Consider the following 70345-nt stretch of genomic DNA (forward strand, 5'->3'; position numbering starts at 1 on the left):
TGTTTGTGGGACATTGCTGTGCGCAATTGGCTGCCGCGTTCGCCCACAAATATACAGTCAATTCACTTTACAGTATATTCTGTGAAGCGCTTTGGGACGTCCTCCCGACGTGAAAAGCGCTATATCAAATGCAAGGATTATTATTATTATTATTAAATCAAAACTGGGTCCTTTCACTTGAGAGGTGAGTGCGCTAACCATTGCACTACAGAACTCCACCCAGGAATCAGTCCTTTCCCATAGAAATGTTTTAACAGTTTCCTGACAATATTATTGACGGAATGAATCTGAGCAGATGTGGACAAGCCAGTCCGCCAATCCTTCAGTTGTTTGCCATATTGTTTAGCAAACAAGATTGGTGAGCTGCAGGCTCAAGTGGTCATAGGGGAGTACGATGTATTAGCAGTAACAGAGACTTGGCTCAAACAAGGACAGGAATGGAAGCTAAATATTCCTGGCTATAATCTACTCAGTAGGGATAGGGAAGGAAAAAAAGGAGGGAATGTTAGTCAAGGATACGGTTATAGCCATGGGGAGGGTCAAGGTCCTGGAGGGCCCCAAAAGGGAATCTCTCTGGTTAGATTTAAGGAACAAAAAAGGAGCTGTTATGCTGGTAGTGGTATACTATAAACCACCAAATAGTGGGAAGGAAATAGATGAGCAGATCTGCAAGCAGATCTCAGACAGATGCAAGGCCAATAGAATCGTGATAATGGGAGACTGTAATTATCCCAACATCGACTGGCAAAACAACAGCACACAGGGCAAGGAGGGGGAAAGATTCCTAAAATGCATACAGGACAACTTTCTTGATCAGTACGTTTCCAGCCCAACGAGGAAGGAAACAGTGCTGGATCTAGTTCTGGGGAATGAAGTAGCGCAAGTGGAGCAGTAGGAGAGCATCTGGGTTAGTGATCATAAAATCATTAGATTCAAAGTGCATATGGAAAAGAGACAAGGAACCATCTAACGTGAAAGTACTCTACTGGAAGATGGCAACTTTAAGTGAGTTAAAAAGGGACCTAGCCTAGGTGGACTGGAAAGAAAGATTGGCAGGTAAAACAACTGAAGAGAAGTGTCTTCAAGGAAATAGTCTTCAAGGATGAGATAGCTCAGGGACAGAATAAATACATTCCCACAAAAGGGAAAAGTATGGCATCCAAACCTCCCTGGATGATGAAGGTAATTGTATCTAGAATGAAGCAGAATAGGGAGGCGTATGACAAATGTCAAACCCAAGATACAGAAGACAACCAAATAGAATATAGGAAGTGCAGAAGAGGTTTGAAAAAGGAAATAAGAGGGGCAAAAAGATATTACGAAAAAAGGTAAGCAGGTGACATTAAAGGGAATTCTAAAATATTTTACAAACATATCAAGAAAAAAAGATTAGTCAAAGGTAGGGTGTGGCCAATTAAGGACCAAGGTGGAAATATGGAACCATATTCCCTAATTTGGAACCAGCCTCAATGATAATTGATCATCAGTATGTAGCTAAGGGCTAGTGAGAAGTGAGTCGAGGGATTTAAGATTTCTGAACTTCTATTTCAACAAAATAAAGCAATAAACAAATTGTGCAAGTTTTGCTTTCCGGGTTTGACTCAAGTCCTCCTTCACAGTCACTGAAGCTAATTATGTATCTTTCTTTTCAAACTCCCAGGTAAAACAGGTAGCATACCAGATGCTTTTGTATCTGCTCATTAAATCGTGTATTTTATTTGGCAGAAGCTGCCACAACAATAAAACACTGAATTTGTGAAGCAATTTGGGAGAATGTCCAAACGAAATTTATTTATCCAAATCTTTTTCTAAATGTTATTGATTTACTCACAGATTATGGCTGTTGGACAAGAGTAAATTGGGCATTTAGAAAAAGATTTTGACAAAGATATTCAGGGGCAGGCTTTTGGAGATCATGAGAGAGGAGCAAAGAAGTGGAAAGAAAAACAATGTGGAATACGCTTCAATGATTTTATGCTTGAATTCCTCATAGTAAACATTCCATTAATTTATTTGTTCAACCAAGTATACCTGACACCACTGTTCACGGAGGCTGACTCTATGTGGAGATCAGCCACTGTATAAGCAAAGGTTTCTCTGGTGATTGCTGTCATTGGTGGAAATGCCGCCATCACGAGCATCACTGCCACATTGGCTCTCACCATACATCGTCAGAAATTGGTTCATCCAATTGATTTCACTTACTATCCCATTCTGGCAGCCCTTCAGGTCCCTGGTACGTCATTACAATCACTTCCTCTTGGGCTATACAGCCTTTGTGTGTATTACCTGTCTTTCTGTGAGTCTTCGTATGTTCGCATGTTTGCCACCCGTTAATCCACTTAATGCATGTGTTGTCTCCATGCTCTAATTGCATTCTTCCATAGTACAAAGGGCACAAGTTATTCTAGTAATTGGAGATTTTGGGTGTCACAATACAACACAATTGCCTTTGATACAGCATCTCATCGCATCACCACAATGTCTAAAAGCGCTTCACATACTGTAAATTAGAGTGAATGTGTATTTTGTGGGAAAACTACGGCAGCCAGTTTGATCACACAACAATGTCTCACAACCCGTCATTTTGCTGAGTGAGTGACCAATTTTTTTATTTGGAGGATTGTTGGCCAGGACACTGGAGAAATAAATGCCCTTCTCTATTTGCATTGTCGTGGGTGCTGTTTTTTGGATTAAATGTTAAACCGATGTCCGATCTGCCGATTCAGGTGGACGATAAAGATCTCATGACACCATTCAAAAACAACAATAGCAACAACTTGAAGTTATATGCCCCGAGGCTCTGGAATTCCCTTCCTCACTCCCTTCGACTCATTCCCTCTCTTCCTATTTACAGGTCTCTGCTGAAGACCTTTCTTTTCGACTGTGTCTTTGGTCAACTTCCTCCCCCTCCCCCTGGCTCGGCCCCGGGATCCGTTACTGTCAAACGCTCTGAGACGCCGTCAGGCATGGAGGCCACTATATAAATCCAAGTTGTTCTTTTTGTGGAGTCCTGTAGCTCAGTGGTTAGAGCACTCGTTTTGCAAGCGAGAGACCCGAGTTCAATTCCAGGCACAGGGCGAAACCTTGGGCAAGTTTCCTTACTCCACACAGAGCCTAATAATAATCCCTCCAAAAAAAAAAAAAATTGGTCATTTTCAATCTACGACTGTTTGTGGGACATTGCTGTGCACAATTGGCTGCTGCGTTCGCCCACAAATATACAGTCAATTCACTTTGCAGCGTGTTCTGTGAAGCGCATTGGGACGTCCTCCCGACGTGAAAAGCGCTATATCAAATGCAAGGATTATTATTATTATTATCTGTCCACAATGATGAGACATTTTGACAATATAATTAGGGAGCAGATATTTCTTTCAGCGAGAATAATCATTAGAGAGTCACAGGAAAACTTTAGGAGCTTTTTCTTCTTACTCAGAGAATTGTTTTGATGACCTCGATCAGGTAACAGTGAAGTGAAGTGACCAATGCTGGACACTATTCTAACTACCTAGTAACTAGCTAACTAGCTAACAAACTAACTAACTAACAAACTGACTGACTAACTAACGGTTTGTATGGCTTTACAATTATCTCTTTGCTTGTGTATTCTATTCCACTGTTTATAAAATCTGAGATTTCATTGTATATTTTGACAGTTTTGGCCAACTTTAAGGATTTATGTACATTAACCCCAAGTCCCTCTGCTCTTCCACTCCTTTTAAGTTGTTACTGCCAAACTACTTCATGGAGACGATAGCTTCTCTCCTTATTCTTTCTCCCAAAATGTGTCACATTTGTCTGCATTGCACTTCATTTGCAATTAATTTACCCAATCAGTAATCTGTCTATGTACCCCAGAAAAGGCGTTCAGTCATACGTACACCTGCTTACAATCATCACTGATAACTACACTCCTTATTTTTGTTTTATCAGCATATTTGGAGATTTTATTTTTACCAGAATCTAGATGATTTAAAGCAGTGTTTCTAACCTAGAGGCCACCACTATTTCCATCTCTTCATTTTGAGTCCTGCACTCCCATTCATTGTTTCCTGCCTTTTAACCAACTTCCTGACTGTCCAGCTCCATTTCTTTTTATTGTGGCAATTTTTATCCTATTTTAAAAAAACATTTTAACAAATGTCAATCAGGAAAAAGGATAAAATATTATTTTGCAAGTATGTCTGGAACATTGACCTTATATTGCAAAGTGTCATGTAAATAATTGGTGTGAAGATCATATAGAATTTGATGCAAATCTCGTTCTCTCCTTGAATGTTTAACATTATGCATAACTTCCAAAACGTATACCTACTCGACATTGCTAAGTGAATCATTGTTTCTCCACTGGACTTTCTCTTCCCCTCGCTGTGGAATCAACTCTAATCTAACCAACAATGAAAAACAGTTACTTCTAAATGAGATGCTCTTCAGCGCGAAATGGTTCTATATACATCCAAGTTGTTTTTGTTCAGATGGCCAGAGCTTTTCACCAGGAGAAAAACAGGCAATCGAACCTTACATGGAGTCCTGTAGCTCAGTGGTTATAACAATACCCTTGTAAACGAGAGCATCTGGATTTGATTTCAGAGTGGGGTGAAATCTTGGGCAAGTTTCCTTGCTCCATTCGCGTCTTATTGCGTAGCAGGAAGTAAGAACCAGGTTGTCAGTCGATTGGTGAATCGGATTCTGGTGATAATAATCCCACCAAAAAAAAAATTGGTCATCCAATGTTTTTGTGGGACACTGTGTGTGTGTCAGGGGGTGAGGGTTAGGGGTGTGTGTGTCAGGGGGTGAGGGTTAGGGGTGTGTGTGTCACGGGGTGAGGGTTAGGGGTGTGTGTGTCAAGATGTGAGGGTTAGGGGTGTGTGTGTCAGGGGGTGAGGGTTAGGGGTGTGTGTGTCCGGGAGTGAGGGTTAGGGGTGTGTGTGTCAGGGGGTGAGGGTTAGGGATGTGTGTCAGCAGGTGAGGGTTAGGGGTGTGTGTGTCAGGGTGAGGGTTAGGGGTGTGTGTCAGGGGGTGAGGGTTGGGGGTGTGTGTGTTAGGGGGTGAGGGTTAGGGGTGTGTGTCAGGGGGTGAGGGTTAAGGGTGTGTGGGTCAGGGGGTGAGGGTTAGGGTTGTGTGTGTCAGTGAGTGAGGGTTAGGTGTCTGTGTCAGGGGGTGAGGGTCAGGGGTGGGTGTGTCAGGGGGTGAGGGTCAGGGGTGTGTGTGTCGGGGAGTGAGGGTGAGGGGTGTGTGTGTCAGGGGGTGAGGGTTAGGATGTGTGTCAGCGGGTGAGGGTTAGGGGCGTGTGTGTCAGGGTGAGGGTTAGGGGTGTGTGTGTCAGGGGGTGAGAGTCTAGTTTGTGTGTCGGGGTGAGGGTTAGGGGTGTGTGTTTCAGGGGGTCAGGGTTAGGGGTGTGTGTGTCACGGGGTGAGGGTTAGGGGTGTATGTGTCAGGTGGTGAGGGTTAGGGGTGTGTGTGTCGGGGGGTGAGGGTTAGGGGTGTGTGTGTCGGGGGGTGAGGGTTAGGGGTGTGTGTGTCAGGGGTTGAGGGTTAGGTGTGTGTGTGTCAGGGGGTGAGGTTTAGGGGTGTGTGTGTCAGGGGGTGAGGGTTAGGGATGTGTGGGTCAGGTGGTGAGAGATAGGGTTGTGTGTGTCAGTGAGTGAGGGTTAGGGGTGTGTGTGTCGGGGGGTGAGGGTTAGGGGTGTGTGTGTCAGGGGGTGAGAGTTAGGGGTGTGTGTATCAGGGGGTGAGGGTTAGGTGTGTGTGTGTCACGGGGTGAGGGTTAGGGGTGTGTGGGTCTGGGGGTGAGGGTTAGGGGTGTGTGTGTCAGGGGTGAGGGTTATGGGGTGTGTGTGTCAGGGGTGAGGGTTATGGGGTGTGTGTGTCAGGGGGTGAGGGTTAGGGGTGTGTGTGTCGGGGGTGAGGGTTAGGGGTGTGTGTGTCTGGGTGAGGGTTAGGGATGTGTGTGTCAGGGGGTGAGGGTCAGGGGTGGGTGTGTCAGGGGGTGAGGGTCAGGGGTGTGTGTGTCGGGGAGTGAGGGTGAGGGGTGTGTGTGTCAGGGGGTGTGGGTTAGGATGTGTGTCAGCGGGTGAGGGTTAGGGGCGTGTGTGTCAGGGTGAGGGTTAGGGGTGTGTGTCAGGGGGTGAGGGTTAGGGGTGTGTGTGTTAGGGGGTGAGGGTTAGGGGTGTGTGTCAGGGGGTGAGGATTAAGGGTGTGTGGGTCAGGGGGTGAGGGTTAGGGTTGTGTGTGTCAGTGAGTGAGGGTTAGGTGTCTGTGTCAGGGGGTGAGGGTTAGGGGTGTGTGTGTCAGGGGGTGAGAGTCGGGTTTGTGTGTCGGGTGAGGGTTAGGGGTGTGTGTCTCAGGGGGTGAGGGTTAGGGGTGTGTGTGTCAGAGGGTGAGGGTTAGGGGTGTGTGTGTCACGGGATGAGGGTTAGGGGTGTATGTGTCAGGGGGTGAGGGTTAGGTGTGTGTGTGTCGGAGGGTGAGGGTTAGGTGTGTGTGTGTCAGGGGGTGAGGTTTAGGGGTGTGGGTGTCGGCGTGAGGGTGAGGGGTGTGTGTGTCAGGGGGTGAGGGTTAGGGATGTGTGGGTCAGGGGGTGAGAGATAGGGTTGTGTGTGTCAGTGAGTGAGGGTTCGGGGTGTGTGTGTCGGGGGGTGAGGGTTAGGGGTGTGTGTGTCAGGGGGTGAGGGTTAGGGGTGTGTGTGTCGGGGGGTGAGGGTTGGGGTGTGTGTGTTAGGGTGAGGGATAGGGGTGTGTGTGTCGGGGGTGAGGTTTAGGGGTGTGTGTGTCGGCGTGAGGGTTAGGGGTGTGTGTGTCAGGGGGTGAGGGTTAGGGATGTGTGGGTCAGGGGGTGAGAGATAGGGTTGTGTGTGTCAGTGAGTGAGGGTTCGGGGTGTGTGTGTCTGGGGGTGAGGGTTAGGGGTGTGTGTGTCAGGGGGTGAGGGTTAGGGTGTGTGTGTCGGGGGTGAGGGTTAGGGGTGTGTGTGTTAGGGTGAGGGATAGGGGTGTGTGTGACGGGGGTGAGGGTTAGGGGGGTGTGTGTCAGGGGGTGAGGGTCAGGGGTGTGTGTGTCGGGGTGAGGGTTAGGGCTGTGTGTGTCGGGGTGAGGGTTAGGGGTGTGTGTCAGGGAGTGAGACTTAGTGGTGTGTGTGTCGGGTGAGGGTTAGGTGTATGTGTCTCAGGGGGTGAGGTTTAGGGGTGTGTGTGTCACGGGGTGAGGGTTAGGGGTGTGTGTGTCGGGGTGAGGGTTAGGGATGTGTGGGTCAGGGGGTGAGAGATAGGGTTGTGTGTGTCAGTGAGTGATGGTTAGGGGTGTGTTTGTCGGGGGGTGAGGGTTAGGGGTGTGTGTGTCAGGGGGTGAGGGTTAGGGGTGTGTGTGTCGGGGGGTGAGGGTTAGGGGTGTTTGTGTTAGGGTGAGGTTTAGGGGTGTGTGTGTCGGGGTGAGGATTAGGGATGTGTGTGTCAGGGGGTGAGGGTCAGGGGTGGGTATGTCAAGGGGTGAGGCTCAGAGGTGTGTGTGTCGGGGTGAGGGTTAGGGCTGTGTGTGTCGGGGTGAGGTTTAGGGGTGTGTGTGTCGGGGTGAGGGTTAGGGGTGTGTGTGTCAGGGAGTGAGGGTTAGGTGTGTGTGTCAGGGGGTGGGAGTTAGGGGTGTGTGTGTCGGGTGAGGGTTAGGGGTATGTGTCTCAGGGGGTGAGGGTTAGGGGTGTGTGTGTCAGGGGGTGAGGGCTCGGGATGTGTGTGTCAGGGGGTGAGGGTTAGGGGTGTGTGTGTCAGGGGGTGAGGTTAGGGGTGTGTGTGTCAGGGGGTGAGGGTTAGGGGTGTGTGTGTCGGGGGGTGAGGGTTAGGGGTGTGTGTCTCAGGGGGTGAGGGTTAGGGGTGTGTGTGTCAGGGGGTGAGGGTTAGGTGTGTGTGTGCCAGGGGGTGAGGGTTAGGGGTGTGTCGGTCAGGGGGTGAGGGTTAGGGGTGTGTGGGTCAGGGGGTGAGGGTTAGGGGTGTGTGGGTTAGGGGGTGAGGGTTAGGGGTGTGTGGGTCAGGGGGTGAGGGTTAGGGGTGTGTGGGTTAGGGGGTGAGGGTTAGGGGTGTGTTTGTCAGGGGGTGAGTGTTAGGGGTGTGTGTGTCAGGGATTGAGACTTAGTGGTGTGTGTGTCGGGTGAGGGTTAGGGGTATGTGTCTCAGGGGGTGAGGGTTAGGGGTGTGTGTGTCACGGGGTGAGGGTTAGTGGTGTGTGTGTCGGGTGAGGGTTAGGGGTGTGTGTGTCAGGGGGTGAGGGTTAGGGGTGTGTGTGTCGGGGGGTGAGGGTTAGGGGTGTGTGTGTCGGGGTGGGGGTTAGGGGTGTGTGTGTCAGGGGGTGAGGGTTAGGGATGTGTGGGTCAGGGGGTGAGAGATAGGGTTGTGTGTGTCAGTGAGTGAGGGTTAGGGGTGTGTTTGTCGGGGGGTGAGGGTTAGGGGTGTGTGTGTCAGGGGGTGAGGGTTAGGGGTGTGTGTGTCGGGGGGTGGGGGGGGGGGGGGGGGGGGGGGTGTGGGGTGAGGATTAGGGATGTGTGTGTCAGGGGGTGAGGGTCAGGGGTGGGTGTGTCAGGGGGTGAGGCTCAGAGGTGTGTGTGTCGGGGTGAGGGTTAGGGCTGTGTGTGTCGGGGTGAGGTTTAGGGGTGTGTGTGTCGGGGTGAGGGTTAGGGGTGTGTGTGTCACGGAGTGAGGGTTCGGTGTGTGTGTCAGGGGGTGGGAGTTAGGGGTGTGTGTGTCGGGTGAGGGTTAGGGGTATGTGTCTCAGGGGGTGAGGGTTAGGGGTGTGTGTGTCAGGGGGTGAGGGTTAGGGGTGTGTGTGTCAGGGGGTGAGGGTTAGGGGTGTGTGTGTCGGGGGTGAGGGTTAGGGTTGTGTGTGTCAGGGGGTGAGGGTTAGGGGTGTGTGTGTCAGGGGGTGAGGGTTAGGGGTGTGTGTGTCAGGGGGTGAAGGTTAGGGGTGTGTTTGTCAGGGGGTGAGGGTTAGGGGTGTGTGTGTCAGGGGGTGAGGGTTAGGGGTGTGTGTGTCAGGGGTTTAGGGTTAGGGGTGTGTGGTTCAGGGGGTGAGGGTTAGGGGTGTGTGTGTCAGGGGGTGAGGGTTAGGGGTGTGTGGGTCAGGGGGTGAGGGTGAGGGGTGTGTGGGTCAATAACAACAACTTGCAATTATGTCGCTCCCTTCACATGGGGTCGCGTGTTAGAGCACTTAAGGTGTGAAGGGTGCGTGTGCCACAGTATAGTATGAGAGGTAAGAGATACTGTATAGGAAGGTTAGATAAATCACCTGGTCCGAGCAGGATGCACTCTACGTTGCTTAGAGTTACGTTACTTAATTACAGGGCGTGATTAAGAGAGGGGTCGAGGTAGGGGAGGGGATGAGCTGATGAGGGGAGGGGGCTGGGGAGTGGGAGAAGCCTGGGTTTGTGTTAGAGAGAGATGTGGGGGCGGGGGGGAGAATGTGAGATGAGATAGAGAGAATGTGGACCAGAATGTGAGAGAGAGAGGTTGACAGAGAGACAGATCATGAGGGAGAGGGCGAGAGAGAGAAACAGAATGATTAACAGAGAGAAAGCATGAGGGAAAGGGTGGAGAGAGAAACACAGGGAGAGTGATTGATGGAGAGATAGAGAGAGAGCATGAGGGAGAGGGGAGAAACGACAACAATAACAAAATTATATTTATATAGCGCCTTTCACGTCGGGAGGACGTCCGAAGGTGCTGGACAGACAGAATTGCAGACCCGAGCTGGGGGGAGGGTGGAGGGCAGGGGCGAAGCAGGGAGATCGAAAGCATGGTCGAAGGTGGGTGGGTCTTGAAGGTGGTGAGGGAGGGGGCAAGAAGGAGGGATTGTGGGATGAAGTTCCAGAGGGTGGGTGCAGAGTGGCGGAAGACCCACCTGCCGATAGTGGGGGCGAGCAAGGCATGGGACGTGCCCGCTGAGCAGAGGAAGCGAACAGGTTGGTAGGGGCTTAAGAGGTCGGAGAGTGTTAGAAACATTTGCAACTACCTCCATCAACTTTAGAATGATCCGATTCCAGTCTACAAATTGGTTGAGTTAAGTGAATTTATTCAGGTCAAAACAGCAGGTAATACACAAATAAATGAAGCAATAATACACAAGACACAAAACGTTACTTCCGGATTTCTGTTACAGCACTGGTCATCTCTCGCCCTGCTCCGCTACCATTCTGGAGATACATATATAACATACCTTTTTTAAAAGACAACTTAAATACTCCAACAAAGCTGTCATTTTAAGAAAAACAACTCCTTATATGGTTATCTTCTACAAGCTTGCATAGCAACAGTCTCTACTTTCTGTGTCCTTGTACTTCACAATCTTCTCTTGCCACATTGTTTTGGGTTCTGCCTTGCAGTTACTTAGCTTTGCAATCTTTGCAATTCTAATTTATATTCTTAAAACACACTTTAGCATTAAACCACAACAAGAGGTAGGGTGGAGCAAGACCGTGGAGGGCTTTGAAGGTGAGGACCAGGATCTTGAACTGTATCCTCTGTGTGAGGGGAAGCCAGTGGAGTTGGGCAAGGATGGGGGTGATAGGGTAACGGAGCCGAGTGCGGGTTTTGGATGATCTGCAGCCTGTGGAGGGAGGAGTTGGGGAGGCCGACAACAATAATAATAATATTCCTTGCATTTGATATAGCGCTTTAACGTCTTCTAGATGTCTCAAAGTGCTTCACAGAATATACAGTGAAGTGAATTGATTGTATATTTGTGGGCGAAACACGGCAGCCAATTGCGCACAGCAGTGTCCCACAATTGGATTGAAGTGACCAAATTTTTTTTTTGAGGGATTGTTATTAGGCGTAAGGAGTAAGGAAACTCGCCCAAGGTTTCGCCCTTTCAGTGTAGAGATTGTGTGTTTTGGGGCGAAACGCAGCAGTCAATTGCTATGTGTGTGTGTGAGTGTTAGAGTGGGTGTGTTTGTGTGAGTGTGTGTACGTGTGTGACATACCTGAATCGGTGTGTGTGTGTGTGACAAGTAGTGAATTAGCATAGTCGAACCATGGTATGAGGAAAACATGTATGAGGGTTTCGGCAGAGGGTTTCTGTCCTTGTCAGTGGAGGAGACCAAGGACAGAGTACTGAGGAACGTCGCACAAGACGGGGCTAGAGGAGAAGCCATTTGTGGAGGTGAAGTGGAGGCGGTGTGAAAGGTACGATCTGAACCAATTAAGGACAGAGCCTTGAAGGTTGCGTTGAGGTGAGAGGAGAGGTGGTGGATGAGGATCGAGTGGACGTCGGTTTCGAAAGCAGCAAAGAGATCAAGGAGAATGAGGAGGTAGAGGGAGCCTTGGTCACAGATGGACAGAATGTCATTTGCCACTTTGACCAGAGCTGTTTCTGTGCTGTGGGCGGCAGAGAAACCTAATTGGAGGAGTTCATGAAGGGAGTGGCGGGGAGGAAGGAGCAATGCTGAGAAGCAACACCTCGTTCCAGAACCTTGGAGAGGAAAGAAAGGTTGAAGATGGGGAAGTACTTAGGAAGTAGATAAGGGGCCAGCGAGGGTTTTTTAAGGATAGGAGTGATAATAATAATAATAATAATCCTTGCATTTGATATAGCGCTTTTCACGTCGGGAGGACGTCCCAAAGCGCTTCACAGAACACACTGTAAAGTGAATTGACTGTATATCTGTGGGCGAACGCGGCAGCCAATTGCGCACAGCAATGTCCCACAAACAGTCGTAGATTGAAAATGACCAATTTAATTATTGTTTTTAGTTTTGGAGGGATTATTACGGTGATGACGGTGGTTTTGATATATTTGATATCCTTGCATTTGATATAGCACTTTTTACATTTCTAGATATCTCAAAGTGCTTCATAGAATATACTGTAAAGTGAATTGACTATATTTGTGGGCGTAACGGGGCAGCCAATTGCGCACATCAATATCCTTCAAACAGTCATGGATTGAGTTATTGTTTGTTTTTGTCTATGATTTTTTTTGTCTATGGTTTATGATGTCAGTGAATAGGGGGGGCAAGGAGGTGGAGCTGGGAGGTAAGGAAAGGGATAGGGATGGGGTCGAGAGAGCATGTGGTCGGTTTCATATGGGTTATGGTTGTGATGCGATGACCCACAGTTGGTGGTGAACAGTGAAGCCCTTTTGTGCCATCTACAATCAAGCGACTGGGGGGGCTTGAGGGAAAGGAGGTCATTTTTGTACCAGGGCAACGGATAGACTTTGGGACAGAATAGGTTTTCAGGGGGACAAGAGAAATGAATGTTGAGGAGAGGTGGCCGTTTAACAGATCACTATGGGTGGAACGCCAGAGGGAGAGAAGCTCAGAGGATAAGAGAGTATTTGTGAGGTACTCGAGAGAAAGCTTTTTCTTTGGGTGGAAACAGATGGCAGAGGGTTTGGAGGAGGGGAGAGTGATGTGGGAGGAGAAGCAGATGTAGAAGTGGTGGGAGATGGCCTTGTGTGTGATGTACAGATCAGTGATGTCTAGGCCATGGCTATTATTAGGTCAAGGAGTTGGCCAGGGTTGAGGGTCAGGGAATTTACTTGAAGGGTGAGGTTTAGAGTGGAGCCGAGACAGACAAGGCAGAGGAGATGGAGCAGGGGATATTTAGATGGAGGTTGAAATGAGCAGGGCTTTGTGCAGAGCGATAAGGATGAGAGGAGAGAGGAGATGTCCATGAGGAAGGAGCCATGAGGTTGGGGTAGCGGTAAACTAGAAGGATTTTGAAGGAGAGAGAGGAGGAATATTATAGGGTGAGGTGTTCAACTTACATGGGCTCTCTCTCAGACTCACCAAACCAGCGCACAATCTAGGCGTCCGGTTCGACTCCCAGCTGCCCTTCCTCCCCCACATCCTGTCCCTGACCAGGACCGCATTCTTCCACCTCCGCCACATTGGCCCTCCCACCGTACCTTACACCAAATGCAGTTTGGTCTCCCTCCCACCTCTTTGCCTTCCCTCACCCCTATACCACCCCTCCCCCATGCTCAGGCCCCGACACCTGACTGTTCAACTGTTCCTTTGGGACATCCTCCCGACGTGAAAGGCGCTCTATAAATGTAATTTTATTGTTGTTGTTGTTGTGGATGCATTTGTCACCTGCTGCTTGGATTACTCTAACACACTCCTCGTTGGTCTCCCCAGTTCACCATTCAAAAGATCCAACCCATTCAGAACTCTGCCACCCACATCCTGACCTGGATGAAACACAGTACCAACGTCTCACCAGTTCTGGCTAAGCTCCACTGGCTCCCCATCACCGATGATTAGGGGGATAGACCGAGGGAGGTTTTTGGAGATGAATGCACGTGCAGAGACTGGTGGGGTATCAGCAGCCCACAGGCTGTGGGAAGCTAGAGGAGGCAGTGCAGAGGGGGGGACCGTGGGGATATTGCTCATAGATTTGTTTGACCAAGAACCAGAGAGGGAGGGTGGTAGTAGATGGAGGTAAAAGAGGAGGTCCGAGTAAAGGAGAATATGTAGTGGTGAGGGGGCAGGATGGGTTGAAAAACGGCGTGCAGAAGTGATGTCACACATTCTATTGGTCCAAGCGACAGATTTCAAAATGGTGGCTTGGCGATTGGAAAACCCGTCTTCAGTACAGGGCAAGGTTGGTCAGCGCTCCTCAGTCCCAGTTCTCTTCTCTAACTCCTCCTCATTCCCCCATAGCCACTTACTGCTCGCATCTGCGCAAACGGCTGCTCATGTCTGCTCACTCACCTGCTTGTCTCTCATCAGTGATGGAGAGACACCCATCAAACAGAGAGAGCGATGATCCATGAGATGTCAGAGAAATGATCTATCACAGCGAGAGATCCATGAGTAAGACAGGGAGACCCATCTCAAAGAGACACAAACACCACATAGAAAGAGAGAGAGAGAGAGAGAGACCCTTCAGCGAGAGAGACCCAATACAGAGAAAGAGACCCATCACAGAAAGAGATAGACTCACACCACACAGAGAGAGAAATAGAGAAAGACCCATGAGAGAGAATAGATCCATTAGAGAGACAGATGTATACACATGATAGCGAGGGAGAGAGACCCATAAGGGAGAGAGAGAGATACACACACATGCGTGCGCACACACACAACCCTTCCTATAGAGAGAGAGAGTCAAGACAAGGGTTGAGGCAAGGATCAATCATGGTATCAAATCCTCTGGTTAGATTTGCTGAAAGAGAAAATGGCTGGAATAACATTCGGGATTTGCTGCAGTGTATGATTGTATTAGGAATGTGTGAGAGAAAAGAAGGTACTACTCATGGGGGACTTCAATCAGCCCAACATATACTGGGAATACATCTATCTTCTTATGTTATATACACTAATAAAACAACAATGTCTGTCTGCGCTTCAAGAATGATCTCAATATCCAAATGACATAGAGACATGATTTATACATCATCGGAAAGGCCGTGTATCTGGGAGTGACACAGGCATTTTTTGGGGGGTATCTGCTATCGCTTACGGGTTATTTTCAGTTTTGCATTTTCTCTGCAGTTACACTTGGTGGCCGGTAAGTCAAAGTGGCGCTGGGGCATCATGCATCACAAAGCACCTACGTATGTAACCAGTTACACTTGGTGGCCAGGCTGGTTGTCCGTGGCACTATGGCATCGGGCGTCCCAGAACATTCACGTCGCCAAGTGGCGGGAACAAAATAAAGAACATAGACAAAGCTAAGTCGCGGCAACAACAATAAAATTACATTTTTCAAGTGCCAAGTCCTCCCACTGAGTCCTCCGAAAAGGAGTCCTACTACAGGAGTCCACCCAGATGAGCATAGATGAAAATGAAATGACTGTCTGTATATCTGCTGTGTGTCAATCTACATTCCATATTGGATTCTTTGGTTGCAAGCATAGCTTTAGAGGTTACAGCTTGTTTACATATAAATTCCTCTGCCTTGCTCCCTGCTTCCCTGTGTAAATGCAAGTTGTTGTTGTTGGGAATGCCCAAGTGAGAAAGCCTCTGAGCTTGTAATTGTGGTGCACAACTGCCTCCTGACTCAGTGAGTAGGGAGCCCACAAGAGCCAGGTCCCTTGTTCATTCTAATCAGTGACCCAGATACTATTCAGGAAGTGACCACAGTTCAAAAACCTTCAGTTGAACTTGGGGAAATAGCACCAGCACGTAATCAAACTCTGATGTATAATTTTAGGTGGAGAAATGTCAAAGGGCTGAGGGCTGAGCTAATAGATATTGACTGGGAGGCATTACTCAAGGACAAATCAGTTTAAAAAACTTTAGGTAACTTCCCTTACTCCACATGCCGCTGTTTATCTAGCAGTAAGTAGGAACCTAGGTGTTAGTCAATTGGCGGATCTCTTTCTGGGAATAATAATCCCTCCCTCACCTCCCCAAAACGTAGCACTGTTTTGTGCCATTGGCTGCTGCGCTTTGCCAACAAAATATACAGTCCACTCCCTTTCCAATATTCAGAGAAGTGCTTTGAGATGCCTCGATGATGTGATAAGGTGCAATATGAAGATGCAAGGGTTATTATTTTATTAGTTGAGCATAAATGAACATCACTAAAAAACATGATGCAGTGCACAAAGGACAAGTAATATAGCCAAGTGCAGGAGGACAAAATAAACAAAACACAAGAAGGATCAATAGGAAAATGAGAGATAAAGAAAAGGAAGTTATAAAGCTCATATGTTCACTGTCACTGTGGGGCATATCAAGGTTGGCCTCCTCCTTTTCTTCATTTACATGCTCGCTCACAGTGATGTCGGGTAAACTTCCACAGGTATGCAGATGACACCCAAATCTATTTCTCCTCCACAATTCCAAGCTCCAGATCCCAAGATGTCCTGACAGCTTGTTTGTTGGACATAAAGGCCTGGAACTTGCTGAAACTGAACATTGACAAGATGGAAGCCATACGCCTTGGGTCCCATCAATGCCTTCTGTCCTGCACCTCTGACCTGAAACTCCCCGGCCTATCTCTAAGATTTACCGAACCTGTACATAACAGTCAGGTTCAATTACTTGCTGTCCTTCCTATCCCACATCCAGTCCCTGACCAAGACCGCTTTCCTCCACCTCTGTCACATTGCCCAATTCTGACCCTGTCTCACCCCAATGCAGCTAAGATGCTTGTTCACAATTTGTCGCCTCCCACCTCGATTATCACAATGCCCTCCTCACTCGTCTCCCAAGCTCCACTTGCCACAAAATCCAACTAATTCAGAACTACGTCTCCCAGATACGCACCCACATTAAACTCTGTACCCCAATCACACTAGTCCTCACCAGCCTTCACTGGCTCCCTATCACAGAACAGATCAACTTCAAAATCATCACAATCTCTTCATTTTACTTCATCTTCAAATCACTTCATTCCCTGGCACCTCCCAAACTTTCCAACATGCTTACTCCCCATTGTTGCCCTGATCACCTGTTGCCCTGATCGGCTGGTTTTGGCCTCCTGCTTCTCCCCCGTCGCTTCTGCTCCACCATTGGCAGCCTGGTTTAAGCCACTATGCCACAAAACTTTGGAACTCCCTCCCTGAATCCCTCTACCTTGCTCCCTTCTTCCCCTTTTTCAGATAAGCCTAAGACCTTCCACTTCAATCAAATCTCACTTCCTCACTCCCCCCGATTTGATGTTGTGCGAGTGCCAAGCTCTCTAAGAGGCAAGTTGTTGATGTTGGTGACAAATAATACAGCCAAGTGTAGGAAGGCAGAATAAACAAAATATACCCAAGTGGATAAATAAGAAAATAGAAAGGGAAGTTTTATAAAGTTTGTTTGTTTAATTCCATCCACACAGCACCCACACTCCCGTAAAAACTGTCACTGTTACTGTCTTACAACCGGCAGATTCTCAGAGGCTCAGAGTTTTTCCCATCAAGATTACACTTGGGACTGAACAGAGGATAAAATTTCTCAGTGAAAGTTTGGGTGAAAGTGTGGAGATGAGTCATATTGTCAGCGTTGTAAAATGACACCTGTCCCCCCTCATAGTCCAGGAACACCCCAATCTTCCCGGGTCCCACTGTCAGGGTCAGGGGGGTACGAGGTGACGTTAGAGCCTGATAGACCCCGTCCCCAAGCCTCACCCCCCAGACCCCACCCTCTGGTGACAATGTGATTGTTTGTTTCCTGTTGATAGACTCTGTGGCCAATCCCACAATCCACCCAGTCTTGTTGCCCACCTGCACCTCCCAGTAATGTCTCCCCGATGTGAAGCCCTCAGATCCCAGGACAAAGGCCCAGTTTTTAAACCTCTTTGGGGTGTCGAGAAGTGGCTGCAATTTGTCTCCGTCTCTCACACTGGTCAGGTCCTCAGATAGGATGAGCTGAGGATGGACTGTGTCAGGATCCAGAATCAGAGCGGCCGGAGCTGAGAGAGAGAGGAAAATAACACAAAGTGGAGTGAGGGGATCACAGAATGCCTGTCTGTCTGTGTGTGTCTGTGTGTGTGTGTGTCTGTCTGTGTGTGTCTGTCTGTGTGTGTCTGTGTGTGTGTGTCTGTGTGTGTGTGTGTCTGTGTGTGTGTGTGTCTGTGTGTGTGTGTCTGTCTGTGTGTGTCTGTGTGTGTGTGTCTGTCTGTGTGTGTCTGTGTGTGTGTGTGTCTGTGTGTGTGTGTGTCTGTCTGTGTGTGTCTGTGTGTGTGTGTGTCTGTGTGTGTCTGTGTGTGTGTGTGTCTGTGTGTGTGTGTGTGTGTGTCTGTCTGTCTGTCTGTCTGTGTGATCCTTTGGTTGCAAAGCGAAGCTGCAATGGTTACAGCTATAAACAGCCCTGAGGGTGTCCCGCCGCCAGGCCGCCAGCAGAGGGCGCTGGTGACCGTGTGACTGGAGTCGCTGTTGGTGAAAACGCTCACACAGCGCCACCTGCTGACGTCACGCGGTAACTACAAGAGTACAGAGCTCTGCGCTGTGTTACAGTGACATCTCATCACCAACAATGTTTAATTTAGGATCAGGTGAGTGTCAGATATTCACACACCTTCAGTCTGAGAGTGGGAGACATGTACCTGGGCTGATGCTGTGTATTATCTCTCTCCAGACTGTGTACTGTAGAGGCCCTTTGTATATCCCCACAGGCAGATCCCCCCCAGACACTGACAGCACAAAACCATCAGCACTGATCCTGAAATAAGAGACGATCACATTACAAAGTTAAACTACACATTGTGTTTGGTTTGTGCATTAAATTCTGGGGATATTTTAAAATACTTTTCATACCTTCTCTTCCGAGCACTTTCCTCCTAAAGAAATGAAACACAGACAAATCTGAGCTCACACTGAAACACATTGCAAACTCAGATACAAGAATAGAATTCTACAGTACACCGTTTACTGTCATTACTACAGGAATGTTAGTCACTCAATGACGTTTCCAAAGTCCAGAAAGTTTAGATATAAAGTAGTGTTTGTGAGGTTATAGGCAGGGACACACAGTAAGACCTGCTCACCCTCACACACCCTCACACTCAGTAACTTACGGTAAAAATGCAATAAACAGAACATTAACAGGATTACACTGTAATTAGAAGGTAATTGATAACCTTCTCACACTGATAAATAAATGTTAATCCCAGAATAACCACATCTGAAGTGACCCTGGATGTTGGCTTTGCAGGAACACCGCAGGCCCTGGGAGTGACTGATGTGGGTTCAGTTCTGTACTGAGTGACAGCAGGAGAGTCCCTATCAGAATATAAAAATAATCAATAAAATCACTGGGCTGTTTAACAGACCGACTTTCTGCTGCAGACTGTGTGTAACTTTTATTGAAATGAATTATAATTTATTCACTTTACCTGCAGAAAGCTGAGAGAGTCTTTTTTCATCTGTTTCTGTAATGCTGAGAGATTCTGTTCAGTAAAATCTAATTTGTCCTGAATCTGCTGCAGATTATTCTCCATTTGGTGTAAAATCTTTTCCTCTCGCTCTCTGAGCTCTCGGATTACACGCTGCTCTCTGTCATTGAGGCTCTGGCGCATTTTAGCAAACTCTGCCGTGACATGGTTCTCCAGACTGTTCGCCTGTTCCTGCAAAATGAACGGTCAGACATCGCACTGCGCAAAGTAGAGAGACACACGACTGAGAGCCTAGACGTCAGCCCCGACACAACTTACCTTAACTTGTGAAATCTTTTGTTTCTGTTTGTCTTTAACTCGTAGAGCAGCATCCTTCCTCTGCGTGAGAGAAGCTAAGGAGGATTTCACTTTATCCTGGAATAAACAACAACAAATCAAATTTATGGGGCCTTTCACTGTGCTGTTTAACAGTCAGACTTTAACCATCCACGCAATCCCTCTCCCCGCATGAGTCTCTCCACCATCAGCATCCACGGATACACCTTCCACCTCACCAAGCCAGTCAGGAACCTGGGCTCTTGTACGACCCTTCCTCCCCCATATGCATGCCATGACCTGCTCTGCCTTCCCCCACCTCCGCAACATTGCCCAACACTGCCACTGCCTCACCCCTCAGGCCGCCGAAACCCTCATCTACGCATTTGTCACCTCAAGGCTCGACTACGGTACCTCCCTCCTTGTCAACCTCCCCAACTCTTCCTACACAAGCCGCAGATCATTCAGACAATCAGCACCACCTTTGACCGGCTCCACTTGCTCCCCATCCCTCAGAAGATAGAATTCAAATTCCTCATCCTTGCTTTCAACGCCCTCCATGGGCTTTCCCCCTCCTATGTCTCTAACCTGATACCCCCTATCAACTGGTCCACTCCCTGCACTCAGCAGGCTCTGGCCTGCTTCCGCGAGACCCACCCTACCACCAACAGCCAGGTTTTCAGCCTCTCTGCCATCCCATAATCCCTTTGCCTCGCTCCCTCCCTTGCCTCCTTCAAGGCACGACTCAAGATACTGCTTTCAACCATGCCTTCAGCTGTCCTACATCTCTGCCCTCCCTCATCCCAATCCTGCCCACCACCCCACTCTCCCCACCCCGCCCCGGATCCTGATCTCTGACCGTTCAGTGCTTTGGGACGTCCTCTCGAAATGAAGGGTGCTTTACAAATGTAATTTTGTTATGGTTGCTCACTTCGGTAGGAAGTTCCTAGGGGCTGGACAGATAGGGTTTGCACTCGAGCTGGGCATTGGAATCAGGAGGGGTGGAGGGCAGGGTGAATGAGAGTGGAAGGTTAGCCAAAAGCACGGTCTAAGAGGAAGGTGTTGAGGGTAGCATGGGAGGGCTGAGATGGAGAAAGGTAGAGAGAGTGAGGTTTAAAGGATAGTTGAGGGTCAAACAATGATCAAGGTACTGTCCTGGCTCTTATCAGGTGGGAGCGCATCGTGAATAGTGATGTTGTCAGCACCTAAAGTGAGAAGGAGCTGAAGAGAGCCAAACAGGAGGGCCTCTGTCCTGTTAACATTCAACTGGAAACACGACAGAATCAAATTATTTGAACGTGAAAATATACAGTGGAATAGAATGAATCCTGTGTGAGGATCCTTTTACCTTATAGATTTCAACAGCTTCGTCAATGGGCAGGAAGCTGTGACCTCTGTGTTCCCGGGAACCTTTGCAAACTAAACACATCAATTTCTTGTCATTTTCACAGAACAGCTTCAGTTCTTCCTGGTGCTTCTCACAGCGACGTTTAATGCCTGTCTCCTTCGGGGCCAGCCTCAATTCCTGAGCTTTCTCTGACAGGTTGGCCAGGGCCCGATTGGTCCTGAGATTCATTTCCGGGAAAGTCTCCTGACACACAGGACAGGTGTTTGGTCCCTGATTTTCCCAGCACCGTGTGATGCAGGAGCGACAGAAGCTGTGGCTACACTCCAGGATAACCGGATCAATGAGGAGATCCAGACAAACCGGACAAATTAGCTCCTCGATCAGACCGTGAGTCTGGTGTTGAGAAGCCATTTTACCCTCAGAACTCTGTTTCAAAATTGCTTTCACTTTCCTGTTTGTGAGGAGTGGCTCCTCCCCGATAACCAGTCACTTGCTCTTCAGCTCCGCCCTGTAATCTTTACTGATCAACGAAGTGAATACTGAGTGACAGGTTAACCCTCTCACTGCCTCTCTCTGGTCGTAGATTCCTGTAGCGTCCTGTAATGGTTAGATCACTCGCCTCGCAAGTGAGAGGATCCTGATTCGATTCCCAGGTAGGACAAAACTTTGGGCAAGTTTCCTTACTCTACACACCTCTGTTTGCCAAGCAGTAAATAGGAACCAAGTTGTTACTTGATTGGTGGATCTCTTTTCTGGGGGTAATAATTCCTTCAAAAAAAAATAATAATTTGGTCACGAAATCTACAACTGTTTGTGGGACACTGCTGTGCGCATTCGGATGCCACATTTCACCTACAAAATATACAGTCAATTCACTTTATAATATATTCTGTGAAGTATTTTGTTGTTTGCGGAGCAGAGGGAGTGGGCAGGCATATATAGGGTGAGGAGGTTGTAGAGGTAGAGGGGAGCAAGACCATGGAGGGCTTTCAAGGTGAGAATGAGGGTTTTGAACTTGATTCTCTGAGGGATCGGGAGCCAGTGAAGTCGGGCGAGGATGGATTCTCTGTGCTCAACGCAGACATGCTCTAGTCAGTCCCCACCTGGAGGAAGACATAAGGTTCTGGTCGATGAGACATAAGTGGCTGTTCAGCCCTTAGAGGTAGTGCAGAGGAGAGCAATAAGTGTTTAGGAATAAGCGAGAATAACAATATTTGTCAGCCTTCAGACACGGCTACATTGTTGTGAAGAGTGAACCTACACATCTACTGACTCTAATCTTTGCTATCAGCAATGATTTGACAAGCTTGGGCTCTTCTCTAGCTCAAACCCTCGTTCTCACTTTCAAAGTCCTCCACGGTCTTGGTCTCCCCACCTTTCTGACCTTCCAAACCCCATATTAACCTGTCCACTGCTTCCGCTCGATGGAGACCGGCCTGCTTCAGGATCCCTGGTGTTCAGTCATTCAGCATCTCTGCCCCCACACTCTGGTACTCTATCCTGCAATCCCTCCACCTCACCCCCTCTTTTCCCTCCTTCAAGTACCATCTAAAGGTATCCATCCACTTCCACTGCCTTGGGTCAACCTACCTCAGCCCCCCACCCCAACCCCCTCCACACCTCCTGACCCAAACTCCCAGCTCAGGTCCCAAACCCGATTGCCCAGCGCCCTGGGATGTCTTTCCAACATGAACGGCAATATACAAGTGTAATTTGTTGTTGTTCAGTCTGAAGAAGATACAATTCAGTGTGGACATAATAGAAGGTGCAGAACATTTTAACTGGGATTGAAAAAATAGCTCAGATCAATAGTTTTAGATGCACCGAGACAGAAGAACAAGAGGACACTTGTATCATATACTTTATTTGGAGCAAAGTTTACAGATTGGGTTCAATCCAAACACAAACTAATAGAAACCAGATCTCAAAGGGTGTGCAGGAACAGAGAGACCTGGGGATCCACATAAGAAAATCTATGAAGGTGGCAGTACAGGTAAATAAAGCTGCTAAAAAAGGATATGGGATACTTGTCTTATAAAAAGAGGCATAGAGTACAAAAATCAGGAAGTTATGATGACCCTTTATAAAACTCTGGTTAGGCCTCAGATACAGTACCTCAGGTAGGCCTCAGGTAAGTGCTCTGAGACGCCGTCCGGGGTGAAGGCGCTATATAAATCCAAGTTGTTGTTGTTCAGACCTGGGCATCACATGTTAGGAAGGATGTCAAGGCTTTGGAGAAGGTGCAAAGGAGATTTACCAGGATGGTACCAGGAAAAAGGGACTTCAGTTATGAGGAGAGGCTAGAGAAGCTAGGATTATACTCCTTGGAGCAGAGGAGGTAAAGGGGAGATTTAGTAGAGGTTTCTAAATTGTGAGGGGATTCGACAATGCGAATGAGAAATGTTTCCATGCAGTGAGTTGTTCGGATCTGGAATGCAATGCCTGAAAGGGTGGTGGAAGCCAATTCAATAACAACTTATAAGAGAGAAGTAGATAGATATTTGGGGAGGACAAATTTGTAGAGCTATGGGGAGAGCGCGGGGCAGTGGGACTAATTTGGGCAGCGCTTTCAAAGATGCAGCACAGACACAATGAGCCGAATGGCCTATTTCTGTACTGTATATTCTATGATGATTCAACAGGGAACCTGGCCGCAGAGACCTGCCTGGTCTGGCCACAGCCCATTCACACTCTGGTGCTGCAGGATCGGGCACTGCCCTGCAGTGCTGAACATGCAAGGATTATTATTATTATTATCATGATGGAGCATGATGCTGAGTGGGGGGAGGGGGAGGTGACTGTAGGCACGGTCAAATAAGAAGGTCTTCAGGGGTGACCTCAAGATGGCAAAGGAAGTGGAAATGCAATGGGGAGGGATAGAGGAAGAGTGTTCCAGAGTTTCGGGGAGTAGTGGCTGAAAGGGCGCCCGCCAATGGTGGAACTGAGGGCACAGGGGCCATGCAGAAGGCCGGAGCCATTGGAGCAGAGGCAGCAGGTTATGGGTTGGGGGTAAGCAGGTCAGAGAGGTAGGGAGGTGCCACAGCATGAAGGGATTTGAAAACGAGGAAGCACAGGAGCACAAAGCGTGATAAGGTGCTATATCAAATGCAAGGATTATTATTATTATAAATAGTGTTATTATAACACTATTATAAAAGTGTGATCACTTTGTAGATGTTTAAACAGCTATTTTGGCACAGAGTAACACAAAAGCATCATTATCATATAATTAATAAGAATCCTTGTATTTAATATGGCGCTTGTCATATTGTCGCGATGTCGCTAATCACTTCACAACATGTCCTGTAAAACGATGTGAATGTCAGAGATGCCGTCCTTCAGAAGAGATGTAAACAGAGGCCTCACCTCTCTGTTCAGGTGAACATTAAAGACCCCAAAGCACTAGGAAGAATGCTCACCCCCAGTCTATCCCTCCGAGTCCTCCCTTCGAGTCAGGCTGGCTGTGCTGTCATCAGCAATGCCCTGGAGTACTGTGGACCCGCCTGGCACAGCATCCTGACTACATATCAAGAATGCCCTGTATCTCCCCCCCTCTCCAGGAGGAGAGTCACCTCTGAGCCCTGTGTTCAGAACTGTACAGCCAGTGTCCTCTCCCGTACCAGGCTCTGTGACCCTATCATCTATTCTTGCCCGGCTCTATTGGCTTCCCATCACTCAGAGGATACAGTTCAAGATCCTAGTCCTCACCTTCAAAGCCCCCCCATGGCCTTCCTCCCCTAAACCTCTGTGACCTTCTAACCCCCTACCAAGCAGTCCACTCCCTCCACTCAGCGGGTTCTGGGCTGCTTCAAGTCTCCTGCCTCGGCTGCCCCACCATTGGGGGGCGGGTCTTGAACTTCTCTGGCCCCAACATTTAAAACTCCATCCCACAGTACCTCCACCTCGCGCCCTCCCTTGCCTCCTTCAAGACCCATCTGAAGACCATCCTCGTCGACTGTGCCTTCGATCACCCTGCCCCAACTTCATCCTTCCTGATCCCAACCAGCAGCTTGGGTGTCGATCCCAGATAGTCCAGTGGCTTGGAACATTCTCCTTACTTGAAAGGCGCTGTGTAATGTAATTTCCTGATGTTTGTTGTTGTGTTACTCTGAGGACACATAAAGCAAGGTTTCCTCCTCCTCCACCACCAGAGAGAGTAACAGAGGACGCTGGCGACCAGCAGCGCTGGGATCAGACTGAGGAGAAGAATCCATCGTCTGCGATCTGAGGGGAAAGAGTGACAGGTCTCTGCTGTAAATCCCATCTACTAATTGGATCTTTCAGCCTTTCACCACCCAGCCCCCAGGGAGAAACCTGTGCAGCCGAGGGTGATTGTCCATCAATAGTTGCTGCGCATCTGTCACACGGCATCTACAATGAGGCCCAGTTACACATCACAGTCCCCGAGTGAGTGTGGATTAAACAATACACAGAGAAATCTCAGAATAACCCCCCGACACAGTGTCAATTTGCTTATAGCGCTGGTGTCCTGTGGACCAAAGGAAAGGGGGTGGTGGCAGCGCTGCTTCTTGTGCATAGCGCACAGGAAGTGACATCAACAACATTTCCTCTGCAGACAATACACAGGAAGTGAGATCCTATGCAGCCAAAGCGCAGGAAGTGACATCAACAGGAAACCGACAAACCAGAAATCGGCCATTTTCCGCGCTTCACTTACAACGAGGGGGTTGAGATGTGGAACCAAGATGACCCCATAAAACAACAACAATTTGTATTGATACAGCGCCCCTCACACAGGGTGGAGCCCCAGAGCACTTGAATAACGAGTGCGTCCTGGGGTTTAATACGCAACAAGGATTCCTCTCTCACCTCGGTCTTGACTCTCCGCGCACAGCTTTATTGTCACTGGGACACTGGTTTGCTGACTGATTGGGTTCTCGGCTACACAGCTGTACTCAAACGCCTGCTCCTCACAGCCTGACTTTACCACCAGCACAGACCCACTGGACGTGAAGTTTTCAGACTCCAAATATGTTGTTTTTTTCCAGTAAAAAGCGATACCTGTTCCTTTGGAGACTGAGCAGTTCAGAGTGACATTGGTGAAGGCGTCACTGACCCTGATTATCGGCTGAGAAACAGGTTCTGAAACAGAAAGTTTTTTTTTTAATTCTTTAATCAGGTCTAACTCTGTTTGCCCGACCAAGTGACCATTATTGATTATGTGATCCTGGGCAGTGAGTGAATGTCGGCCACTCGACTGCAGAGAGCATCATAGCTGAGCCTGACCTCCTCTTCCCACCTCCCACACACACACACATAAAACCACCCACCCCCCCAATACACTCACCAGCAGAGGATGCTAAAGAACACCGGCTGTTTTGTTTTTCTCACCACGTTACCTCCCCTGCAACACTGGACAGAGAGCATCAAACTCAGCACAAACCAGAATCCAAACCAGCAGCTCTTGGTTCATAACCTTCTATTTTATCCACCTCATCTTCAGCCTGCCTCAACAAGAGGTTTGGCTTTTCAACCATTGAGCTACAGTGGAGTCTTGTAGCTGAGTGGTTAGAGCACTCGCCTCGCAAGCGAGAGGACCTGAATTCTATTCCCAGGCAGGGTGAAACATTGGGCAAGTTTCCTTACTCCACACACCTCCAGTTACCTTGCAGTAAGTAGGAACCTGGTTGTTAGTTGATTGGCAGGTTGCTTTTCCGAGGGTAATAATTCCTTCAAAAAATAATAATAATAAATAGGTCACTCAAACCACGACCATTTGTAGGAATTGACTCTATATTTTATCAGTGAACTGTGACAGCTAATTGCACACAGGGGTGTCCCACAAACAGTCATGGATTAAAGTGGCTAAATTATTATTATTGTTATCGATGGGCCGAATGGCCTCCTTCCAAGTTGTAAATGTCTGACTCTATGACATCAGCAGCAACCTGAAGGTGAAGAAGTTGGCCGTGTTTTAATGGTTTCATTAATACGCAGGACAGTGAACTATTGAACCCAGCAAATATTTGCCCACAAAATATATAGTCACTACACTTTACAGTGTATACTGTAAAGGGCTTTGAGATGTCTCAAAGACTTGCTAAGGCACTATATCAATGCAAAGATTATTATTACTACAGCACAGCTCCCTGTGCCTGGGCCCTGTTCAGCTGATCACTGGTGATACAGACCCACACCCTCAGTACTCACCGAACACTCGCACTTCAAACACATCGCGGTTATTGTTTCTCAGCACTGGCCCCAGGTAGTCTGTGGTGAGCTCATACACCCCACTGTCATTGAGAAACACGTCCCGAAACTGGACGATGCCAGCCTTGATGAGATGAACCCTGGCTGTGTAGTAGGGGTGCACAGTGAGGGGCCTGACCATCAGCTCTGAATTCCATCCCAGAATTTTAAGAGCGACGGGCCATTTCTTTCTCAAAGTAACTTCATATTTCTCGTCGCGGCTGCGATGGCGGACAGGAAACAGGACATCTCCTTTGACCGCGACGTTTTTGACAATGTTCAGAGAGGCAGATCTCGCTGCTTCATGCAGTGCCAAACAGTGGAGGACTGAAACGGAAAGGAAGACGTCACACAGCAGAAGTGAGTCCGAGATCACATTAATAATAATAATAATAATAATCCTTGCATTTGATATAGCGCTTTTCACGTCGGGAGGACGTCCCAAAGCGCTTCACAGAACACACTGTAAAGTGAATTGACTGTATATTTGTGGGCGAACGCGGCAGCCAATTGCGCACAGCAATGTCCCACAAACAGTCGTAGATTAAAAATGTCCAATTTATTATTGTTTTTGGAGGGATTATTATTAGGCGTGTGGAGTAAGGAAACTTGCCCAAGGTTTCGCCCTGCCTGGAATTGAACTCAGGTCTCTCACTTGCAAAGCGAGTGCTCTAACCACTGAGCTACAGGACTCCACATTATCTGAAAACCTGGTACAACAACAACATTTATATAGCACTGTCCACACAGGTAAGCACAATAGTGGCAGAGCCTGACTCCGAGCCGGAGCGTGGTGGGGGAATCCAGACTCCTCCCCCCGTCCCCCACGACAGGGCTCCACATGGAGCGACGGGCTCCACACTGAGCTACAGGGCCCACACTGAGCAACACGGCTCCGCACTGAGCTACAGGATGCCACAGAGATGTGGAAAACGCTTTAGTGGAGCTGCAGCCTCCAGAGCCGGGAGATCTGATGAGTTTGATGGTTTTCTGCTCTTGGTCGCACTACAGCCCCCCCCCCCCACTCCCCCCCACACAGATGTATAACAGTGAGATCGGGAGATGTGAGGTTTGGCTGTGATGTTCTCTACAGGCGAGTGACCAGCGAACACTCACTATAGCGCAATGTCCTACAATAAAGTGAATGATTTTATCTGGGCAATGGATTGGCCAGGACACCTGGAGGAACTGCTTTCTGTTTGTGAACAGCGATGCTATTTTCACCCGAACAGGCAGATGGGACCTCGGTTTAATGTTTCATCCTGTTGTCCTGACCGACAATCCTCAAGTTTATTTGCCTGTCATCGCATGTCTCTCTGTGGGTCTACTTGATGGTGCAAATGATTCCTGCATTTGGCTATAATACAATACAATTTACATTCACACTGCGTGTTTCACTTCAGGAGGATGTCTCAAAGTGTTTAAGTCAGTGACTACACTTGCTAATTATTACAGTTACACAACCAGCTAAAACTGCATAGCTTGCCATTGATATCATCGTCTGGCAAGCTTTCCTGCTGTTTGTCCAGCTAGGACCACCCTATCTGATAGGGCTATGGGTTGCAGGATTAACAGGAGCTGAGTGGGAGGATTCCCTGTCCCCAGGTCCTGCCGATGAGCTGGACTGACTGTGCTGTCAACAGCAGTGCACTGCAATACTGCTGACCCACCTGGCCACAGTACAGGTGTGTCCAGCCGTGGACAGTTGGCTCTTGCCTCTCTGTCAGCCCCAACTCCTTGGAGACAGTTTAATGCTAATGGGACGCTGCTAGCACCCACCCCAGGAGGCAGACCCGACACTCAGTTGTTTCCAGCTCCAATGTGCATCAGGAATCAAAACCCAAACCCTCCAGATCTCAACACCATCACGGCCTTGCTCCTTCCTACCTACTGACCCAATAGTAACCTCTCCGCTCTTTTTGCTCAGTAGGCTGTGGCCTGCTTCACGTCCCCCACCTGGCCCACCCCACCATCAGCGGTCGGGCCTTAAGCCTCCCTGCCTTTGGAACTTCATCCCACATTCCCTTTATTTCGCTTCCTCCCTTGCCTCCTTCTAGGTGTGTCTGAAAACCCTTGTCTTCAACCACACCTTTGGCCACCCTCCACCCTCCCTGATCCTGACCCCCAGCTCGGGTCCAAATCCCTGACTGTCCAGCACCTCGGACTGTTCTCCTGATGTGAAAAGCTCTTTACAAATGTAATTTTGTATTGTATTGTATCACTGACCGGCCTAATGACCCAGACGTGACAGAGCCCACAACCTCTCACCACACCTGCCCACACATTACCTGAAGCTACTTTCAGGAACTCCATGATGTGTAGAGAGTCTGAGCTGTTTCCCCTTCACTGCCCGGATCCTCTGCGCTGACACAGTCACTGTGTGGCCACCAGCTGTAGAGAAAGTATTCAAAGTTGGGTCCTTTTCTTTTCCAATAAACTTTTCTTTATATAATAATAATAATAATACTTGCATTTGATACAGCGCGTTTCACGTCGGGAGGACTTCCCAAAGCGCTTCACAGAACACACTGTATAGTGAATTGAGTGTATATTTGTGGGCGAACGGGGCAGCCATTGCGCACAGCAATGTCCCACAAACAGTCGTAGATTGAAAATGACCAATTTATTATTGTTTTTGGTTTTGGAGGGATTATTATTAGGCTCTGTGTGGAGTAAGGAAACTTGCCCAAGGTTTCGCCCTCTGCCTGGAATTGAACTCAGGTCTCTCACTTGCAAAGCGAGTGCTCTAAACCCCTGAGCTACAGGACTCTGATATATCCACTGAGCTATATCCACAGTGGCTATATCCACTGAGGCGGTTACACTGAGCATCAGCCAATGAACCAGTCCTGACAAACAGAGCAAATATTGTATAAAACAAGTAACAGAAACTGCCGTTAATCCTCACACCTCCTCCAGTGAGGAAATGTGCACAAATCTCACCATTAACAGTGAGACCACCAGTCACTGCCCCCAACACAGGCACCGAGACACGGGGCAGAGCAGAGCCCCGGCAATGCCGACACTGACAGATCCCACAAATACAGAGAGACAGAATCCTGATATATTCAGACCAAATAAAACATGTAGAAAGAAGAGCGTTCCCACAAAAAGAAATGTGACAAGAAAGAATGGAATGTTTTGTGTCAGGAAACAGTGAAAGGAAGATCTTGGACTCAGTGTTATTTTGAGTTGACTGTTGTACAAACATACATACATACATGCATGCATGCATGCATGCATGCATGCATGCATGCATGCATGCATGCATGCATGCATGCATGCATACATACATACATACATACATACATACATACATACATACATACATACATACATACATACATACATACATACATACATACATACATACATACATACATACATACATACATACATACATACATACATACATACATACATACATACATACATACATACATACATACATACATACATACATACATACATACATACATACATACATACATACATACATACATACATACATACATACATAAATAAAGCCATCTCACGGTAATAAACAAGCTGATCTCATTGTACAGAACAAACTAAACTGATTATATTTTTTAAGAACGATCTGAAACAGATTTTACTGACTGTCTCACACCACAGACCACCGAAACCCTCATACACTCCTTCATTACATCGAGGCTCGATTTTCCAAACTCTCTGCTTGTCGGTCTCCCCAACTCCTCCCTCCATAGACTACAGATCATCCAGACCTCTGCAGCCCGTGTCCTCTCCTGCACTCGGCTCCGTGACGCTATCAACCCCATCCTCGCCCGACTCCATTGGCTTCCCATCACACAGAGGATACAGCTCAAGATCCTGATCCTCACCTTCAAAGCCCTCCATGGCCTTGCTCCCCCCCTACCTCTCTGACCTTCTAACCCCTCCCATCCTGTTCGCTCCCCTGCTCAGTGGGCTCTGGCCTGCTTCACGTCCCCCGCCTCGCTCACCCCACTATCGGGGGGGGGCCTTTCACCACTCTGCCCCCACCCTCTGGAACTCCATCCCGCAGTCCCTCCTTCTCACCCCCTCCCTCACCCCCTCCAAGACTCATCTCAAGACCCTCTTCGTTAACTTAGGTTTTGATCTCCTTGCTTTGCCCCCTGCCCTCCACTCTCCACCCCGCCCCCCTGGATCCCCAGCTCGAGTCCATAACTCTGTCTGTCCAGCGTCTTGGGACGTCCTCCCCACGTGAAAGGCGCTTTACAAATGTAATTTTGTTGTTGTTATTGTCACAGTGAATTCAAGTCAGACGCGTCTGGAGTCTATTGGTGGATCAAGTGGGCGCAGGGCCCGGGGGAGAGTCAGGCAGAGAGGGGAGAGTTAGGGACAGTGGGGGAGTTAGGGACAGGGGGGGGAGTCAGGGACGAGGGGAGAGTTAGGGACGGGAGGAGAGTTAGGGACAAGGAGAGAGTTAGGGACGAGGGGAGAGTTAGGGACAGGGGGGGAGTTAGGGACGAGGGGAGAGTTAGGGACGGGGGAGAGTTAGGGACGAGGGGAGAGTTAGGGACAGTGGGGGAGTTAGGGAGGGGGGGAGTCAGGGACGAGGGGAGAGTTAGGGACGAGGGGAGAGTTAGGGACGGGGGAGAGTTAGGGACGGGGGAGAGTTAGGGACGGGGGAGAGTTAGGGACGGGGGGAGAGTTAGGGACGGGGGAGAGTTAGGGACGGGGAGAGTTAGGGACGAGGGGAGAGTTAGGGACAGTGGGGGAGTTAGGGAGGGGGGGAGTCAGGGACGAGGGGAGAGTTAGGGACGAGGGGAGAGTTAGGGACGGGGGGAGAGTTAGGGACGGGGGGAGAGTTAGGGACGGGGGGAGAGTTAGGGACGGGGGGAGAGTTAGGGACGGGGGGAGAGTTAGGGACGGGGGGAGAGTTAGGGACGGGAGGAGAGTTAGGGACGAGGGGAGAGTTAGGGACGAGGGGAGAGTTAGGGACGAGGGGAGAGTTAGGGACGGGGGAGAGTTAGGGACGGGGGAGAGTTAGGGACGGGGGAGAGTTAGGGACGGGGGGAGAGTTAGGGACGAGGGGAGAGTTAGGGACGAGGGGAGAGTTAGGGACGGGGGGAGAGTTAGGGACGGGGGAGAGTTAGGGACGGGGGGAGAGTTAGGGACGGGGGGAGAGTTAGGGACGGGGGAGAGTTAGGGACGGGGGAGAGTTAGGGACAGTGGGGGAGTCAGGGACGAGGGGAGAGTTAGGGACGAGGGGAGGAGTCAGGGACGAGGGGAGAGTTAGGGACGGGGGAGAGTTAGGGACGGGGGGGGGAGATTCGGGGGCAGAGAGGTGTTCAGTAGAGTCTAAAGACACACTGAGACCTTCTGCAAAGTTATAGCAGCAGATTTTTCGGTTTATTTCCTGCAAGAACCGCGGAAAGAGGGTAAGAGAGGTGGAGGCTGCGGCTGAGCTCTTACATGTGCTTTTCTGTCGCTTTCTCACGGTTTCCTGATCCAATAAATGTTCTCTTCACATCTCACAACCTGTGGGTTTATCCTCACTATCCATCCGCAGGAGCGCGGGTTACATTTTACTTTCTCTCTCACACAGTAACATTTTACTTCCTCTTTCACACACAGTTACACTTTACTCTCTCTCACACACAGTGGTAAATTTTAGACTGTCGTACAAACATATGCTTTCAAATAAATATATCTATTCAAAAATAAAGCCATCTCACTGTAATAAACAAACTGATCTCATTGTACACAACAAACTAAACAGATTATATATAATTTCAAAAACGATCTGAAACTGAAAAACGCTGCAATTTTACTCACTGCGAATTCAAATCTACCGCTTTTCTGTCTGAAGACGGATCAGCAGTTTCTGCCCCTAATTCCGCCCACAGCCAATCAGTGACTTTTATTTTGTTTCAAATCGTTTCTGGGGTCAGAGCTGTGACTGATCTCTGTTGTGACTGTCAGTGGGAGGTAACAACCAGAGTTTGTTTCAACTGAAGAATTATAAAACCTCACACTAACCTCACAAGACAGTCAGGGAGTTGGACCTGAAGAGGGTGTTGGGATCAGGAGTGATGGAGGGCAGAGAGAAGAGGGAGGAAGTGGAGGGAGGAATGAGTGGGCCCGAAGAGGGAGGTGGGGAGGGAGTGGTTTTAGGAAGGACAGAGTTAGCAGATTGTAATGAAGAGGTGTATGAGTGTTTCGGCCGCCTGAGATGTGAGGCAGTGGTAGACTCGGGCAAAGTTGCGGAGGTGGGGTAAGTCAGAGCGGGTCATGACACAGATGTGGGGGAGAAAGGACAGTTGAGTCGATGAAGGTGCCTCAGTTCCTGACTGGCTTGGTGAGGTGGAGTGTGCTTGGATAATGTTGCTGTCAGTGCCTGAGGTGTGGAGGCATTGGAGTGAGCCAATCAGTAGAGCCTTGTTCGTGCTGACGATCAACTGCAGAAAGTTGGCGCTCTTCCAGGACTTGGTGTCCAACAGGCAGTCTGTCAGGACATCATAGACCTGGGATCGAGGGTGGAGGCTGAGAGATAGAATTGGGTGTCATCCACATATATGTGGTATGATGTAAAGTGAAACTGGGTGTTGTGGCTTCGGAGAGGGGGGACGGTGATCCAATTTTTGGTGAGGAAGAGGATGTCAATGTATTTGACGACAATTAGGTAATGGATGTAAAGTGCTTTACTGGAGAGCGAACGGACATTTTGTAGGGTGTTTGGAGGGGACAGATTGCCGAGGAGTTTGAAGGATTGCGTGGTGGGGGAAAGGAGGAGAATTAACAGGAAGAGAGGGAATGTGAATTGAGAGATTAAAATCCGTGATCTGGGACCCACAGACCTTGTAGGGAAAGTGGGGGGATGGGGCTGTCAGGGTGACTGCTGGACAGCCAACGGCTTGTACCATAATGAGCCCGGTGGAGAATTCCCTGGAGCACAGGGAAGCTGTGGGATGGGCCTGGATGGAGAGGAAGCCGTGTGGGCGATAGGAAAATAGAAGCGAGCGGGAGTAATGCAGGATGTGCGACAGGGATGGGGCATTTTGGGGATGGCAGCTCAGGTCAGGGAGCGGATCCGGGGCGTTGGGAACAGCGCTGATTGTTGGAAAGACAATTATAATAATAATAATAATAATCCTTGCATTTGATATAGCGCTTTTCATGTCAGGAGGTCATCCCAAAGCGCTTCACAGAATATACTGTAAAGTGAATTGACTGTATATTTGTGGGCGAACGCGGCAGCCAATTGCGCACAGCAATGTCCCACAAACAGTCGTAGAATGAAAATGACCAATTTATTATTGTTTTTGGTTTTGGAGGGATTATTATTAGGCTCTGTGTGGAGTAAGGAAACTTGCCAAAGGTTTGGCCCTCTGCCTGGAATTGAACTCAGGTCTCTCACTTGCAAAGCGAGTGCTCTAACCACTGAGCTACAGGACTCCACTCCAATTATGAGAAGGTTTGATAGAGAGAGAGAGAGGAGAGAGGACTGGAAAGGGAAGGATCGCTGTGAAGAGGGTGGAGTCGATTCCCACATTTCGTTGCAAAAGGCACCTCCACCTCTTGGAGCAGCTCAGCCCAAGGTCCCAGACACAAAGTGCAGCCAGTGACAGAGGCTCAGGTGGGTAACAATGGCGGGGGCTGGGAGCCACAATGCATCGCGCCAGAGAAAGCCCTCTATCTCAAGCGCTGGGCATCTCCACGCATGCGCTGCTCCGGCCCTGCAGCGCTCGGTAAGTGAACGGGCAGTGCGCGTGCGCGGAGCCATACAGATAGAGCGCTTTCATCCGCGCAGTGCATTGTGGCTCCCGGGCACCGCCATTGCTGCTGTCCATTCTGGTCAGTGTCAGCAACACAAACCCCTGCACAGGCGGCGCTTCCTCTTGTCCCCGTCTCACACCCTCCCACTGTGGAAATGTCATGACTATTATTATTATTACCTTCTGATCCAGGCCCAGGGGGAAGATCACAGCCACAAAACTCCCAAACAAGCATTCTGCTGAATTCTGGGTCTGGACACAGCCCCAAAGCCTGAGAGTGACAGCGGTTTGTGGGAGTGAGCGGTGGAGGGGGACATGGCCGGCAGAGAGCAGGACCAGAGCTTAGCAGAGGATCTCACTTGCCCCGTTTGCCTTGACCTGTTCAACGATCCGGTTTCTCTGGTTTGCGGCCACTATTTCTGCCGCTCGTGTATCGCAGGCTGTTGGGAGAGGCAGGAGACTCATTCCTGCCCGGAGTGTCGTCGGGCGTGTCCGGGAAGGGAGCTGAGAGCCAGTCGACCTCTGGCTAATCTGTCCGAAAGAGCTCGAAATCTCAGTCTGGATCCGAAACTGGGAGAAAGGGAACATTGTTGTGGTGATCATCGGGAAGAGCTGAAGCTGTTTGGTGAAACAGACAAGAAATTGATCTGTTTGATGTGTTTCTTTTCTCCCAAGAGACAGAATCACAAATCGCACAGCATTGTGTCAATAGACAAAGCTGCTGAGATCTACAAGGTAAACAAGGAACAGAGTCTATAACTTGACTGCTGTTCTCTCTTTCTTTCACCAGCCGAGTGTCTGAAACACACTGAAGCCCATTGCTGAGCTTAAGAGAATCCCAACCAGGCGGTCACCGACACGTTGAATATTGCCGTGTGTCCCCAGAGCGATGCACCCTGCTACAAATTCTGTAGAATATTAGGCATTAGTTGACAAGAGCTAAGGCTTTGGTATCCCAGAGTATATGTCGAGATAGCTACTTAAGTTTAACCAGGTAAACGGCGTCACTGGTCATTGGGAGCGCTGTCTGACAGGCTGCCCCCTGCGTGTTCTCTCTGCTCACACTGATACAGTTAGAGATGTGTTGATTTCCATTTTGATTGCAGGAAAAACTGAAATCAACTTTCAATTTGGTTCTGAAGAGAAAAGACGCTGTTCTCCGAGCTGAATTTGAGCAAAAAGAGAAAATTTCTGCGTGAAAGTAAGTTGCTGTGTGATAGGAGTCGGCCCACAGTCTCACCTCCGAGTTGGAAAGTTGTGGGATTCATCCCCACTACGGGCTCTCAGTCGTGTTTCTCTCTTTACCGTGTGATGTCTGGGCTCTCAGTCGTATTTCTCTCTTTACCGTATGATGTCTGGGCTCTCAGTCGTGTTTCTCTCTTTACCGTGTGATGTCTGGGATCAGTCATGTCTTTGTCTTTACCGTGTGATGTCTGGGCTCTCAGTCGTATTTCTCTCTTTACTGAGTGATGTCTGGGCTCTCAGTTGTCTCTGCCTTTACTGTGTGATGTCTGGGCTCTCAGTCGTGTCTCTCTCTTTACTGTGGCCCGTTGTGATGTCTGACGCTTAATTTTGCAGAAACAGGCGAGCAGTCTGCAGAACAACGTCACGGCTGAGTTTGTTAAAATGCATCAAAGCCTCAAAGACACAGAGCAGCGTGTAATGCGAGAGCTCAGAGAGCGAGAAGAGGAGATTTTACAGCGAATGGAGGAAGCTTTTTCAGGTTTGAAGAGCAGCTAAAATCTATTGACCGAGAATTAGCAATGTTACAGAACACGACTCTGGCTCCTTTCTGAGGGTAAGAAAAGGAGATTATAATATGATAATAATTCTTGCATTTTATACGGCACTTTTGACTTCTGGAGAAGTTCTCAAAGCGATTCACAGAATCCACTGTAAAGTGTAGTGACTGGATTTTGTAGGCGAATGCAATAGCCAATTTCCGCAGCAAAACAGCCCCCAAAACAGCTTTGAAGTGAAGGACCAACTATATTTGGGAGTAAATCCATTCACATTTCCAATCGTTTCTAGGATCTTTAACATCCACCTGAACAGGTGCAGACAGCACCTCGGATACACCTCTGACAATGCTGTGCACCTCCCAACTCTGCAAAACTAACAACGTAACAGAGTGAATTTCAGCTCAGCCCTTACATTCATCTACAAAACACACACAAAACCTACACTTTGTGGTGAATCCCGTGAAGCGCTTTGAAACGTCCCGTGAAAGGGTCTGCACCAAATGCAAAACTCCTTCTTATCTTGGGTAAAGATCCCCGAGCGACCCACTGTGTGGAGATTGTTCCACACGCTGAGGGTTATCTGGCTGTGAACTCTGACCTCTCTTTATTTTATTTCAGGAGGAAACTTCTCGGAAGATCAGATCTGACGTTCTCTTCATACAAACTGATCCAATCATTAATGTCAAAGCAGTAACCACGAGATATTCATGTTAATCTGTTATCTTTGCAACATCAGTGAAGCCTGGATTGAGCCGTCAGTGGTACAAGGAGATCTGACTTTGGCAATACCCAAAGGGCTTTTGCAGCTCACAGTGTGGAGAGAAATGATCAACATGACCAGCCTTGGTAAGGAGATCCTACATCATCCCGCACCGTAAAGCCCTCACTGGGCGGCAGATGCAGAGTTGATTTGATCAGCAGTCGTGTGTCTATCACATGTTTAAACCCATCACCGCGCTTCAGAGTCTCACTGCCCTTTCGGGCAGATCATTCCAAATTCGAACAACTCGCTGAGTGAAAACATTTCTTCTAACCTCTCCTCTGCTTCTTTTGGTAGATATCTTAAGACTGTGACCACGGGTCACAGACACACCTACCAGCGGAAACAGCTTTTCCCTATCTCACCTGTCGAAACCTTTCATGATCTTGAAGACCTCTATCAGGTCCCCGTGTAACCTTCGCTGCTCTAATGGGAAAAGTCCTAACTTCTCCAGCCTGTCCTCATAGCTAAGCTTCCCCATTCCCGGTATCATTCTCGTGAATCTTCTCTGCACCCTTTCCAGTGCCTTAATATCCTTCCTGAGGTAAGGTGCCCAGAACTGGAGGCAGTACTCCAGCTGAGGCCTAACCAGTGTTTTGTACAGATTAAGCATAACTTCCCTACTGTTATACTCTATGCCCCTACTAATGAAGCTCAGTACACCAAATGCCCTTTTTCTGCCCTATCTACCTGCTCTGCCACCTTCAATGAATCGCTTACTTGAACGCCCAGATCTCTCTGTACGTTCACCCCCCTTACGATTGAGCTACCAAGTCTATATTGCCTCCTATCATTTTTCCTACCTAAGTGTATCACCTCGCACTTATCTACATTGAAATCCATCTGCCACATGTCAGCCCATTCCACCATTCTGTGTATGTCTGCTTGCAGTCCGTCACAATATTCTTCACTATTTACTATCCTACCTAACTTGGTATCATCTGCAAACTTGGAAATAGTGCTCCCTAAGCCCAAGTCCAGATCATTAATATATATTAGAAAGACAGTGGTCCCAATACCGATCCCTGGGGGACACCGCTGCACACTTTCTCTTATGCGGTACTGTGTCAAAAGCCTTTTTAAAATCCATGTAAATAATGTCCACCGCATTTCCCTCATTTCCTTCGCAGTCACCTCTTCAAAAAATTCTATTAGATTTGTTAGGCAAGATTTGCCTTTAACAAATCCATGTTGGCTGTCTCTAATTACCTCGTGTTCCTCTAAGTAGAGATTTATTTTGTCCCATATTACGGTCTCCAGTAGCTTTCCTATTACCGAAGTTAGGCTGACTGGCCTGTAATTTCCGAGCTCAACGCAATCGCTCACTGTGTTATTTCTCTCTCTCAGCTCCGGCCTCTCTGACTCTGGATCCTGACACAGCTCATCCCTGCCTCATCCTGTCTGAGGACCTGACCAGCGTGAGAGTCGGAGACAAACGGCAGCAGCTCCCTGATTCTCCGAAGAGGTTTAGTAAATATCTCTTTGTCAGGTATTTAAATTCAACGCCAGAGTGAGATCAGCTAGGGGGAGAGGTGTGGGGCGGAGCGGGGGAACCGCTGACGTCATAGATTAGTTTTTAGGTGCGTGCGCGCGCAACAAAAAAAAAATAATCCCTCTGCGCCCCCCCCCCCAGGGCTCACATCAGAGCCCACTATGGTCCTGTTGGGTTGGCTGCCCCAATCTACGGGATAATGCCATCCACCTGACCGCTCGCTCCCGGTCCCCGCGTGCGCACTATGGCTGCCGCTTTGACCCGAGCCCCCTCACCCCCTCCCTCCCGCCCCCCTCCTCTCTCCCCCCAAACCCTCCCCCTCTGCATCTCTCCCGCTCTGTCCTCCTCTCTCTCCGTCCCTCTCGTCTTCTATCCCCACTTGACCCTCCCACAACCTCCCTCTGCTCCAGCCTGGGAATCCTCCGCCGGGCTCACCGTGGCACTCGGCGTTGGCTGTCCAGCAGCAGCCACACCGACTGCCCCATTCCCCACCACACTCGCCACCCACCCCGGACACAGACCCGGGGAGCCAACCTCTCCTCCCTTATCCCCATCACCCCCACCCCTGCCTCACAACCTGGACCCCCTCCCCTCCCACACACCCTTCTGTCAACCGCTCCCTCCACATCGGACTGCAAAATGTCCGCTCCCTCTGCAACAAGGCCCTGGTCATCAACGATCTCATCCTTGATGAGAACGTTGATATCATGGCCTTAACAGAAACCTGGCTCACCCCAGGCGACACCTTCCCCCTCACGGAGGCCACACCACCCGGCTACACCTCCCACCACATCCCCCGCCCCAACCGCCGTGGCGGTGGTGTTGCCCTTATCTCAAGGACACCACTTGCCCTATCCCCTTACTCCACTGGCTCTTTCCCCTCCTTTGAGCACCTCACCCTCTCCCACCCCTCATTCCTCTCCCTTAAAATCCTCCTCCTCTACCGGCCCCCTAAAACCTCTCCCACCTTCATCTCTGATATTTCAACACTCCTCACATCTCTTTGCCTCTGCTCTGATCGCCTCATCATCCTGGGCGACTTTAACCTGCACTTCACCCCCTCCTGCTCCATCTCCTCAGACTTCTCTTCCCTGCTCTCCTCACTCAACCTCTCCTTACACATAAACTCCCCCACTCACAGTCACGGCCACCCACTCGATTTGGTGATCACCCGGGGCCTCAGTGTCTCGGATGTCACTATTACCGACAAGGCCATCTCTGACCACTACTTCATCTCCTTCACCACCTCCACCCCCTCCCCACCTCCACCAGACCCACCACCATCTTCTACCGCCCTTGGAAGAAGTTACCCCCACAATCCCTAACCGATGCCTTGGAGTCCTCTGAACTCCTCTCCCTCTGGCCTTCAACCCTCACCGACCCCTCTTCTCCTCTCTCCCTCCTCCACAATACCCTCTCCTCCACACTCGATACTCTTGCCCCCATCACTTCCCGCACTGTCTCCTACTCCCGCTCCTCCCCCTGGTACACCACCCACCTCCGCTCACTGAAATCCTGGAGGCGATCCTGGATCCTGGATAATCCTGGAGGCGAAGAACAACCCCAGGCTACTGTTTTCCACCACAACCCGACTCCTCCGTCCCCCCCGCCACCCCGCGCAGGTCATCTCCTCCAACCTTCACTGCGAGGAGATGCTGGATTTCCTTGAATCCAAGATCAAGGGAATTCGCTCCGCGGTCACTTCCCCTCCAACATCCACCAACCCCCCACCCCCTCACTCCCAACTCCGACTGCTACCCATCCTCCCCTACTCACTTTTGTACCCGTTTCCCCACCCTCTGTCACCAAACTCTTCCTATCCCTGAAACCAAGCACCTGCTCCCTTGACCCCATCCCCACTCCACTCCTTATCTCCCAGCTCCACTTTCTTGCCCCACATATCACCGACATCGTCAACCTGTCGCTCTCCTCTGGCTCTGTCCCCATTCCCTTAAAAACTGCCACCATCACGCCCACCCTGAAAAAACCCTCCCTTGATGCATCGCAGCTATCAAGCTACCGGCCCATCTCCAACCTCCCCTTTCTCTCCAAGGTCCTGGAAAGAGTTGTCGCCTTGCAACTGCGCTCTTTCCTTTCAACCCATTCACTTTTCGAAACCCTTCAGTCAGGTTTCCGTGCTGCCCATAGCACAGAATCTGCCCTGGTCAAGGTCACCAATGATATCCTGACCATCTATGACCAGGGCTCCCTCTGCCTCCTCGTCCTCCTCGACCTATCGGCAGCATTCGATACGGTCGACCACGCTATCCTCCTCCACCGCTTGTCCTCCCACCTCAACCTTCAAGGCACTGTCCTTGAGTGGTTTAGGTCGTACCTGTAGCTCAGTGGTTAGAGCACTCGCTTTGCAAGTGAGAGACCTGAGTTCAATTCTAGGCAGAGGGCGAAACCTTGGGCAAGTTTCCTTACTCCACACAGAGCCTAATAATAATCCCTCCAAAAAACCAAAAACAATAATTAAATTGGTCATTTTCAATCTTCGACTGTTTGTGGGACATTGCTGTGCGCAATTGGCTGCCGCGTTCGCCCACAAATATACAGTCAATTCACTTTACAGTGTGTTCTGTGAAGCGCTTTGGGACGTCCTCCCGACGTGAAAAGTGCTATATCAAATGCAAGGATTATTATTATTATTATTATTACCTTTCTCACCGTCTTCACTTTGTCTCGACAAATGGCTTCTCCTCCACCCCCCGCACTGTCTCATGTGGTGTCCCTCAGGGCTCTGTCCTCGGTCCCCTCCTCTTCACCCTCTATATGCTCCCCCTGTGGTGACATCATCCACAGACATGGGGTTAACTTCCACATGTATGCGGATGACACCCAACTCTACCTTTCCTCCTCTACTCTCAACTCCACCACCACCGATGTCCTGACAGCTGCCTGTCTGACATCGAGTCTTGGACGAGAGACAACTTTCTTCAGCTCAACGTGCGAAAAACCGAGGCCCTCCTGATTGGCTCACGTCAGTGCCTCCGCACCTCAGGCGCCGACACCATCAGCATCCAAGGCTGCACTCTCCACCTCTCAAAGCCAGTCAGGAACCTCAGCGTTTTGTTCGACCCTGAGCTGTCCTTTCTCCCTCACATCCGCACCACAACTGGCACCGCCTTCCATCACCTCCGGAACATCGCCAGACTACGGCATTACCTCACCTCTCACGCTGCTGAAACCCTGGTCCACGCCTTTGTCACCTCAAGGCTGGACTACGGGAATTCTCTCCTCGCCGGCCTTCCCGCCACCTCCCTCCACACTGCAGGTCATTCAGAACTCTGCAGCTCGTGTACTGTCCCGCACCAGGCTTCGGGACCACATCACACCCACCCTCGCTCGCCTCCACTGGCTCCCGATCCCCCAGAGGATTGATTTCAAGATCCTCATCCTCACCTATAAGGCCATCCACAGCCTTGCTACCTCTCTGACCTACTATCCCCCTACCTACCTGCTCGTACCCTCCGTTCCTCCGGCTCCGGTCTGCTCCACGTCCCCCGCCCCAATCGCCCTACCATCGGTGGTCGGGCCTTCAGCCTCTCAGCCCCCAGGCTCTGGAACTCCATCCCCCAGTGCCTTCGCCTTGCCTCCTCCCTCTCCTCCTTCAAGGCCGGTCTCAAAACCTTTCTCTTTGACCGAGCCTTCAGCTCCCCTCTCGACTCTCTTCACCCTCCTCGCTCCCTCCCTTCCCTCCCTCACCCTGACCATTTCCCCCCTCCTCGCTCCCTCCCTTCCCTCCCCTCACCCTGACCATTTCCCCCCCTGCTCGGGTCCTGACCCAACTGTGCAGCGCCTTGGGACGTCCTCCTGACGTGAAAGGCGCTTTATAAATGGAATCTTGTTGTTGTTGTTGTCCTGGGATCTAAGGGCTTCACATCAGGGAGACATTACTGGGAGGTGCAGGTGGTCAACAAGAATGTGTGGACAGTTGGAGTGGCCAGAGAGTCTATCAACAGGAAACAACGAACAACATGGTCACCAGAGGGTGGGGTCTGGGCTGTGGAGCTCGGGGCAGGGGTTTTGAGACTTTGGCTTCACCTCCCACCCGCCTCTGACAGTGATACCTGGGAAGATTGGAGTTTACCTGGACTATGAGGGGGGACAGGTGTCGTTTTACAACGCTGATGACATGTCTCATCTCCACACTTTCACCAACACTTCACTGAGAAACTTTATCCTCTGTTCAATCCTGGGTATTATATTGTAGGGAAAAATTCTGAGCCTCTGATAATCTGCCGGTCTCAGGATAAACCTGTCTCAGCCTGGCTCAGTCAGTAGTGCTCTGACCTCTGAGTCTGATGGTTGTAGGTTCAAGCCACATGTTTGGGACTTTACACTCATTGCACTCCAGTGCATTTGTGACAGTATTAGTGGGACCTGGATGGGTCGGCTCAACAACAGTGACTTTCATTTATGAAGCGCGCGCTCACTCTGGGCAGTCAGTATCTTGTCTTGCCTGGCGTTCCACTCTCTGAATTATTCCCGCATTTTTCGTGAGCGGCAGCGCACGTGACCAAAGGGATAAACACTGGGTGATTGAGGCAGGCACAGCTGTATCCTGGTTATAAATTACACAGCTAATAATATGATATCCATCAGCTAACCCGCCCAGTTCAACCCAAAAGTGCATTGCTTTGTAATGTATTATGAGTCTGACTTAATGTAAGGCTTTGGGGTTGTTGTCAATTGCGTGCTGGTGACCAATGAACCAAAAACAATAATAAAATTGGTCATTTTCAATCTACGACTGTTTGTGGGACATTGCTGTGCGCAATTGGCTGCCGCGTTCGCCCACAAATATACAGTCAATTCACTTTACAGTATATTCTGTGAAGCGCTTTGGGACGTCCTCCCGACGTGAAAAGCGCTATATCAAATGCAAGGATTATTATTATTATTATTATGAAATAGTATGATAGTCGCGGAACTGAGAGGAGATGCAGTGCAGAAGAAGAGCGGTTGACAGTATCAAAGGCAGCAGTGAGATCAAAAAGGACAAGGAGACAGAGAGAGCCCCAGTCACAGATGGAGACAATGTCGTTTGGAACTTTGACCAAGACTGTCTCTGTGCTGTGGGCAGCACCGAAACCAGGTTGGAGGGGTTCACACAGAGAATGGCGGGAGAGGAAAGAACAAAGCTGGAAAGCAACGACTCTTTCCAGGACCTTAGAGAGAAAAGGAAGGTTCAAGATGGGATGGTAGTTGGAGAACAGAGTTGGGTCAAGCGAAGGTTTTTTGAGGGTGGGCTTAACGGAGGCAGGGATCTCTCTCTCCCTCTGTTACGATCCTCCAGAGGATGGGGGAGAGGGAGGTAAGCAAATTCTCCTTGAAGCTGAACCGACTCCAAGGTGATATGCTTGGAAACCAAACATCAGTATCAGGTTAATCCTCTGTGGCTGTCTCAGTGGTCTGGTTCCAGAGCCAAGCAGGAGGAGCACTGGGGCATTCTTCCTATTCATCTCCTGTTAACTGTGCCAGGCAAAGCCCCATTGGGGCTGCAAACCAAAGCCCTCATGGGTAAGATTGCTTGAGCTGGACAAGCAGCGGGAAACATTCTTCTCAATCTACCATCCTGTGGAGGCGGGATTTGTTGCATACGATTCATAATTTCTAAAGGTACCTATTTTGTATCCTACCTTCGCAAACTATCTTATATAACCAGCCTGCTTCACAAAAAATTTACTCTTTTAACGATTCCTTCAGCTTCAGAGATACCTTTAAATTATATTACAGTGGAATCTGCTTTTGCCCAGTCCTGGGTAAGCTCGGACATCTGGTAAATAAAATAAAATAACAGGCGCAGATTTGTTTGTATTCTTGTTTTAAATATACCTGTTAATTCAGATGAAAATCCAGTTAATCCATGTAAAATGATGCGCTGGTCACCGCTGAATGTACTCACTCGATCTTCCTGTTCTCGAACCTTCAGCCGTGAGGGGTTCCCGGATGTCGATTGGAGTAGTGAAATTATGATCGACAGTGGTCTCCAGCCATTCACGAGTGACTGGAGTTGTGCTGTCAATCAGTGAGGGGGCAGAGCAACGGGGAAGAACACGGGAGGGAAATCGTGATTGACTGACAGCTGAGCCACATGTGATTGAGTGGAGAACATCCATTCACAAGTGGCTGCAGACAGTCAATCACCTGGAGCCTCCGCCAGTTGTTCTCCTTCCCATCCGAAGGGAATGGCAGTGGGAGGGAGGAATCCCCATCAGCGCTCCTCTGCTGGGCAGGAAAGCACTGACTGCACTGTATAACTGGCAGCCAAACAAAGTAAATATATTTTACTGAATTCTGTGAGTGTTTTAATGTTAACCGGTCAGTGAACATTGCTTCAAGTGAAACAGCATTATCAGGTATTATTATAAGGTGTCGGTGAGCTGCTCCGCTCGGCAGGAATGGTGTTCGGGTAACCTGGGACACCTCTTATATTGGACAAAATGTCCAACCAGCAACTACCCTCCCCACCCACCAACTGGTCCATCTGATAACCAGCTTCCACTGTAATTGTATTCAATTCTGTTGAATTCTGTTGATACCTATTTATACCCATTGACTGTTCAACAATATTTCCTTTTACTACTCAAACCCAAATAATCTTCAAATACTATTGACACTATTGACATCCGGTCGTCACCACAGATAACCGACGCCATCTCCTCCTCCTCGTGTGAAGCTCTTCCTGCGGGAGGTAAGACAGCAGCTGCCGGGACTCGCTCCTCGAGCACTGTCCGCCCTTCCCGCACTTGTGTGGTGTGTGCGGTAAACCAGTGACCCCCAGGACCCGCTGTGTGTGGCGGCCACTGTGTCCCTTCACACACTTCCCGCCTGTGGCAGGTGGTCAGACCGCGGCTCTCAGGCCCAGAGCCGTGTCCGGAGCCACTGCCTCCCGTTCCCGCTGTGTGTGTCAGTCTGTGTGAGGGGCGGTGACGGCTCCGCTGTCCTGTCACAGCCTTTGTGCTTCTTCTCTGCCCCGTTTCCCGCCTTCAGCGGCTCCCACCGGTGTGTGGAGTGTGTGGTGTCGGTGTGCGGTGTGTGTGTGTTTGGCTCCGGGGGGGGGAGCGCGGGCTCTTCTCTGGTTTGCTGCCCAAACTGCTGTCACATGGTGTCGGCGTATGCGCACTTTTCCTGCTGATCCTGGTCTCTGTCTCGAGCTTCCCCTTCTGGCCGCACGTGCGCACTTTGTCCTTTCACTAACCGTCACTCAGCACTCGCTCATGCGTTTTTCTGCCGGGGACCAGACTCGGGAAGGTGCGGATTGACTTCAGGATCCTCACTCTAGTGTTTGGATCCCTCCATTCCTTGGCCCCCCCTTATCTTTCTAACCTTTTCTCTCTCCAAGCAGTACCCGCTGCCTCCACGCTACTGGGTCCAGTCTCCTCCATATCCCCCGAATCCTTTGCTCTACCATCAGCGGTCATGTCTTCAGCCACTACACCCCGAAACTTTGCAACTCCCTCCCTCAACCCCTTCGCCTTGTCCCATCCTTCCCCATGGACGATGCACCTGAAGACCTTACTCTTCTGAGCCTAGGTCAACTTCCCCCTCCTGCTGGCTTGGCCTCGGACTCCGCCATTTTTAAGGGATCTGAGACACCACTCAGCATGGAGGGCACTATATAAATGCAAGTTGTTGTTGCGGAGATGGAAGCTGCTTTGATAACAACTTTCAAGAAAGTAGACAGATATTTGGGCAGGACAAATGTTTAGGGCTATGGGGAGAGAGCGGGCGAGTGGGATTATTTTGGACAGCTCTTTCAAAGAGCCGCAAAGACATGATGAGCCAAATGTGCTTCTGTGCTTTATAATTTTATGATTCTATGAATTTGGACAGCTCTTTCAAAGACATGACATGGGCATAATGGGCCGAATGGCCTCCTTCTGTGCTGTATAATTCTATGATTCTCTGTCCCCTGGTTACCAAGCCACCTGCCAGTGGAAACAGTTTCTCTTTATTTACTCTATCAAAACCCCTCATAATTTTGAACACCTCTATTAAATTTCCCCTCAACCTTCTCTGCTCTAAGGAGAATAATCCCAGCCTCTCTGGTCGCTCCATATAACCCTCATCCCTGGGATCATTTTGGTAAATCTTCTCTGCCCACTTTCCAAGGTTCTCACACCGTTAAATAAATATATCCGAACTAGAGGGTTGGAGGCTGTTCCTACCCGAGACAATTTGACTTTGTCATGATTATTATTGTTTTGCTGTGAACAATGCAGTGAAGTTTCACAGTAGAGCACCACCATCATCGGCAGTAAAGCAGTACTGCAGGTTTATATATTGATTTTATACTGATTTTAATGCAGTGTAACTTTCTGCAAATGATTCTATTCCTCAAATAAAACCACAACATTCATCAGGAGAAATGAGGGAAAAGCCAATCTATTTCTCACCCACAAAATACAGTCAATTCACTTTGCATTATATTCTATGAAGCGCTTTGGGACGTCCTCCCGACGTGAAAAGCGCTATACCAAATGCAAGGATTATTATGAAGCAGTTTGAGACATCTCAATGACGTGATAAGGTGCTATATCAAATGCAACGATTATTATGATTATTATAAAATGGAGTTTAATATTTTTTAAGGAGTTTCAATTATTTTATTTTACTTTTCATATACAAAATGGGCTTCCTAGGATTGAAACATAAAATTATTATTTTAAAAATAATTAAATAATTAAATAAATTAAATTTAATAATTTAAAACAACAATAAAATTACATTTGTATAGCGCCTTTCACATCGGGAGGACGTTCCAAGGCACTGGACAATCAGTGTTTTGGACCTGAGCTGGGGGTTGGGATTAGGGAGGGTGGAGGTTAGGGAGAGGAGAGTGACTGAAGTCATGGTCGAAGAGGAGGCTCTTGAGGCAGCTCTTGAAGGAGGCAAGAGAGTGGGTGAGGTGGGGGGACTGTTGGATGGAGTTCCAAAGGCTGGAGGTAGAGAGGCCAAAGGCCCGCCCACTGATGATATGGTGGGCAAGGTGGACGTGAAGCAGGCCAGTGCCCACTGAGCAGAGGGAGCGAGCAAGATGGTAGAGGGTTAGGAGGTTGCAGAGGTAGGAGGGAGCAAGACTGGAGGGCTTTGAAAGCGAGGACCGGGATCTTGAACTGTATCCTCTGAGTGATGGGAAGCCAGTGGAGTTGTGCAAGGATGAGGTGATAGGGCCGTGGAGCCTGGTGCGGGATAAGACACGGGCTGCAGAGTTCTGGATGATCTGCAGCCTATGGAGGGAGGAGTTGTGGAGGACGACATAGTCATATTTGCATAGTCGAGCCTGGATATTATGAAAGTGTATACATGGGTCTCGGTGGCCTATGGTGTGAGACATTGGCGGAGCCGGGTGATGTTGCGATGGTGAAGGAAGGCAGAGTGGGTTATGGCACGGATATGGGGTAGAAAGGACAGTTGAGGGTCAAACAAGATGCCAAGGTTCTGGACTGGTTTCGTAAGGTGGAGTATGCATCCTCGGATGGTGATGTTGTCAGTGCCTGAAGTATGGAGTTGCTGACGGGAGCCAATCAGGAGGGCCTCGGTCTTGTTGATGTTCAACTGAAGAAAGTTCGCTCTCATCCAGGACTTGATGTCTGACAGACATTCTGTCAGAACAGAAGTGGTCCTGGTGTCAAGGGTGGAGGCAGAGAGGTAGAGTTGGGTGTCATCCGCACGTACGTGGAAGTTGATTCCATGTCTGCGGATCATGTCACCAAGGGGAAATATATTCATAGATTCATAGAATGTTACAGCACAGAAGGAGGCCTTTCGGCCCATCAAGTCTGTGCGGCTCTTTGACAGAGCGTCACTTTCACTAACCCCAATCACCAGCTTTCTCCCCATAACTCTGCAAATCTGTCTTCTCCAGATACCTATCCAGTTCTCTCTTAAAAGCTGTTATCGAATCGGACTTCACTGCCCTTTCGGGCAGATCATTCCAAATTCGAATAACTCGTTGAGTGAAATAATTTCTACTAACCTCTCCTCTGCTTCTTTTGGTAGATATCTTAAGACTGTGACCACGGATTGATTGATGTTGAAGAGGAAGGGACCAAGGACAGAGACCTGAGGAATGCTGCATAAGACGGTGGGGGGCTAGAAGAGAAGCCATTTGTGGAGATGAAGTGGAGACGGTGTGAGAGGTACGATCTGAACCATCCGTGAAAGTTGAGGTGAGAGGAGAGGCAGTGAAGGAGGATAGAATGGCCAACAGTATCGTAGGTAGCAGAGAGATAAAGGAGGATGAGGAAGCACATCTGGCTGCCGCCTTTCGCCCATAAAATATATATGCAATCCACTTTATAATATATTCTGTGAAGCGCTTTGAGACATCTTGAACACGTAATAAGATCTATATCAAATGCAAGGATTATTATTAATGGTATCTTGTGAATTATTGATTAATTGAATAAACAGATAAAATGTATCAAAATGAATATAGTCACCTAAAGCAATCATGAAGGGAAAAGCAAGGAATTATTATTAAAATTAAGACAAACAAGTGACTTTTCTTTAACCTGTAATACCGCATGCTGTATCACAGTGTGGTGTGGTTGTATCACCAATCTGCTGGGTACAAAGTGTTAGTGCAGGTCAACTCATATAATAACAATAATCCTTGCATTTGATATAGTGCTTTTCACATCTTCTCGACCTCTCAAAGCGCTTCACAGAATATACTGTAAAGTGAATTAACTGTATATTTGTGAGTGAACGTGGCAGCCAATTACGCACAGCAGCGTCCCACAAACAGTCACAGATGACCAATTTATTATTGTTTTTGGTTTTGGAGGGATTATTATTAGGTGTGTGGAGTAAGGAAATTTGCCCAAGGTTTCGCCCTGCCTGGAATTGAACTCAGATCTCTCGCTTGCAAAGCGAGTGCTCTAAACACTGAGCTACAGGACTCCACATATCAGTGCTAAAGTGTTGTGTTAGATATCAAAAAGATCACCCAGTATTCCGTTTAGGTAAAATCTGTTAAGCCAAGTTTATTCAAATAAAAATACCATTGAAGCGCGCTTATTTCAGCAGTCAACCATCAACGCCGCTAGACCGAGTGCTGCGAGTCCGGAACAGGGTTCTTTCTAAGTTGCTTCAGTTATTCAGGCTTTCGATCTTCCATCACCGACTGTTGGAGCCATTCCGGACTGCTCTCCACTTCTCTTTTTCGGCTACTTATAGTCAGTCGCCTGACTTGCCACTACATCCCGTATTTACATATCCAATCACTTTGTATTTTACCTCGTCTTATTCGGTGGTTTGTCGACCAACCACCTCGTCCTTCATAGGGCCCCTCTACCCACTTCTGATGCAGTCACGTACTCAGGTTAATCAATCATTTGGCTTGGTGATTCCCCAGCAGTAAATTTCATAATAATAATAAAGGTAATGGCGATTTAATTGGCAGTCACTAAGCAGTCATTGTTTAGGCAGTTTTTACAGAATTTTAGGCAATTTTTATAGAATATTATTTGATAACTAAAGACATTTGTATGATTATTACTTTTTATTTCCCCCACAAAATAACAGTCACTCTACTTTACAGAATATTCTTTGAAGCGCTTTGAGACATCTTGAAGACATGACACAGTGCTACATCAAATGCAAGGATGATTATTATTAGATTCCTGCTTTCATATTATTTTAATCCCCAAGATTTGAAACAAACACATGAAACATTGCTTCATCTGTAGAAATGTGTTTTTAATGCTTCTGGAAGTGGGATAAGAGTCCCTTTGAGTTCAGTCCCCACCAGTCAAAATTTCTTAAAAAGGCACAATCTAAGCCTCATGGTGAGAACAGTCAAAAATCATAGATGGTGGGTGGCAACAGCTAGTCAGGGGGGCAGATCCTCAGAGGCTCAGAGTTTTTCCCCTGATTATTATACCAGGGGCTGAAGAGAGGATAAATTTGCTCAGTGAAAGTGTGGGTGAAAGTGTGGAGATGAGACATGTTATCAGCGTTGTAAAATGACACCCGTCCCCCCTCATAGTCCAGGTAAACGCCAACCATCCCGGGTATCTCTGTCAGAGACAGGCGGGTCCGAGGTGATGTCATAGCATAGTAGACCTCACCCACCAGCCACACCCCCCAGACCCGTCCCTCTGGTAAGTCTGTGATTGCTTGTTTCCTGTCGACAGATTCTCTGGCCACCCCCACAATCCACCCAGTCTTGTTGCCCACCTGCACCTCCCAGTAATGTCTCCCTGATGTGAAGCCCTCAGATCCCAGGACAATGAGAGATTCACTAAACCTCTTTGGAGTGTCAGGGAGCAGCTGCTTTTTCTCTCTGGCTACCACACTGGTCAGGTCCTCAGACAGGATGAGCCGGGGATGGGCTGTGTCAGGATCCAGAGTGATTGTAACTGGAGGGAAAATCAGACCATTAATGTCAGCCACATTTACAATGATAATAATAAGAATAAATAAGATGATTTTCAGCGTCATCACTGGGAGAGAAGCCTTTGTGTAAAACATCAACATCTCTTGGGAACAGAAACCAGCACAAAGGATCACAGTCTATGTGTGTGTATGGTGGGGGGGGGGGGGGAGATGTGAGGGTGTGTCTTGATTGACCCTCAACTGCTTTCTCCCCCACATACGTACCATAACCTGCTCTGCCTTCCCCCACCTCCGCAACAATGCCCGATTCTACCACTGCCTCACCCCTCAAGCTGCCAAAACCCTCAAACATGCCTTCATTATATCCAGGCTTCATTATGCCAACTCCCTGCTTATCAGCCTTCCCAATCCTCCCTCCACAAGTTGCAAATCATCCAGATCTCTGCAGCTCGTGTCCTCCGCTGCACCAGGCTCCGTGATTCCATCAGATGCACCCTCGCCCGACTCCACTGGCTTGCCATCCCTCAGAGGGTCAAGTTCAAGAAGGCCAGGGAGGGACTGCAGGGTGGTGTTCCAATGGTGGGGTGTGTGAGATGGGGTACCTGAAGCAGGCCAGAGCCAGCTGAGCAGAGGGAATGGAGTGAGGAGGTCGCAGAGGCAGGGGGAGCAAGGCCATGGAGGGCTTAGTCTTCGGTTGTGCCTTCAAGGAGGCAAGGGATTGTGGGATGGAATTCCAAAGGGTAAGGGCAGAGAGGCCGCCATGGCCTTCCTCCTACCAACACCTGATCAACCTGATGCCTCTGCTCAGCAGCCCTGCCCTGCTCCACCACTACCTCAGCACCCAGGCCACTGAAACTTTTGTACGCACCTTCACCACCTCCAGGCTCGATTATGCACATGCCCTGCTTGTCGGCCTTCCCAACTCCTCCCTCCACAGTCTGCAGATAATTCAGAACTCTACAACCCATGTCCTCTCCCGCACTAAACTCTGTGACCCCATCTCCCCCACTCTCCCCCGCCTTCATTGGCTCCCTTTCCTTCAGAGGATCCAGTTCAAGATCCTGGTCCTCACCTACAAGCCCTCCATGGTCTCGCCCCACCCTACCTCTGCGACCTCCTAACCCCCTACCAGGCCGCCATTCCCTCCGCTCAGCCGGTTCCGGCCTGCTCCACACCCCCTGAACCACCCACCCCACCATTGGTGGGAGAGCCTTCAGCCACTCTGCCCCCAACATCTGGAATTCCATCCCCCAGTCACTCCGCCTCACCCCCTCCTTAGCCTCCTTCAAGTCCCACCTCAAGACCCTCCTCTTCGACCATGCCATCAGCTACCCCCCTTCCTCTCCCCTCCCTTCTCCGCCCTGACCCCAGTTCGGGTCTGAAATGCTGTACGCTGTCCAGCGCCTTGGGAGATCCTCCCGACGTGAAAGACACTATACAAATATAATCTTGTTGCTTTGCTCCATGTCCCCCGCCTGGCCCAACCCAACATCAGCGATCCAAGCCTTAAGCCTCACTGCTCACACCCAATGAAAGTCCATCCCATATTCCCTTCGCCTCACTCCCTCTTTAGCCTCTTTCAAGGCACACCTCGAAACCCTCCTATACGACTGTGCCCTTGCGTCACCCTCCTACCCCCCACCCTCCCTGTTCCCAATCTCCTCTGGCCCCCACCCCGCTCGGGTCCTAATCAGGTTAGAGCACTCGCCTTGCATGCGAGACACCTGGTTCAATTCCAGGCAGGGGGAAACCTTGGGCAAGTTTCCTTACTCCACACGCCTAATAATAATCCCTCCAAAGCAAAAATAAGATAATAAATTGGTCATTTTCAATCCACGACTGTTCGTGGGACACTGCTGTTCGCAATTGGCTGCCGCGTTTTCCCCACAAATATACGGTCAATTCACTTCAAGGTGCTTTGAGATGTCAAGAAGATGTGAAAAGCCCTTTATCAAATGCAAGGATTATTATTATTAATCCCTTTACAATTGTGGTGCTTTACAAATGTCATTTTGTATTGTGAAGACGTGTGTGGGGGGAGATGTGAGACTGTGCGTGTGTAGGGATGTGACTGGCCATGTCGGGGATAGTGATGTGAGTGGGTATATGGGGGATGGTTGTGTAGGTCTATGTGAGGAGGAATGTGAGGGTGCCTGTTTGTGGGGTGATGTGAGTGGGTTTATTTGGTAGGGGGAATGTGAGGGTGTGTGGGGGGCGGTGTTGTGAGTACGTTTGGGGGATATGAGTGTGTGTAGAGGGAGAATGTGAAGGTAAGTATTTGTTGGGGTGGGGGGAGATGTGATGGTGTGTGGGGAGTGGGGAGATATGAGGGTGTGTGTAGGGGGTGATGTGAGGGTGTGTCTTGTTTGGGGGAGAATGTGAGTGTATCTGTGTGGTGGGGATGTGAGGTTATGTGTGGGGGTGGGAGTGTGAATGCATGTGTGTGTGGGGGGGATGTGAGTGTTTGTGTGTGGGGGGGAAATATGAGGGTGTATCTTGTTTGACCCTCAACTGTCCTTTCTCCCCCACATCCGTGCCATGACCCACTCTGCCAAAACCCTCATACATGCCTTTATTATATCCAGGCTCGATTATGCCAACTTCCCTCTTATCGTCCTTGCCAACTCTTCCCTCCACAAGCTGCAAATCATCCAGAACTTTGCAGCTCATATCCCCTCCTGCACCAGGCTCCATGACTCCATCATACCCACCCTCGCCAGACTCCACTGGCTTGCCATCACTCAGAGGGTCGAGTTCAAAATTCTCGTCTTCACCTTCAACAACAGCAACAACAAAATCACATTTGTAAAGCGACTTTCATGCCGGGAGGACGTCGCAAATTGCTAAAGGATCGGAGATTAGGACCCGAGTGTGGGGGGGTTGGGGGCAGATTTGGGATGAGGGAGGGCAGAGAGGTAATGTATTCACAAGCCAATGTTGCCTGAGGGAAGAAAAGTGAAAATTAAAGATGTGAAATAGTCGGCATTAAACAGCCTGTAATAACTCATTCAGCAGGTCTTAAAGGAGTGAAGGTGGCTTGCGTACCTGCGTGACATCTGTGAGGAGGAGACAGTTTGGGAAGTGAGGGGAGCTGGAGTAACGAGAGTGGTGGAGAGGGAGTTCTGGAGGAGAGTGTCCAAGGAGGATACGTCATTGCGGGAGGAAGCTCAGAAGGGTCTACTCCTACTTCCCTGTCTACTATAATAATAAGAATCCTTTTGTAACTGATAAATATTTCACACGATTTTCTGGAATGCAATGACTGTGCATTTTGTTGGCATACAAAATCATTGGTTCTATTGTATTGACACTTTAACCATACTTTATAATAATAAATAATAATAATAATAATACATTTTATAATGAATGACACGATTTGATGGTTTGATGTGAACACAATACAAAAAACACAATTTACATTAATATTTAGCACGTTTTACCTGGGCATTACATCACTTAATGCTTGACACTGAGCTGAGCTGAGCATCTGAGCTGGAGAGGGAGTGGTGAAGTGAAAGATGACTGAAAGTGTGATCAATGAGATAGTGTCTTGGGTTTGCTTTGAATACTAGAGAGCAAATCAGATGGATTCCAGGATGGAGTTCCAGAGAGTGAGGTCAGAATGGCTGAAAACCTGACCGCTGATGGTGGGGCAGATAGGGCGGGACATGAAGCAGGTCAGTGTTTGCCAAGCAAAGCGAGATGCCAGTTTGGTAAGGTTCAAGTAAGTCATGGAGATTGACGAGGGATTTAAAGGTAACAACAAGGTTCTTGAATTCAATTTGCTCAGCGCCCTGGAGGAAAAGGCTTTGTGTGAAGCTTGTGAATGAGATTAATCACAATATGAGATTATTATTTTATTTGTCTGATTTACCCAGTCTTTCCTGAAGATCTAGACAATAAAACACAAAACAGTTACAAGCCTATTCCAAATACAGTATTATTTAATTGTCAGTCGATATGTTTACAACACTTACAGTTACACAGCGCCTTTCGCAACAGGAGGTCATCTGGAAGTGCCTGAGCTGGGGGTGGGTGCCGAGGGGGGCGGTGGGGAGGGAGTGGAAAATTGACTGAAAGCACAGTCAAAAAGATAGGTCATGATCGGGGGCAATATAAAGGTGCGGGTGCACATTTTCCGCACTTTCTGCTACAATGACCTGTCCACTACAAACCCGCCATAAATGTAGTTTCTGGCCCACGGGCTGCTCATGCTGTTTACCTGACATCACTGTGGGCAGAGCTGCTCCGGACACGCATATGGAGTGTGGCTCAAGCGGCAAATGGGCTACAGTCGGAGGCCCTGCTGTTCTGATTGTCTCTCTGTGTGTCTCTGTGAGTGTGTCTATGTCACTTAGAGAGCGACCATGTCAGGAGGGTTGAAAGAGGCCACAGAGGGTGTAAGGTGAGGATTTTGAAATCGATCTATTGGGGAATGGGGAGCCAATGGAGCTGAACAAGGATATTAATGATAATAATGCTTGCATTTGATATAGCAGCATTATCACATCATTGAGACGTCTTAAAGAGCTTCACAGGAAGTGGATTGATTTGGGGGGTGATAGGCTTGCGGGGTCTGGTGCGGGAGTGGATTCAGGCTGCAGAGTTCTAGATACAATTACAAAATTTACTTTTGTGAAGCGCCTTTCACATTGGGAGCATGTCCCAAGGCGATGATCAGTCAGGGATTAGGACCCGAATGGTGGGTGGGGTGGGGATTGGGATCAGGAAGGGTGGAGGGCGGAGAGGGTAGGAGGGTGACCGAAGGCATGGTCAAAGGAGGATCTTGAGTTGTGCCTTGAAGGAGGCCAAGGGAGGCAGTGAGGTGAAGAGAATGTGGGAAGGAGTTCCAGAGGGTGGGGGCAGAGAGGCTGAAGGCCCAATGGTGATGATGGCAATATTGGTCAGAGGTGGGAGAAGGCAGAGTGGGTGTGGGAGAGAAAGGACAGTTGAGGGTCGATCAAGACACTAAGGTTCCTGACTGATTTGGTGAGGTGGAGTGTGCATCCTTGGATGCTGCTACTGCCAGTGACTGAGGTGCCTAATCGCTGGTGCGAGCCAACCAGGACAGCCTTGGTCTTGCTGATGTTCAACTGTAGAAAGTTGGCTTTCATCCAGCACTTGATGTCTGTCGGTGGTCAGATTTTAAATTAGATCCTACACCTAACCCTTGAGTGAGCGGAGGTGAGGTTCATGAGTAGGATGTTGTTTCAGGAAGTGACGGGGACAAGGGCATCAAGAATGGTGGAGAGGGAGTTTGGAGGTGAGTGACCGAGAGGATAAGTTGATGCGGGAGGTAGGCCAGAGAGGGAGGAGTTTGGATGACTCCAGGGCAGCAGAGAGGAAGTGGGGGGGGAGATTCTTTTCCAGGGGCAGTAGGAGGTGGAGATGGGTTGGGTGGTAGTGGGAAGAGGGATTGAGGTGTTAAGGGAGATGAAATGATGATCTGAGATGGCTTTATTGGTGATTGTGATATCCGAGACACTGAGGCCCCTGGTTAATCACCAGGACGAGTGAGCAGCTATGAACATGGATGGGAGAGTGGATGTGGAAGGATAGGTTGTTAGAGGAAAGGAGAGAGGAGACGTTTGTGGAGATAGAGCAAGAGGGGATCAAGTGCAGGTTGAAGTCGCCTAGGATAAGGAGCTGTTCAGAGCAGAGGCAAGCTAGTAGGTTGGAGATATCATAAATGAAGGTGGGGGAGGGTTTGGGGGAGGGGACAATAAATCAGATGAGTTTTGAGAGAAAGATGGGAGGGATGGTAGAGCACAAGGAGATGCGGGGAGATGAGGCCGGACTGGCGGTTAGGATGTGGGGTATGGTGGAAGTTATAGCCAGGTGATGTGGCCTCAATCATGGGGAAGGTGTCACCTGGGGTGATCCAGGTTTCGGTATTGGCCAGGATATCAATGTTTTCATTAACAATGGTCGTTGATGGTGAGAGCTTTGTGAGATATTTTGTAGGCCAATGTGGAAGAGGAACGTATGAGATGGGAGAGTTTTGTGGGAGGATTGGTAGGGTGAGAATGTGGATGAGGGAGGAGATGTTAGTCCCCAGGGTCTGGGTTTGGCGGGGCTTGTGGTGTTAGTGGGGAATGGACAGTGTGACGGCTGCTGAACAGCCAACGCCGAGTGCCATGGTGCGTCCTATGGGGGATTCCCAAGTTAGCGCAGAGGAAATCTATGGGATAGCCAAGTGGGGATAGGAGGCAAGTAGGATGGAGAGAGAGGAGGACAGAGCGGAAGAGTTGCAGGGAAGGAAGCATTTTGGGGGAAAAGCAGCTTCGGTCGGAGGCGGTAGCCAAGATGCCAAGATGCACACGCCAAGACTTGAGGCAGGTTAGTAGGGAATAGTCAGCCCACAGGCATGGAGATGGTGGAGGCTAGAGGTGGTGCAGATGGGGGAGAATGGGTAGGGAACCCATTGTGTTATCCACCAGGTTGTCCAACCTGGATGATAACACCGAGCAGCCTGCAGGGAAAAGACAGAGGAGGAGAAGGAGATACTAGTAGACTAAACTATACCCTATTCCAGGAATTCAAACCTGGCAGGTCGAAGTGACTTCACGCAAAGGTTCAGATAGACTGCAGGTTGTGTAAGGAAGTGGTATAATTTAAGAGTAATGGAAGAGGAGTGACCTTGGGTTATACAGGGTGACCAAAAAGTTGTGATACCAATACAATATCCAATAAGTCTTAAATAAACTTAGATATATTTTAGATAATAGGGGAACTGAGAAATAAAACTTGTTCACCCTGAACATACGAATCTTTATACATTGGAAAAACAGGAAATGAACCATTTTTTATTATATATATTTAAACAAATAGAAAAAAAAACCATATTCTTGGCTGTAACTGTCCCAGTTTATCAAAGAGTGATCTGATGAGAGATGTTACTGATGGGTTCGTACCTTTGGTCTCTCGGTGCTGTTTTACACTGTAGCCGACAAGAAGGCTCAGCAATATTATGGCAAGTCCTAAGAGCAGTGAGGAAACCACCAAACCCACTGGCACTTTGGGAAAGAACTCGTCTGTCAAGAAATGTAAATAGACATTTAAACATTTATTCTCATATCAAACAACAAATACCTTAATTTACCCCCATGTGACTGTATTACACACAATAGCTCAGTAGCTGTCACAGGCTTCACTCAATGTTCTTTTACTGGCGGTGTGGGTGGGAAGACTGGAGTCTTCTGGGAGCTGAGTTGGTACTAATGGTGATGCATTTCGTAACAGAATGTAACAATAAAATCCATTCTTTGTGGCAGTCCCGTTAGTCTGGTCCCTGAGAGCCAGACGGGTCCTGTAGGTCTACGAATTAGAGACCCCAAAAGTGGAAAGTGACATAGGAACAAACGTAAAACAGAATCCCAACACATTCTTCCAATATTGTAACAACAAGGGGGTAATCGGGGAACAATCTAAATCCAGAGGGAACTAAAGCGTAGTGAAGAGAAGGCTGAACAGGAGATAGTGAGCATATTAAATGACCACATTTTGGTGGTACTCGAACAGGAAGATCATTAACAATGTGCTGTCCAACACAGCAGTGATGACAGACCCATCCATATCTGGGAACGCATGAACCTAAGATCAGTGAATAAAATATTGATGGAAACAATAAATAGAAGCAAATAATTGGAATAAATGAAAGATGACCTCAATGTGTATGTTGGTCTTGAACCTGACCTGTGTCCTCTTGTCCTGCTGCCTCCATGTTGCTGTCCTATATCTATGTCCAAATACTTCTCAGCTTTAATTTGAATCTTCCCTTCACTGTGAGGTGAATCAGGCAACACTTGCTTCTTCTGAAGCAATGTTGGCTGTGAGTTATGGTGTATTGATTCATTCTCAAGGTAATCAGCAGCTTGAAGAGCTTATCAGAAAGGGTGGTGAGGTGGAGTACTGGGGTCATTTCAGAAATTATTTAAGTAATTTAAGTTTTGCATTGACAGCTGGAGCCGCTTGTGAATGGTTTCTGATGCCTTCAGGAAATTAACACCAACAGAAATCAAAGAGACACAATAAGTTTCCTTACCAGCCAGTGAGAAGGGAAGCACAAGCCATAGAACCTGAATACCGTGTTTCCAGCTCATCTTCTAGGACCTTCACAATGAGATCACAACTGGTTACAACACAGCAAATCAGATCATTACAGCTTTGTGTTTGTACATCTATACTAATAAAAACGTAATGTCTGTGTGTCCGCCAATAATGCAATAACTGAATGATGAAGAGACATGATTTAATAATCTTTGATGTAGCATTTTTCACGTCTTCAAGACGTCTGTTAGATTATAGAAGTTGTAGTCTAATAAGATGAAACATTAAACGAATAGTGACAGTCATGAGATAGGACGCATCTGGTTTTCTCTGTTTCTGAAGGAGTAAGTAAGGAGTAAGTAGTGACCCCCTGCTCTTTTAAGTAAGACCCCCTGCTCTTTTAAGTAAAAGAGCAGGGGGTCACCACTTATCAGTAAATAACAACAGGCCCACAGAGTCCAAGGTCACGGTTGACACAGGATCTCGCCTTAGCAATAAGTCTCCAGATTCTGACAGGGCTTGCCAAGCAACAGAAGGCAACCCTCAAGAATAGCAACTGATGAGCAAGTTGTTAAAACTGGAGGAATTTGGTACCATCCCGTAATACTGATAAGAGATAACCATTCACTTAAAAGGAATGTCCTAATGATCCCATATAACAAAATAACAAGCACCAGATACAGCCCTAAACTGATCAATCGCCTATCTTAGACAGGACAAAGGGAAGTCATCGTGGAGACTCAGACAGGCTGGCACTAAGCCAAATGATTTATTAACCTGAGTACGTGACTGTGTAAAGTGGGTAGAGGGGCCGTAGGAAGGACACTTGGAGAAAGGGTAGAAACATTAAACCTCTAGGTGAGAACGGTTAGAAGTACAGGAAGGCTCCAGAGAGAGAGAGAGAGAGAGACTAGTGTGGAGAGGTCTCTTTAAGGATTTCAAGGAAGATGTTCCATGACGTTGTGTGACTGTCTTCAAAGACTGGTAGATAATTTGTTAGACATTTGTAGTATACTTATTAATGCATGTTGTGTTCACTTTGTTCATAATAAACCCTGCTACACCATATTTGGCTTCTCGATTCATAGTTCAAACTATGGGATCGGAAATCCCAACGTCTCAAAGTGCTTCACAGAATATACTGTAGAGTGAATTGACTGTATATTTGTGGACAAAATGCGGCAGCAAATTTATACCTCATGGGAAAGGTCTTGCATGGCTGGCATATTTCTTTCAGGGACTTCCTATCATTGATGAGCTATATATTTTTTAAAAATGCTTTAATTAAGCCCCAAAATATAAGATATGCATGGTATTCAGCAACAAAGCAGTGACAGAGGAAATCACACACCCTTCCAGGGAAATACATCTACATCTATAAAGATGATCTGTTTGTCTGTTGGCCAATAATGTAATAACCGATTGACATAGAGTACATGATTTATAATTCATGGGAAAGGTCTTGCATGGAGGATGGTCATGGACATACTTTGGGTGGGGGGGATCTCCTATCGTGATATAAAGTACAATAATATAACATAAAGTAAAATGATATAAAATATAATAATATGAAGTATAATAATATAATATAACTTATAATAATGCTGAAATCTACATTCCATATAGGATCTTTTGGTTGCAAGCCTAGCTGCAACAGGTACAGCTTGTAATTAATAACATATAAAACATAATTAATAATTCTGTGATCTTACAACATGTTCTTTGCATTTACACACACAGGAGAACAAACTATCTTCTCTGTTGGAATAGTCTTGTGGGATCTTTAACTGTGATAGTGAGGCCCCCCATGGCCCCGCACTGGGGGTTTCCATGAGGTGGTTTGGGGAAGAAACATGTTATGTGTAACTGCTGTAATGTGCTCCTGCCCTCCCTCTCCTCACAGCCGCTCCTTATTCACCCCAACAAGATGCAGGTCAGAGAGGGGCTCCCATTCCCTCCCTCCTCACTTGCCTCCAATTCTCAGCATTTAAACAACAGACTAGGAATAAACTGACTGCAGAGCTCTCACTTTACTACTGACACAAACCTGACAATAGAGAACATTTATTTCATATCTAAACTTCACATGTGAAAGTGAAACCAGTGAATCCTGCAACTGGAATAAGAATAAAAGTAATTTTTTTAACCACGATCTAATTTCATTTCAGGAAACAATTTCTGACACTTACCTCTTTACCTTTCGTATTGAAAGAGAAGAATCTTCACTATTAAAAGTAAATGAAATGTGTGTCCAGGATGGCGATGTCTAGAGGCTAATCCTGCTTTCAGTTTCTGTGGGAAATCACACAATAGACAAAAACAGGGAAAGGGAAGTTCAAATATTCCTTACAATATTGAGTGGGGAAAAGTCCTGCGATTTTCACTGTTAGTGTTAGCTGTAGTTAATTGCTTGCTGTAACTAACATTCCTGCTTTGAGACCCTGGATAGACCTTCAGTTTCCCTAGAATAATCTTCAATACCACAGAAAATGTCCCACGTGATTAATTTCTAGGTTAATATGTAACAGATCTGTATGGTTGAAGGAGGTTGCTGAGGTAGGGTGGGGCAAGACCGTGAAAGGGTTTCAAGATGAAACAACAACAACAAGATTCCATTTATAGAGCGCCTTTCACGTCGGGAGGACGTCCCAAGGCACTGGACAGTTGGGTCAGGAGGGAAATGGTCAGGGTGAGGGGAGGGAAGGGAGGGAGCGAGGAGGGGGGAGAGAGTCGAGAGGGGAGCTGAAGGCTCGGTCAAAGAGAAAGGTCTTGAGACCGGCTTTGAAGGAGGAGAGGGAGGAAGCGGCGAAGGCACTGGGGGATAGAGTTCCAGAGCCTCGGGGCTGAGAGGCTGAAGGCCCGGCCACCGATGGTAGGGCAGTTGGGGCGGGGGATGTGGAACAGACCGGAGCCAGAGGAACGGAGGGTACAGGCAGGTAGGTCGGAGAGGTAGGAGGGAGCGAGGCCGTGAATGGCCTTGTAGGTGAGGATGAGTATCTCAAATTCGATCCTCTGGGGGATGGGGAGCCAGTGGAGGCGAGCGAGGGTGGGAGTGATGTGGTCGCGGTGTCTGGTGCGGGACAGTACACGAGCTGCAGAGTTCTGAATGACCTGCAGTGTGGAGGGAGGGCCGGGAAGGCCGGCGAGGAGAGAGTTCCCATAGTCCAGCCTTGAGGTGATAAAAGCGTGGACCAGGGTTTCAGCAGCGTGAGGGGTGAGGTAGTGCCGTAGTCTGGCGATGTTCCGGAGGTGATGGAAGGCAGTGCCAGTTGTGGTGCGGATATGAGGGAGAAAGGACAGCTCAGGGTCGAACAGAACGCCGAGGTTCCTGACTGGCTTTGAGAGGTGGAGAGTGCAGCCTTGGATGCTGATGCTGTCAGCGCCTGAGGTGCGGAGGCGCTGACGTGAGCCAATCAGGAGGGCCTCAGTTTTGCGCACGTTGAGCTGAAGAAAGTTGTCTCTCGTCCAGGACTGGATGTCGGACAGACAGCTGTCAGGACATCGGGGGTCGTGGAGTTGAGGGTAGAGGACGAAAGATAGAATTGGGTGTCATCCGCATAGAATCATAGAATCATAGAATGTTACGGCACAGAAGAAGGCCATTCGGCCCATCGAGTCTGTGCGGCTCTTTGACAGAGCAACTGACTTTTATTAACCCCAATCACCAGCTTTCTCCCCATAACCCTGCAAACCTGTCTTCTCCAGATACCTATCCAGTTCTCTCTTAAAAGCTGTTATCGAATCGGACTTCACTGCCCTTTCAGGCAGATCATTCCAAATTCTAACAACTCACTGAGTATAAAAATTTCTTCTGACCTCTCCTCTGCTTCTTTTGGTAGATATCTTAAGACTGTGACCACTAGTCACAGACACAACTACCAGCGGAAACAGCTTTTCCCTATCTCGCCTGTCAAAATCTTTCATGATCTTGAAGACCTCTATCAAGTCCCCGCGTAACCTTCTCTGCTCTAATGTAATGGGAAAAGTCCTAACCTTTCCAGCCTGTCAGCCCATTCCACCATTCTGTGTATGTCTGCCTGCAGTCCCTCACAATATTCTTGACTATTTACTACCCTACCTACCTTGGTATCATCAGCAAACTTGGAAATAGTGCTCCCTATGCCCAAGTCCAGATCATTAATATATATTAGAAAGAGCAGTGGTCCCAATACCGATCCCTGGGGGACACCACTGCACACTTCCTTCCATTGCGAGAAACACCCATTAACCACCAACCTCTACATTCTGTCACTTACCAGTTCCTAATCCAAACGGCTACTATCCCCTTAATACCGTGGGCCTCCAGTTTTTTTATTAACCTCTTATGCGGTACTGTGTCAAAAGCCTTTTTAAAATCCATGTAAATAATGTCCACCGCATTTCCCTCATCAACCCTCGCAGTCACCTCTTCAAAAAATTCTATTAGATTTGTTAGGCAAGATTTGCCTTTAACAAATCTATGTTGGCTGTCTCTAATTACCTCGTGTTCCTCTAAGTAGAATTACTGGATTTTGTCCCGGATTACGGTCTCCAGTAGCTTTCCTATTACCGAAGTTAGGCTGACTGGCCTGTAATGTCCGGGCTTGTCTTTCTGCCCTTTTTTGTAGAGTGGGGTAACATTAGCTACTCTCCAGTCTCTTGGCACCACTCCTGTGTCCAATGACGATTGAAATATAATGGCCAAAGCCTCCGCTATTTGAACCCGTATCTCCCACAGCAACCTTGGGTGAAACCCATCTGGTCCTGGTGACTTATCAATTTTGAGCCCAGTCAATCTTTTCAGAACTTCCTCTCTGTCTATAGTAATCTGATCTATGTCCTCTACCCTCTCATCCAATACTGTGGCATTTGGGGCATCCGTTTCCGTTGTGAAGACAGATGCAAAGTACTCGTTTAGTACATCAGCCATGTCCTCTGCCTCCACAACAAGATTGCCGTCATTGTCTCAGATTGGCCCCACCCTACCTTTAACTAACGTTTTTTCCTTTATGTGCTAATAAAATATTTTAGGATTCCCCTTTATGTTACCCGTTAACCTTCTTCTCATGAGATCTTTTAGCCTGTCTTATCGCTCTTTTACGATCACTCCTGCATTCTCTATAATGCGCTTTGCTATCCTCAGTGTCTTGCCTCCACCAATTGTCGTACTCCATCTTCTTTTTTTTCATCCAAGACAGAATATCCCTGGTCATCCAGGCGGCTTGGTTCTCGCACATTTCCCTTTTGTGGGAATATATCTATTTAGACCCTGAGCTATCGTATCTTTGAAGATTTCCCATTGCTCATGAGTCGTTTTACCTGCCATTCTTACTTGCCAGTCCACCAACTCTAGGTCCCTCTTTAGCCCATCAAAATTAGTTTTTTTCCAGTCAAGCATTTTCACCCTTGACTGTACTTTGTCCTTGTTCATGAGTAATCTAAATCTAATAATATTATGGTCACTGTTACCTAGATGCTCCCCTACTGAAACTTGTTCAACCTGACCTATTTCATTCCCCAGGACAAGATCCAGCAATGCTTCCTTCCTTGTAGGACTGGAGACATACTACTCAAGAAAATTTTCCTGTACACAGTTGATGAATCTTTCTCCTGCCTTTCCCTTAACGCTGCTATTTTGCCAATCTATATTGGGATCATTGAAATCCCCCATTATGACAACTCTGTTCGCCCTACATCTGTCCGTGATCTGGTTGCAGATCTGCTCTTCTGTCTCCTCCCCGCTATGTGGAAACAAAATGAAGATGGTAGGAGAGGTACGACCTAAACCACTCAAGGACAAGGCCTTGAAGGTTGAGGTGGGAGGACAAGCGGTGGAGGAGGATAGCGTGGTCGACCGTATCGAATGCTGCCGATAGGTCGAGGAGGACGAGGAGGCAGAGGGAGCCCTGGTCACAGATGGTCAAGATGTCGTTGGTGACTTTGACCAGGGCGGTTTCTGTGCTACGGGCAGCACGGAAACCTGACTGAAGGGGTTTGAATAATGCATGGGTGGAGAGGAAAGAGCGCAGCTGGGAGGCGACAACTCTTTCAAGGGCCTTGGACAGGAAGGGGAGGTTGGAGATGGGCCGGTAGCTTGATAGCTGCGACGCGTCAAGGGAGGATTTTTCCAAAGTGGGAGTGATGATGGCAGTTTTTAGGGGAATGGGAACAGAGCCAGAGGAGAGGGACAAGTTGACGATGTCTGTAATAGGTGGGGCAAGGAGGTGGAGCTGAGAGATAAGGAGTGGAGTGGGGATGGGGTCAAGGGAGCAGGTGGTGGGTTTCAAGGACAGGATGAGTTTGATGACAGAGGGTGGGGAAACGGGTTCGAAGGTGTGTAGGGGAGGATGGGTAGGAGTCGGAGTGTGGGAGGGAAGGGGTGGGGGAGTAGGTGGAAGTTGGACGGGAAGTGACAGCGGAGCGGATTCTTCGCCTCCAGAATTATCCTGGAGTAGAAGGACGACTTGGCCGAGGCTAGAGTGGAGCGGTAGATTTTGAGGAGGTCCAGCCAGATTTGTCGGTGGACCGTTAGGCCAGATTTGAGGCAGGTGCATTCAGCGGCCCACACCTGGCTCTTCACTGAGCGGAGCTGGGTGGTGAACCAGGGGGAGGAGCGAGAGTAGGAGACAGTATGGAAGGTGATGGGGGCAAGAGTGTCGAGTGTGGAGGAGAGGGTGTTGTGGAGGAGGGTGAGAGCAGAAGAGGGGTCAGTGAGGGTTGAAGGCCAGAGGGAGAGGAGTTCAGAGGACTCCAAGGCAGCGGTTAGAGATTGTGGGGGTAACTTCTTCCAGGGGCAGTAGAAGATGGTGGTGAGTCTGGTGGAGGTGGGGAGGGGGGTGGAGGTGGTGAAGGAGATGAAGTGGTGATCGGAGACGGCCTTGTCGGTAATGGTGACATCCGAGACACTGAGGCCCCGGGTGATCACCAAATAAAGTGGGTGGCCGTGACTGTGAGTGGAGGAGTTGATGTGGAGGGAGAGGTTGAACGAGGAGAGCAGGGCGGAGAAGTCCGAGGAGAAGGAGCAGGAGTGGGTCAAGTGCAGGTTGAAGTCGCCCAGGATGATGAGGTGATCAGAGCAGAGGCAGAGAGATGTAAGTGGATGGAAATATCGGAGATGAAGGTGGGAGAGGTTTTAGGGGGCCGGTAGAGGAGGAGGATTTTGAGTGAGACGAAGGAGGGGTGGGAGAGGGTGAGGTGCTCAAAAGAGGGGAAAGAGCTAGAGGAGTAGGGGGATAGGGAACGTGGTGTCCTTGAGATAAGGGCTACACCACCGCCACGGCGGTTGGTGCGAGAGATGTGGTGGGAGGTGTAGCCGGGTGGTGTGGCCTCTGTGAGGGTGAAGGTGTCGCCTGGAGTGAGCCAGGTTTCCGTTAAGGCCATGATGTCAACGCTCTCATCAAGAATGAGATCGTTGATGACCAGGGCCTTGTTACAGAGGCAGCGGACGTTTTGTAGTACGATGTGGAGGGAGCGGTTGACAGAAGGGTGTGTGGGGAGGGAGCGGGGTCCAGGTTGTGAGGCAGGGGTGGGGGGAATAGGGATGAGGGAGGAGAGATCTTTACGTTCACCTGAACAGGCACAAATGTGGCCTTAGATTAACTCTCCCAGCACTGAGTGTCACCCAAGACTGTGAGTTCCAAATAGCGCCTGTACCCACAACCATCTGACTCAGAGGCGAAAGTGTTACCGACTGATCCAGGATGACACACATCTTTGTCACATCTGGGCAATATCCCTCAAACACGTGCTCACATTCCTTGTTAATAATAGCCTGTCAGATATCAATAAATGTACATCATTCACATTTTAAACATCAGAAGATATGAGGCATTTACCTGGGCTGAAGCTGTCTGTTATCTCTCTCCAGACTGTGTACAGTATAGGCCCTTTATAGGTAAATCACCCTCAGATAATGACAGCGTAAAACCCTCATCACTGATTCTGAAATAAGAGATAGTTCACATTATAAAGTGAATCTTTTGTGCAAGACTTGTAATCTATAACAATATAATTATATAATAATCCCTACATTTGATATAGCGCCTTATCACTCTTCGAGACATCTTAAAACGTTTCATAGAATATACTGTAAATAGAATTGTCTGTATATTTTGTGGGCAAAACTCGGCAGCCGACTGTGTACTACAGTCCCACAAACAGTCGCGCATTGAAGTGACCAATTATTTTTGTTTTTTTAAGGTTCCTCCTTACTGCGAGGTAAAGAGAGGTTTGTGTGGAGTGAGGAAATTTGCCCAACAATTCGTCCTGAAATCAAACCCAAGTCTCTCGCTTGCGAGGCAAGTGCTCTAACCACTGAGCTATCTATCTACTCCCACCTCCCGTCTCTATCTCTCTACTCCCCCGCTCCATCTCTCTATTCCTCCACTTCTTCGCTCTACACTACCCCCTCCCCACTCCATCTCCCTAGCCCCCTACTCCATTTATCTACCCCCCCCCCACTACTTCTCTCTACCCCACCCCTTCTCTCTACCCCACCCCCCACTTCTCTCTACCCCCCCAAACTTCTTCTCTACACCCTCCACTTCTCTCTACATTCCCCCCCACCCACTTCATCTCTCTACACCACCCCCACTCCATCCCTCTACTCCCCCCCTCCATCTTTGCCCCCCCCTCCATCTCTCTACTCCATCTCCCTCTATCTCATTACTTCAACCTCCTCCATCTCTCTACTACCCCCACTCAATCTCTCCCCCCCACTCCATCCCTCTACTGCCCCCACTCCATCTCTCCACACACCCCCTCTCCATCTCTCTATCCATCTCTCTACTCCCTCCATCTCTATCTCTCTACCCCCTCCCAGCTCTATCTCTCTACTCCCTCTCCATCTCTCTACCCCCTCACTTACTCAATCTCTCTACTCCCCCATCTCCATCTCTCTAACCGCTCCCTCACCATCTCTACTCGCCCTCTCCTGATCTCTCCACCTCCCCCTCCCCATCTCTCTACTTCCCCCTCCCCATCTCTCTACTCCCTCCTCCCCATCTCTCTGCTCTCTCCTCTCCATCTCTCTACCCCACTCCCCATCTCTCCACCCTCCCTCCTCCCCACCACTCCATCACTCCACCCCTCCTCCTACTCCTCCATCTCTCTACCTCTCCTCCGTTTCTCCACCCCTTCTCCGTCTCTCCACCCTTCTTCCTGCTCCTCCGTCTCTCCACTCCTCCTCCCCCTCCGTCTCTCTACCTCTGCTTCTCCTCCATTTCTCCACCCTCCTCCTCCATCTCTCCACTCCTCTGTCTCTCCACTCCTCCTCCCTCTCCGTCTCTCCACTCCCCTCTTCTGTCTCTTTTCCCATCCTCCCTCTCTTCCATCTCTCCATCCCTCCTCCCCCTCCATCTCTCCAGCCCCCTCCCCCCCTCCACCTCCTCCGTCTCTCCAGCCCACTCCCCCCCCCTCTCCACCCCCATTCCCCCTCTCTCTACTCTACCTTCCTGTCTCTCTACCCCTCTCTCCGTCTCTCTACCGCCCTCCATCTTTCTAACACCCCTTCTCTGTCTACCTACTCCCCCTCTTTCTCCCTACCATCCCCTTTCAGTCTCTCTACTCTCCCCTTTTTTAGGTGGGAAGTGAAAATTGTGTTTTTCAAAAAGAAATGGCAGTCTCTTCCCCCTCACCACCCCGTGGGGAAATATCATGGGCCATCTTCATTCAAACTGATCTTCTGAAACCAAATTGATCTCATGATCTCTGGTGATCTTTTTAATCCCTAGAGATCTCTGGTGGCCTCTTCTGATCTCTTGTGATCTTGTGTTATCTCATGTGATCTCTCATGATTGCTTGTTATCTCCTGGGATATTGTATGTTCTCTTGTGGTCGCCTGTGATCCTTGGTGGTGGGGTGGGAGGGGAGTGGGGGGCTGTGGAGAGAGGGCACAGAGAGAAGGTAATGTGGTTGGAAATAACGCACATTTCTCTGCCCACCAGCTGTGCTGGAGCCCGAGAGAGAGTGAGAGAGAGGCCGCCTCACCACACATTACCTTTCTCAATCGCAAATTAACTGAGGACAGGATGGCAGCACAGCATGGGACAAGAGCAACCTGCAGCTATACAGTGGCCTTCACACGGGGTAACATCCCGAGTGTTCAACAGTGGAGCAGAACGCTGAGCTGGGCAGAGAGGGGAGGTGACCGTAGGCGAGGTCACAGAAAAATGTTATCATGACAGGGTGGGACAGGACGACATGGTACAGGACGGGCTGTAACTGGGGTCGGGGTCAGATATTGTTCTGAGTTGTTTTGTAGTGAATTCACTGACAATGTAAGTCTGCAACATTGCCCCCCCCCCCCCCATGGGAACTGGTGTTGTGGGGAACAGAGGTGGCAAAACACAACAACAACTTGTATTTACACACTGCCCATCACGTCTCGGAGCGCTTCACAGGGCTGTGACTGGCGACTGATCCGGGGGGTGGGGGGGAGGTGACAATAGACATGATCAGTCGGAGGTTCTTAGACAGGATCTGTGGAGTCCTGTAACTCAGTGGGTAGAGTGCTTGCCTCGCAAATGAGAGGACTCGGGATCGATTCCCAGACAGGGCGAAACCTTAGACAAGTCTTCTTACTCCGCACTCTCTACTTATCTATCAGTAAGTGGGAACACGGATGTTAGTCGATAGTTGGATCGCTTTTCCTTAGGTAATAATCCCTCAAAAAAAAATTGGGGTCACTTAATCCACGACTGTTTGTGGTACACTGTTGTATGCAATTGGCTGCCATGTTTTACCCCAAAATACACAGTCAATCCACTTCATAATATATTCTGTGAAGCGCTTTGAGACATCTCAACAATGTTAAAACCATTATATCAAATGCAGGGGATTCTAATTATTATTATTAAGACAGAAAGAGAGGGGCAAGACTGAGAGGCAGAGGGAGGGAGTCCCGGAGATTAGATGTGTGGGCACTGAAGACTCGGCGACTGAGGGTGAGGGGGTAGAGGGGAGGGGGGAGATGGGGTGGGACTGAGTCAAACAAGCCGGGGTGGGGGGGAATGCAGGGAGAAGAGGAGTGGGGTTCATCAAGCTTCAACACCATTAAGTACTCCCAAAATGCTACCCCATGTGAAGGGCGCTGCATAAATGCAAGTTGTTGTGGGATGTCGATGTTGGTTTTATTTTCCGACAATATATAGTCACTACACTTGAATTCTACAAGTGAAGCGCTTGGAAATAATAATAATCTTTGCATTTGATATAGGGTCTAATCAGGTCTTCGAGATGACTCAAAGTCTATACTCTAAAGTGTGGTCACTGTATATTTCATTGCCGATGTGCTGATGTATCAGATGCTGCAGTGTATTCTGATTGTTGTTGGCGTTACCTGTGTACTTTAGCTCACGGCTGGTCGCTCTTTGCCTGGATTACAATAAAACTTTCTATTCTGTATGTGAACCCATGATATTGTACAAACATCAACGCCAGACACTGTGTTACTGAGATCCCAGCCACAGGAGTCAACGACTGATGCTTCAATCTGTATTTTGACAGTTTAAGGAATTCAACTTTGAACTGAGAGAAAGACAGACCCATTGTAGAGAGTGAGTAAGACACATACATACTTCAGAGAGAGAGAGATAGAGA

At 48.7% G+C, this 70345-nt stretch overlaps 4 protein-coding genes across 4 annotated transcripts; 1 reads left to right on the top strand and 3 right to left on the bottom strand.

Annotated features, from left to right (window-relative positions):
- Nucleotides 1–16724: 16724 nt before the first annotated feature.
- On the bottom strand, nucleotides 16725–20866 carry LOC103179721 (nuclear factor 7, brain-like). Its single transcript, XM_007895117.2, has 6 exons — nucleotides 20420–20866; nucleotides 19075–19170; nucleotides 18757–18987; nucleotides 18179–18201; nucleotides 17968–18083; nucleotides 16725–17334 (listed from the first exon to the last, which is right to left on the bottom strand). The coding sequence occupies exons 1-6, from the start codon at nucleotides 20828–20830 to the stop codon at nucleotides 16799–16801; spliced, it is 1413 nt and encodes a 470-aa protein (XP_007893308.2). The 5' UTR covers nucleotides 20831–20866; the 3' UTR covers nucleotides 16725–16798.
- A 3508-nt stretch (nucleotides 20867–24374) lies between these two features.
- Nucleotides 24375–32487, bottom strand: LOC103179722 (carcinoembryonic antigen-related cell adhesion molecule 21). The gene is made up of 5 exons (XM_042344843.1): nucleotides 32432–32487; nucleotides 28918–29020; nucleotides 26591–26956; nucleotides 25250–25522; nucleotides 24375–24643 (listed from the first exon to the last, which is right to left on the bottom strand). The coding sequence occupies exons 2-5, from the start codon at nucleotides 28940–28942 to the stop codon at nucleotides 24474–24476; spliced, it is 834 nt and encodes a 277-aa protein (XP_042200777.1). The 5' UTR covers nucleotides 28943–29020; nucleotides 32432–32487; the 3' UTR covers nucleotides 24375–24473.
- Nucleotides 32488–34483: 1996 nt separating this feature from the next.
- LOC103179723 (nuclear factor 7, brain-like) lies at nucleotides 34484–36760 on the top strand. The gene is made up of 4 exons (XM_042344770.1): nucleotides 34484–35106; nucleotides 35478–35564; nucleotides 35950–36094; nucleotides 36732–36760. Exons 1-4 carry the CDS (start codon nucleotides 34687–34689, stop codon nucleotides 36758–36760), a joined length of 681 nt encoding a protein of 226 aa, XP_042200704.1. The 5' UTR covers nucleotides 34484–34686.
- A 13449-nt stretch (nucleotides 36761–50209) lies between these two features.
- Nucleotides 50210–51095, bottom strand: LOC121851166 (zinc-binding protein A33-like). The gene is made up of 2 exons (XM_042344771.1): nucleotides 51044–51095; nucleotides 50210–50742 (listed from the first exon to the last, which is right to left on the bottom strand). The coding sequence occupies exons 1-2, from the start codon at nucleotides 51093–51095 to the stop codon at nucleotides 50210–50212; spliced, it is 585 nt and encodes a 194-aa protein (XP_042200705.1).
- Nucleotides 51096–70345: the final 19250 nt, after the last annotated feature.

This window comes from Callorhinchus milii, unplaced genomic scaffold, assembly GCF_018977255.1.
Source record: "Callorhinchus milii isolate IMCB2004 unplaced genomic scaffold, IMCB_Cmil_1.0 Scaffold30, whole genome shotgun sequence".
NCBI classification, from domain to species: domain Eukaryota; kingdom Metazoa; phylum Chordata; class Chondrichthyes; order Chimaeriformes; family Callorhinchidae; genus Callorhinchus; species Callorhinchus milii.

Coding starts and splice junctions, on each gene's coding strand:
- LOC103179721 (XM_007895117.2), bottom strand. CDS start 20,830: ATGGCTTCTCAACACCAGACTCACGGTCTGATCGAGGAGCTAATTTGT. Junction 19,171..20,419: donor AAGCTGTTGAAATCTATAAG/GTAAAAGGATCC, acceptor TGTTTATTCCAG/GATAAAGTGAAATCCTCCTT. Junction 17,335..17,967: donor AATACACAGCATCAGCCCAG/GTACATGTCTCC, acceptor TCTCTCTCTCAG/CTCCGGCCGCTCTGATTCTG.
- LOC103179722 (XM_042344843.1), bottom strand. CDS start 28,942: ATGGAGTTCCTGAAAGTAGCTTCAG. Junction 25,523..26,590: donor GTTTGAAGTGCGAGTGTTCG/GTGAGTACTGAG, acceptor TTTCTGTTTCAG/AACCTGTTTCTCAGCCGATA. Junction 24,644..25,249: donor CGCGGAGAGTCAAGACCGAG/GTGAGAGAGGAA, acceptor CTTTCCCCTCAG/ATCGCAGACGATGGATTCTT.
- LOC103179723 (XM_042344770.1), top strand. CDS start 34,687: ATGGCCGGCAGAGAGCAGGACCAGAGCTTAGCAGAGGATCTCACTTGC. Junction 35,565..35,949: donor AGCAAAAAGAGAAAATTTCT/GCGTGAAAGTAA, acceptor TTAATTTTGCAG/AAACAGGCGAGCAGTCTGCA. Junction 36,095..36,731: donor AATGGAGGAAGCTTTTTCAG/GTTTGAAGAGCA, acceptor ATTTTATTTCAG/GAGGAAACTTCTCGGAAGAT.
- LOC121851166 (XM_042344771.1), bottom strand. CDS start 51,095: ATGAAGCCTGGATATAATGAAGGCATGTTTGAGGGTTTTGGCAGCTTG. Junction 50,743..51,043: donor GGGTTTTGGCAGCTTGAGGG/GTGAGGCAGTGG, acceptor TTTTCCCTCCAG/TTACAATCACTCTGGATCCT.